The sequence below is a fragment of the Castanea sativa genome, chromosome 6, assembly GCF_040712315.1.
Source record: "Castanea sativa cultivar Marrone di Chiusa Pesio chromosome 6, ASM4071231v1".
Lineage (NCBI taxonomy): Eukaryota > Viridiplantae > Streptophyta > Magnoliopsida > Fagales > Fagaceae > Castanea > Castanea sativa.
This window is the reverse complement of record NC_134018.1, coordinates 53,428,452-53,500,540: the sequence shown is the minus strand read 5'-3', so window position 1 is coordinate 53,500,540 and position 72,089 is coordinate 53,428,452. Positions and strand designations below refer to the sequence as shown.

The window sequence follows — 72,089 nt, the reverse complement described above, 5'->3', positions numbered from 1 at the left end:
AATAATTAGATCACAGCATGAATACTAGAAAAAGATGTGAAAGAAGTTCCACATTTGCACTTCTCCTGAGGATCTGAATTAAAACAGATTTCTCAATTTCCTCTTAAATCTAAGAATCCATTTTGTGAATGAATAACACAAATGTACAAATTGTGCATCTAGGCAATAATGTAACACACATATTTACAATAATTAAAAACATTATAATTTGCAATACCATCTCTTTTGCTACATCTTTATGTCATTTTTTTGTTTAAAAATGGTTTCCTCTCAGGAATTAGGTTTTCACGGTCCTCTCAACATTTTCCATGTGTACCACTCTCAAGTTCCTAACCTTTGCCATTAAACCAACCATTTCGAATTAATTTTAAAATTCTAATCATGCAAATGTTAGATGATTCATATACAAACAGATAATATCTATATTTAATATCAAATGTTCTTATATTTATTCATTTTTATAACTTAAATTAAGTTATTTATATAATTATTTTCTAGTATACTATTCTCAATACAAGATACAATGAAAAAAAAAAGAATATTTTATTTGAAATTTAGATGATTTTTAAAATCATTGTGATTGATCCTAGTTTTCTCATTAAGTATTTTATTTAAGTATTTTATTAATATTTTTTTATGTTTATGTTTATTTTTGTTTTAATATTTTCCTTGTATTTGTAATATTGTTTATGTTTAAACATTTATTTTTCATAATTACACATTTTTTCTACTCTCCACATAATTGCATCACATAGACACATGGTTTTAAAAACTAGAACGTTCAAAGAACTGAAAATTGGTCTGGATTTCAGATCAACTACTAGTTTTCTCAGTTTTTACCAGACCGGTTCCATGTCCGGTTCCTAGTTGAACCGGCCGGTATCTAATTCAATTTTTAAAACAATGCTTTGACATCCCATTTTACAACCCACATCTAACCTTATTTAAGGGTATAATGATCATTTTCACACCCCAAGGGTAAAACTATAATTTTGAATGTTTGATTTCCTAAGGTTTCACATAAAATAAATCTTGAAGTCATAACGATCAAAAGAATGTGTCATGAGCTCAAATTGGACTATCGAATTAAAGATATCATAAAAGCAAATTTTAACAGTCATGATGCATCCACATAATTAAGTTTGATCACATGTGATTGTGAAAATTTGATTTTGATTAGTCTCTATGATGTGTCATGATCCAATTGGTTAAGACTAGAAGTAATGGTAGGTTGCATGTACTTAATTAATCTGGTTGTCAAAGCATTAAAGATCTTTATATTTTTGGTGAACTTACACTTTTATAGAGATGATTTAGTGATATTTTGAGTTAGGTACATTCTGAAATTGAGTTAATTAGGGCTTATTAATGCTAAAAGAGAGTTAATTTGAGGATTATCAATGATATGTGGACTCAATAAGCATCATGAGCATGGGAAGCACATGGTTTGATATTGTGCCTATTGAAAACTGAATTCCAAATTTCAAGTTGTATATGAATGGGACAACTGTTGGTCTCTTATCAACCCAATAACTATCAAGCATGGGAAGCTCACGTAATTGAACATTGGACTTGCTGACTGTGTAACTGGTGTACTATTAGTCTATTTCCACTTCCTTCTTGAAAATTGTTGTCTTTCCTTTCAAATGATTCTGAGTTAGAATCGAGAAAAGAATGAATTCTTGCCTTTGCTCAGACTCTATTAGAGGAAGACATTTTTCTTCTTTTATGAACACAAACTATTTAATAGTACCAAGTAACTAACAAATATATTATCATCCTATCAACAAAAAAAAAAAACAAATAGATTCTCAATTTTAGGGACCCACTTGCTACCAAACCAGATCATCTTGGCTATATTACAGAATTTGATTTAGTGTAAGGTTGTTTCTTCCTCCCCGCTGCACAGGGGGCAGTTTAATTTTGAAAAATTGCCCTGAATAGCAACTTTAGCCCTCATAAGGATTGTGGTTGTGGCAACTCACCACAACATGCTATCTCTAGTGAAATTTTTTGTCACTATCACGTATATGGCCCATATGGCCCAATAATTTAAAGAGGTACTGACCGAGGCACAAAGAAGCTACAAATTTTTTTTTTTTTTTTTTTTTTTGGTATTCCAAGCAAGCCATGAATTATATTAACCACACACTCAACACATTCTATGATATGCTTTTCCACTTTTGTTCATTTCATATGCAAAGGTAGAATAGAACTGTTATGATATATGCTTTTTGTTACATGACACATGCTATAGTCTCATGAGATAGCCCCTTCTCTATTGCAACAAATTTCTGCATACTCTAGAACACATTAACCAATCTATTTAAATTTGTAGCACTATAAGAACGTTGAAATGTTTGTAATTTTTTTCGATTTGGCTGCACCAATATCTAGCCTTTGTTTCTTTTGCCTTTTATCAATAGGTCACGAAGTTTAAAATACCTTGTACAAAATTGGTCATGATACGGCAACTATAACTATAAGAGCATTCACATTGAGTCTTGCAAAATCTTACAATTGTAAACCAAAATATATTATTTAAATCTCTTTTCACCTTTTATTTTCTCTCCTTCCAGTCCTTTGTCTTTCAACTCCTCTCTCTTTCTCTCTCTCACAGTCACAAAACTCCTCTCTCCTCTCTCCATTGATCCTTTCTCTCCCCATGCCTCTCATTGCCGATGACCATTTCTCTCCAATGGCACTACTGATGATCTTTTCTAGGCGAGATCATCATGGCCAAAGGGCTGAGGATTGCTAATCGGATTGTGGTGGGTCTGGGGTTGAGGATTGTGGTGGATCAGTGTGGTGGGCCGTGGGTTTCAAGCGATGGAGATCAATGAGTTCTTGTGGGTTTTAGGCGATGGAGATTGGTGCATTCTTGTGGGTTTTGACGGTGGAGATCAGTGTGGGTTTTTGGGTTTCTAAATTGGCAAGTTGTTGTGTGGGTTTCTGGGTTGGTGGTTGTGTGTGGGTTTTGGTGGTTGGCATGGACTATTGTGGTTGTGGTTGTGGTGGTGGTTGCTAGCCGCTAGCCGATGGTTAGCTAGGATGTGAGTGGCGGTGGTAGTGATGTTGTGGTTGCCGATTGCTTAGAGGAAGAGGGAGGAAGAGAGGAAGAGGAAGAATAAGAGAAATAGTAAAATAAAAAAATAAAAAATAAAAAAGAATATTTAAATAAAGTTGTAAAAAAAATAGTGTAAGATGTTGTGTGTGTTATAAAATGGTATGATATAAATGATAAAGTAACTTTTGAAATTGTAAAATAGAATTTTTTTTACAAACCGGATGTGAACACTCTAAAGGGAGATACAACAACTGGCTAATTTCATCCCAAGAAGCTATGAACAGAAAACAAAACTCCAGCAAGCAATTTGCTTAGGTACCCTTATATTTTTGTACTTGTATCAAAAAAACGACATTATCAAAGTAAAATAAACTGAGAGATCAGGCAGCACCACAAGCAATGAAGCAAATCAATCAGTGGACTTTAACCAATTCAACATCATACACCAGCCATGAATCTGGTGGTACGTTTTCACCATGCCCTTTACTCCCATAACTGCAACATAGACATGGCATGTCAGGCAAGGGGCTAAGAACCCAAAGAAAGAAGTAAAAAGAAATGTGCTGCAATATACAGTCAGAATTCAATCACATACCCCATTGATGGTGGGATGATAAGTCTTCTCTTTTCACCAACTCGCATGCCTAAGAATCATGCACACATGTCAGCCAAAGAATACTAAACAATAACTTAGGTGAAATAAAAGTTCAGTCGGGACAAAAATCTCAGTCATTACCATTAATACCAATGTCCCAACCCTCCATAACTTTTCCCGCACCTGCAAGAAGCCATATATATTAAACAACGTAGTAAAACTAATAAATCTTATTTGGCAAAATCATGATTCTATCTTATATGGTAATACCTAGGCGGAACTTAAAGGGAGCATCACCAACATTCGAGCCAACTGATTCTCCATTATTTTTCAACTTGCCATTGTAATTGATACTGATCTGGAACCAAATAAAATTCATATCAGCAATTTTCTAACATACATGTCTTTGGTTTGCTATAGTAGAATATGTGCAATATCAGAAAATCATTTTTGGTAAGCTACCCCTCCAGAGTAATAATAATAACTAGCTAGCCTCATCACACGCATGATGAGGCTTTTTTATTTTTATTTTTTATAGTGTTATAATTTTTCATTCATTCCAATTTAAAATTTACATGTTTTCTCATTAATATTAAGCATTTAAACTATAATACAACTAGGAGTGTCATGAGGCTAGTTTCAAAAAATGAACAAATATTACACGTTTATTTTGCAGCAAAAAAAAACCTATGTTTTTATTATATATTTATATATTTATTTTGAGAATCTAATTTATAAGTGAATAATGCAATTTGAAAATCAACAGGAGAGTACCTCCTATTTTTTAGGCAATTTTTTAGTGGAAGTTAGAGTTTTACTTCCACGGTTTTACTGGACTGTCCTTAAGTTTTATTTCTGCTTAAACATAGGAGTGGAGGCATTTTTGAACCAAAAAAATGAGGATCCCAAACAGGGAAGGGTCCTTAAATAGTAGTACAAATAATAATAATAATAATAATAATAATAATAATAATAATAATAATAATAATAATCAAATTACTCTATCTGTTCGTTATTTGGATCAAAGATTGCATGCAACAAAAAAGACTTCAATTAATATCATTCCAAGGGACTTGCCTTTTTCCCTGACGCAGCTACTTTGCTGTCTGGTTTTCCCATTTCTAGCACCTCAAGGATTAATCCATTAGACAATGTCCAAACTTGAGATGACTTGTCATCAGCTTTCTTGTCCACTGACAGAAGGGATGTATTCACGTTCTCATCTTTCCCATTCTCCTGGTTTTTATTCTTTTTCTTCTTCTTAATTTTTTTGTCCGAAGAATGATTTTCTTCAGCAAATACATGAGATTTGTTGTCAAGGCTCCTGTACAAATAGAAGAATGATATAAAAAGAAAGCATACAGCAATTAACAATTCGTCTTGCACTCAGCTTAGCATTCAGAAAATCTAGATGGCAAGAGCATTATCTATTTGCATCCTTAGTGATTTTAATTAGTTGTAACTCTCTCTCTCCCTACCTCTATCTCCTTTGTAATTGGACTAGGTTGGAGGAGAAAGGGGGGGGGGGGGGGGGGTGTTCATGCAACTTTTATGTGTGTTTCTGTCATTTGTAGAATTCAATCTAAAAGAATACTAACTTGTCATTGGCTGGATTTGGATTTTGTTCGAATGTCATAAGCAGACCATGGACAATGTCTTCAGCCTTTGCCTTGTTTTGCTGAGCTCCATCCTCTCTGACAACATTTTCATGATTACTGTCAGATTTAGAAGATTTCACATCCCTTGCCCGTTGTTTGCTTTTCTTTTTAAGTTTTTCACTGGGTTCAGAGCCAACTTCAGTGGAAGACAGCAAAATATTTTCAGGCAGTTCAGCTCCCCTACTCAAGTAAATATAAAACAAAGTATCAACAAACTGAAGCCTCAGTAAAAACTCTCAATAAGAGGAATATGTGATGTCCCAATTAGTTGAGTGTGTGTTATGTGAGTGTGTACTGAGTGAGTTCCACATCGGGCATGTATTGGGTTGATCTAGGCTTTGTGTTTACAAAGAGTCTCAATTGTAATAGAGTAGTTCTTTTGGGGTATAGCATAGAAGTGGCTAATGCCTCTATGCTTGAATATATGTATACAAGTATGTAGTATATTCTTCTTTTTATATATTTGAAGCACAAAATACAGAAATACTCACTTGTAATGTTGTTGGGTGTTATCATCTTCAACAGTGCTATGCTTATGCTTAGCTTCATAATTCTTCCCTTCCTTTGTTCGTTCTTTCTTTCTCTTCTTTGGCCTTTCAACAACTTCAGGGCTCACTTCAATGGAAGGCAGTGAAACAGTATCTGGCAGTTCAACTCCCCTGCACAAGTAAATTCACATAAGCACAAGGATCAGCAAACAGAATTGTCAGTAAGCCTTCTATTTAAGAATTTTATATCTATGCACACTAATATATGTTATAGGTTAGCATATTTGGTCCTCAACCCTTAACCTTTGTTTCAAAATCATCCTTATAGTCTAAAATGTTTTATGTTAGTCACTATGCTTTCAAAATTGTTTTAAAGATGTCCTTATCATCATCTGATGGATAGAAAATTCTGACATGGCAAATAGAATTCATGCCACATCATCAAAGTGGCCTTGGATTTCATGAATTCCATTAGCTACATCAACATTCTCCATCTCTCAGATAACTATAAGGACCTTTTTGAAACAATTTAAAGCATAAGAAAGATTTTGAAACAAAGGTCAAAGGCCAAGGACCAAATATGCAATTTAACTGATATTAAATTCAAACCACAGATCACAAAATCACTAACTTGTCATTAGCTGCCTGCCACTCCTGTCCATTTTTCATACACATATCCTGCCCCATTTTATCAATCCTTGCCTCATCTTTAGGGGCTCTATCCTCTTTAAGAATATTACTACAGTTAGCATTATCGGCCTTGAGAGGTTTCTCCTCCTTAGACCGCTCTTTTCTTTTCCTCTTTGGCTTTGCACCATTTTCAGAGCCTACAATCACATCATCAGCTTTTATTTTCTCTTCGATGACATGATTAACATCATCTTCTGTCTTCTTGTCACCAGTTCCACACGTTTCCTCATCAGCTTTGCTTTTTGCTTCCTCTGTTGTTTTCTTGGTGGTGGTTTTGCTCTTGTAGAGAGATGAAATGGGGAAGCTGTCCTCATCTTCATTATGTAATACTGGCTCACCACTTCTACCATTGACTATATTTTTTGGTTGAGAACATCCCCCATCATCAGAGTCACTCATTTGGTAGCGCTTCCTAAGCCGTCTACGGCTGCTCTTCCCATTCTTGGGTTTCTCATTATCCAACATTTCCCCTGCAACCGCCAAAAAACATAGAGCAAAACTCATAACATATTAACATATTTTCCATAAACATTTACGAACACATACTACCAAGTGGGTATATCTTAATTGGACAATGCAAACACATGACACATATATTCAGCAGGAACAGAAAGAGGACGACTAGTTAAACTTGGAAATGAGCAGCATAATCTATGAAGCACGGGTGCGGGTGCGGGTGCGGGTACGGGTACGGGTGCGGGTACGGGTGCGGGACTCGGCAATTTTTGAAAAAAGTGGGTGCGGGTGCGGCGGGACTCGGCAATTAAAAAATTATTAAAAATATTTTTATTTATATTTTCTATATATTTTTACTATTAAAATATTCTTAAAAAACATATTACTAATTTACTATGCCTTGATTCACAAAACAAAGAAAGAAAAAAGCAAGAAACACAAAACACAACACAAAACCAAAAAGAAAACACAAAAGAAGCAACAAATATTCAAAATAAAATTAAGGAAGGATAGATTTAGGGTTTTTGGGTCTCATTTAGAGCTGATTTCGGCGGTTGCAGCATGATTAGAGGCCTGTTTCGGCCGTTTCGGCCGTTTCGGTCACCGGCCGATACGGACCGATACGGCCGAAACAGCCCGATTCTGGCCGATTCTGGCCGAATCGGCCCGAATCTGCTTGAATCGGCGCCGCGTCGGCGCGATTCAAGCCGCGTCGGCGCGAGTCGGCGGGAAAAAAAAGATGCCACGTGGCCAACTCGGCCGGACGCCGCACCGACGCGCGAGCAGCGGCGTCCCTCGCGCGTCGGCGAGTCCCGCCGCGTCGGACGCGGGTGCGGCACCTCCGGTGCCGCGTCCGTGCATCCCAGAGCATAATCCTGAATTTGGATATATGGTTTATGTCGATGAACATAAGTAGAGCATATATGTGAGAATAACCAGGAATATAAGGAGATTAGCTTGATATATATATATATATATGGGATTTTTGACATCTAAATGGGAGATAGAAAGGAGACAATGATTAAACTTAAGAGTTAAGACATCTTGCTTTGATACCATGTTAAATTACTGATGTCCCAAAAGCTAAAGTGAATAGGAAATGGTGAAATTAATCATTTAACCATAATTCTAACAGCACACGCACGCACGCTCACACCCATATTTAGATATGATTTGATCTAGTAATAATTGATCGGAAGTGATTCAATAATCTGATGGTTGCAAAGTACGCAGTTCTTATTAACATAACTAGTCCAACCACACTATCATATTTATTGTTAACTTTGACCATGATCAAATTCCATTCACAAACAAGTTTGATAATTGTAAGTTTGTAACTACCATTAAAGAAGTGAAGTTTACTATTGGAGATAATTGAAGTCCACTAAAAACCAATTCTCTCATGCAGCACATATGCACAATGCATGTAATAGTAGAACAAATAATTGTTAGCACTTGGCATATGAGTACTTCAATTAAAATGATAATGTAGAAACTACCACATCATAGATGACACATAGTCCTCTCCATCTGGTGTGATATACACCAATGATTAAAAAAAATTAGAATTAATATTATAGGCTAAATTTTAACATCATTTAAGGAAAACTCATGAGGAAAAAAATTAAACTCAGAAATTGTTTTGTTAACATACCTTCATCATTGGAAATGGGAGAAGGTGGACGGACTTCTGGCTCATCATCGTCAATAAAACTATCCTCGTACTCATCTTCATCACTATTCTCAGATAACTCTGTTTCAGTGTCAGCAATATCTTCTCCACAGGGTTCTCTTGCCATTTCAGTAAAGGAAAAGTATAAAAAAAATTAAAACAACTCCTAAAACAAATTCTCAAGCAATTAGTCAATAAACTCTTTCTACCACCAAATTGGTTGTTAGTAAGGTAAGAATTTATGTAACTTTTTTTTTTTTGGAGATGAATACAGTGGAGGAGAGGGAAGTGGGGTTCGAAACACAGATTTCAAAACTAATGTTTTATGTTGATTTTATCTCCAAGAGATGGAAAGCTCATTTAAACAAATCCAAACTTACCAAGCATAATTAAACCAACAGTTCCAAATTATGGGATAAAACAGGATACGGCTGGCTAGTGCTCACATAATAACCAGAAAGGAAAATGCTCCGGGGACCAAGCACTGAGAAAACGACATCATCAGCCTCCTCGAATTCCAAGTTCAGTTGCAGCGACTCAGAATTCACAGGATACAAAGTGCAAAGAAAAACAGGACTCTTTTTTCCTACATTGCACTGAAGTATACTTCTTATTTTGGCAGCACCAAGCCCCAGTGTTGCCTGAGTAAAACCCAAATAAACACCATCATTCACCATAACAGTCAAAACCCAGTTCAGAAAACCTCAAAAAAAACTCTTCAATACTCACACAGCACAGAAGATTTACATCAAACACATCCCATACCTGTTCTACAAATCGAAATGAACAAAATTTGCAAGACCCAGTTCAAATAAACTCAAACTCTTTACAATAAACGCAACCAACACCAACAAGAAACATCAAAACTAGATCTTTTCCCTCAAAATCTATTCAGTATACAATAAAAATACATGGGATTAAATAGAAATTGGCAAGCTCAGCTGGAAAACAGTACCATTGATAAGTGAAGCCGCCCTTTTGTGTCGTCATGTTTATGTTTGAAAGGCTTCCCTGGTTTCACTTCAACTCCTGCAAAAAATTTATATATGCACACACAATTCTAACACATGTGGATTGAGAAAAAAAAAAGTTGCAAAAATTTCCAAGTAGTTAACTTTGCAGATTATTAACCAAATGAGTTTCAAAAAACTAACCCCAGAAAGCCATAGTTATGGGATAGAATCAGAGCTCCAAGTCCAACAGAGGCGTTTGTAAAACCCTAGAATGAGCGGAATTGGGCTTTGTTTCTCTTTTTCTTAAACCCTAGAAGAACCGCGGAGCTGTTTCTTTCTTCTGTGTCTTGAAGGAGGCACAAAATGACTGAGGGTTGTCCTACTTTAAAACACAACGGTGCGATATTTAGGTGGATCCAGATGGATGGTGACGTGGTAAGCGATTATGGGAAATTAGGCGTCACCCGCTGTTACGCTAGCTGGGTTCAGCGCGGGACGCTGATAACTTTTTTTTGTATTATTTTTCCTTTCGTTTTGGTTTGAATTTTACAACTTGCATTTCATATATTGGAATATTTCTAATATAGAAATATAAGAAATATAAGCCTAGGAATGCAGGAGGTGGCAGTGTATTAAAGGTGTATTTGGTTGGAGTAAAAATAGGAAGAATGAAAAATAGAGAGGAAAATAAGGTGAAAAATGATGTTTTTCACTCTTTGGTTAGAAAAGGAAAATAGAAGAGACAGAAAACAGGAGAGAATGTGAAGAGAAAAGTGATATGAAAGCACTTTTACACAAATACCCTCACCTACCCCTCATTCATGACCTGATGACTCTCTCTTCTCATCCTTATCACTTTTGCCTCTATTCATCCTTACCTTCACAGCACACCAATGTCCAGGTTCTCTTCTCTTTTCTTTTTTCTTTTTTTTTTTCCAACCTGACCTGATCAAGTTGATACGAAATCTTTTGCCCAATTAAATTGATCAAGTTGTAATTTTTACATTATAATAATAAAAATAATAATTTAAATTTATATGTATGCTGTGGTAAATTTTATATTATTTAATGAGTATAAATAAATTTATTTCTTACACATTATGTAACAAGGGTATAATAGTCAATTTATATATATATATATATATATATATATATATATAACATTTTCCATCCTTCCCTTTTTCTCTCCAACCAAACAAAAGGATTTTCCACCCTTCTACTTTTCCACCCCTCCAACCAAACACACAAGAGGGAAACCAAATATTTTCTATCCTCTCACTTTTCCACTCCTCCAACCAAACAGACCCTAAAAAACAGAAAGAGAAAATAGATAATAAAGATTCTCAATTTACATTGGCATTGCCTCAAATAATATTGCAAAAATATGAGTTATTAGATATGATTTTAAAATGGCCTAGGAATTATGGTGTATACATATAAATCTAGAAATTAATTCTCAAATTCTTCTCAATTGGCTAACAACATATGGAGTTTGGCACTAGAACTTTCTACTTTGATTTTAGATTGAAGGATGTTGCTTGACCAAGACTGGACTGTCTTTCCATGTCATGTCTTTCATAAAGCAAATGGTGTGGCAAATGAACTAACAAAGAGAGGAAGGGAGCACCAATGCAGTGTTGGAGAATATAATAAATGTTCAAATTTTGTTTATGTAAAATATGTGCATGATATTTTACAACTAGGAACTCCTCGCGAGTGCCCAATGGACAATACTTGTAACAGTGTTCCTTAGTTAATAAATAAATCATTTTTTTATAAATACATATATATATATATATATATATATATATTTCTATATTCTTAATCTTCACAATCAAATAGTAGTTCCTATCCAAAAAAAAATTGTAGTTAAAAATAAATTAAAAATTAGGGACTATACTGCGTCTCTCCTTCTTTCCAATCGGATTATGTTTAAACTTTATCCCTAATATATATATATATTTCTAAGTAGATATTAGAAAAGAGGGGAGACAAGTTTCAAACCAAAGACACGAAACTCTACAAAAAAAAAATGTCATTTTTGACTATTGAGCTATCACTATGTCATACTATAAATTATCTCAAACATATTCATGATCTCATAAGTTGTGTCACACAAATAATTATCTTATATTTATGACATATACAATGCTTATCCCCTTTTTTTGGATAAAAAATGATTATATTAAGAGAAATGAGAAGGGAGGGTCCAGGCCCATCTCTAACTTTTGGAGTTTAAGAAAAAAAAACCAATTAGGAAGAGAAAAGATAGCTACAGGCTCATCCCATTTACAAAAGGCTACCTAAACAAGCTAAGTTATGAGCAAATTAATTTAGGATCCTAGATACAAACCAAAATTCCTAATTCAGAATGAGTATAGCATCCAACAGTAAAGAAGAAGAAGAAGAAACAATGAGTACAGCATCCAACAGTAAATCTGAGATAATGGGTACGGTGGAGAAGATTGCATATTGTCGATAACAAATTTTAAATCCCCTTCAAACGGGATGAATGTGAGATTATAATGAGCATCCAATTGTAATGCTAAGAGGGTAACATTCACTTCACCAATGAGAGGACCAGAGAGAGGCATGAAGGAGGTGTGGAAAAAAATGACATCTCCAAGATCATTCCTACAAACAACAGCTGTAATGGAGAACGAATTTATGATGGCCACTTAAAAATTAATCTTTGGCCCAATCTAGAGGAGGCATTCACTTGGAAGATATGGGGGGACTTGAGGGTTGTCCAAGCTGCTTGTGCTCTTGATATACCCAATTGATATTGTTGGAGCATTTTAATATTAAATAATTCAAATGAATAAATTTTATAACATAAATGTAATGATGTGGAAGTGAATGTGGAAGATGAGGAGTTAGTAAAAATGTTTAATCCCATATTGAAAAGGAGAGAGACTATTTTGTTCTTTTCAATTGTGGTGATTAATAGGCTAACATGAATTGTCTCAAATATTAGGTCAGATACGTGCGCAAAGGGGAGGTGAAGGGTGGAGGTGTCAAATTTGACCCAAATTAATATTCCATTTTTATTATGGAAAATAATGAGTCATTAACCCACTTAATGGACTATCCGTTTGGGCTGAAAACTCCTTATCTCACCATTAATTGTGTAACTTTAGCCTATTAGAATAATATCCAACAATTAATCTTGTAACACCCACTATATCAGAATAATGGACCTAATTAATCATATTAATTTGGGTGGACCTAATTGATCATATTAATTTGGGTAGTAATTTCGTGAGGCCCATTGAGCCTATAAATAGACATATTCAAACACAATCCAAGTTACTGCAATATACACACAAAAAATAAAAATAAATAGAGAGATTCTTGGCAAGGAAGGGTGCAGAGGTTGTTCTAGCCATACGACACTTGTTGGGCTGTTGTATCCTGGAAGAGACAAGTCAGAGACGGTCTGCACCAGTTACAAAGTTTAGCCAACCAATGGCTTGAATCTCCTTAAAGAGAGCGAGTGTTATGCCTCAGTCCAAATAGTGTTGTGTAATCTCTTTCTTTAAACTAATAAAAATTCAGAAGTATTATTCAGTTTCTCTTCGTGTTATTTCCATTATCATTGTGTTTGCATCAACAGATATTTGTTGATGCTCTCTTTGAGTTAGGAATGAGACCTGAAAAAATAGATTGGTTTTGAATTCTCAAATGTTGTCAAAGAAGATGGAGATAAAGACAATGAATTTATGGGAATCCTCATCTATCTCCACACTTGTGTAATACTACATTTTGTAAAAGACATGATATATTTCAAATGTAGAAGTTAGTAGATACCTTTCATGTCGTATTAGTGACTATATAGACTATGGAGTATTAAAATTTTGCATATTGTGAAAAGAAGACAAAAGTATACTATATAAATTACACCTGAGACTATTTTTGTTTTGCTCTTACATTTAAAATTATGAATTTTCGTCTCTAATATTATATAGCGTTTTAACCATGAGCCTTTCATCCATACTTATTGATGAAGTGGTCGTTAAATAATAATTAGATTCAATATGATATAGTGTTTTTCTAATTCAAAACTTCAATGTTTTAAGCCTCATTTAAACCACTTAAGCATACTTTTTATTAAGCCATATATAATTCATTTTTAATCATTTTTGCCTTAACTCCTTTATATATCCATTATCCACTGCTTAGATTTTTTTTTTTTTTTTTTTTTTTGAGTTGGGGGGGGGGGGCCCGGCTTAGAATTTTCTTCTTAGAGATTTGTCACTGAGTGCATCATTGTTTCTTAAAGGTCTAACATACCTAAGCGAAAATTTAAAATAAAATATAAAGAGGTAAAACAAATTCCTCTAACCTACAGGGCCACGAATATTAATCTGATTTATTTTTGGTTTTCGATTAAGATGCTGAAATAATAATAATAATAAACGGCGATGCGGCAAAAGTACTATAACCAATGTGTGTCGTTCTCTGGTTATACTCCTAGCATAACTGAAGGGATACCTCCGTACTGTTATGGCTGGGTTGTGGCACTTTAGGAAATCAGACTCACCTTCAAATATTTACTAATAATTATTTTATTAACTCACCATGATGATCACGAACGACCCCTTACAAGTTGAAATCCCAGAACTAAGCAAAAATATGAAGCTTTAGCACAACTATATTTCGACTGTTCAAGCCCGTCCCATTCTACCTTATATAGTCCCCAGCAAAACTTAAACTGGTATTGGTGGGGTGCGCCAGGCCCGTGCAATAGTGCAACGCATGGGCGACGCTTGAGAACCCCAATAGCAAGCTATTGTGGTGGGTTCTCCCCCTCAAGAAATAAATTTAATATCGTGTGGGCCGATGACCCACATATCAGATATTAAACTGATAAGAACAGATACTACACTTGATCTTAGCCAAAAGGCCGAGAAAGGTATGATTTGAAAAGAGTCTTCATTCTTTTTTTATAACTCATACCCGACTACCCGCTGCTCTTACTAAACGATGTGGGACAACCGAAACTTTAGTGGCTTTTTAGTCTTAGAGATAAACATGGGCGGTAGCAATATGAGCCATTTGGTTGGCATTTAGAATTTACTGATTTGTTTTAAAACTGCACTTTACGTTAATCTTGAAAGCTAGATAGTTCTCTGGGCATCAAACCCGTCTTTGATCCCCAAGTCATAGCAGCTTTTTACCATGAATAAATTGCCAATACTATGTAGAAACATTAACTAAATGATGGAGAACAGAATTAAAACAGGTGAAAGTGAAAAGCCACATAGGCCCCCTTTATTTTATTTTTGATAATTTTATAGCTGGGTGAATGGAGCTACAAGGCTCTTGGTCCTTTATTCAAGTATGCTGATAACGAATTTTCATTGAAATTGGTAAAATTAAAGGTTTGTTGCTTGGACAAATTGAATTCTATGAAGCCTGTGTCTTTTTTTATTTTTTGAGTTCGTTGTGGTAGTCATGTACTTGGTGGCATTGGTGAGTGTTGTGACAGTGATAATGGCATATGATCTAATCAGGGATAAGAAAACCTAGCACCTCAACTGTTATTGTTGTCTCAGTTCTAATTTGAGTAAACATATTCACTTGAGTCATATAAAAAATAATCTCTGTGAGGCCATACGATGTCGTCAAATAAACTTATGGTGATAATAGACATTTGACACCCTGTAAGATAATATTACAAGATATGTCTTCCATTACAATTACATTCAATTCATTTAGTATGGTTTGGCTCTGTACTTACCATTAGTCTGTTGAAAGCTTGACCTCTTTATCTATCAAATCATGGATCATAAGCTGGTTAGGGGGTTATTCATTTCATCAGGACCAGCTAGATGAATTTTGGGTGGTCTTTGTAGTTACACTATGGTTACTTCAGAAATTTAGGGTGCTACTAGCATTCAACTATATAGCCGATACTGCAATACTTGATTTCCTTGTGCACACAATGTAAGCAAGAAGTTACAGTTAGTAGCATCCATGCCGTATCTACTTGAGGCAATCTAATGTCTTGGTTGGAAAATTTTTCTTATGGTTGAAGACTGCAAGGAAATTAATGAGTAATGACGAATCGAAGGGCTCTAGTTTTGTAGCAAAAGATATGATTGGCCAAATGAGGATGGCTGGATGTTTGGTAATCAAAGAGGCTTTTGTGCATGGCTCTTGAGAAAGGGTACCAAGCTGTCACTATGAACTGGTGCATGTGCTTAATGGACTTTTGAAGCTAGATGGATTTTGGCTCTTGTGGTGGCATATATTAAAGAGCTGGTGCTTAGGTTGCTGAAGTGTTGGATCAGTTATACTCAAAGGTGAGTGCAGAGTGCTCATTGCAATCAGATAATTAATTAGCTACTGTGGCATCTAAGACCTACTTGCATATCAAGTGGAGTAGCAGATAGGCCAGCAGGTTGACTTTATCTTCTACTAATGTTTTTTGAGGATTATCTCCTACTAATGTTAATACTGTAACTCTGTAAGTTAAAACTGTATTACTTTAATTGGTATGTACTTTTGTCTCTGTTATTTAAAAAAGAAAAAAAATTGAAGGGAAAAAAAAACTCTTAAAACTTTCTTTTTGTGTAAGGGCTTCTTAATAATAACTTTGTCAAAGTTAATTCTAATTATTTTATGTTAACATGTATTATTAACATGCATTGCTTTGGGATTCAAGTGACAACCAAGTGGTGGTGATATTCTTTATACTGTCTAATATATGTGGTTTGAACACCGTCTTTCCCTTCCCCATTGTCTAAAAATAATATATATATAAAACATCAAAAATCATGAGTTGTCACTTATATAGTTTGAATGCATTTCAAAATCAATTTTTCATAGACTTTTGGACAACATTATTGAAAAAAAAAGTTTTACTTGTTTAGAATATTATTACATAACATTGTGGGATTGGCCACACACCCTTAGGTAAACCCACTACATAGGGCTACAAGATGGAGCTCGAGTCTACTTTAGGAGAGGTTAGGGAACTTCTTAAATAGGCCAAGCCTAGACAGCATAAAGGGGATAAAGCCCGGATGGGTGTCCAAGCCATCTTGGGCTCCACAAACTATCACCGACCGAAGGACTACCAAAACTAAAACGCATTTGTGGATGATCCCTATTTGTCACGACCCAAACCTGTACTTCAGAATTTAGAGCATAACCAACATGTTAATATCAAGTTTACCTCAATACTAACACGAACCAACTAAAGCCGAAGGTGTTTATCAAAAATCGTTTCTTGTATTCCTTTTTATTTTCTTGCATAAAAGCCGTAATGTAGAAAATTAATAAAAACCTTGAAACTTCATGTCATTCAGAACTTTGCAAGATTACAACTTGGTTGTAACTTAAAATATTCATGTAAATATTACATAACTAAACGTTTAGCAAAACTCTTATTTACAAGTCTAACCCCAAAGACATACAACTAGGGTTCAAAACAAACTAAGATTCTGAATTACATTTGTGCTCAAAATGAACAAGTACATCTTAATTCCTACTATACAACAAAAAAACTATACATTCTAACAAACGAGAATCACAGATTCCTTGCCACCTCTAATATTCTCGCTGCTTCCAAGAAAAAACCTGTGCACTGAAATATAACAGGATGAGCTGCGAAGCCTAGTAAGGTTTTAAGCTCTATGAGCATTTAATAAGAATGCATGTAAATCAAATATTTTATAAATATGCTAGTTTTGATAAATAATCTTCATACTATTCATATTGTTCTTAAAATAACCTATGAACTTTTAGATGAAAATATATCGTTTTCCTTTCATATAATAATAAAATGATATAATAAGGAATTTAAACATAATTCAGTAACCTTATCTTTAAATAGACTATAAAATACTTTATCATAAACTTTCCATCAAACTTATTACACATTCAACATACATTTCTAAACATCATACTTTTCTTATAATTTCCAAATAACTTAATAGCTCATTTATAATATATATTAGTCAGTTCAATTGTAAGTCTGTCACAACTTTAGGAGACTTCCAACACATTGTGCTAGGCATCCAGCATTTCCCACAATGCTAGGAAATCTCAGGATCATATCAAAAAGTATCACACCCCTTTCAGTGTAATCATATTATCAACCATGGGGTCGGTTGGCATCCATAAGTTGGACATTCCCAACAAGGATGGGTACAACAGAATCCTCACTACCTGTAATGGCCAATAAAAATTTCCATGGAAATGCTAATACTATAACCCCTACTAGCTGAGTTTAGATCATAACAATAGAATAACAAAAAAACTATATTTTTCTGATAATTATGCTTTTACATAAATACTTCATAATAGTAGCATATACACTTCATTCTTAAATATTATGTTTGTGGTATAAGTAATAGCATCAATATGCTAAAATTATCATATATATAAGATTGAATATCTCACGAACATATATCTTTACTTAAATCATGCTTATATATAATATCTATAATTAAAAGGTTTTAATGCATAGTAAATTTTCTGAACAATGCTTATGCTTATGCTTATACTTATCAAACACATATGTCACATATTCCTTACCTGAAAACAAAAAACGCGAGAGATTTGTATAAAAGGAGCTCAAGTGTCCACGTTCTCGTTCTCGTCACCTAAATAAAAGACCAAAACTTATCACTAACAAAACTTTCTAAGTATTTAAACTTATATATGAATCACAACCTAACTCTTAAACTTAAGAAAATCTTAATTCCTATCACACAAAGGTTCCCCAAATACAAGATACATTCATCAAACACATTATGTACCAAACCATATAGAAACCAAGGTATACAAAATTTATCTATGATCTATACATACTAAAAGATGAGCATACCAATTTATAGCTCAAAATATTCACCATAACTTTAGAATTAAATTCTTAAAGTCAAGTATATTATTTATTGTTCATTGCTTATTTCAGCAGCACATACCTGTACAAATGGGCTATCTATTCACATCCACTTTTGATGCAATTTTATAGAGCCACTTCTTTGGATGTCTAGTAGATACCATATCAATTTCAAAGTCAAAGCATAAAACCATAATTTACTAAAAATCATACAAGACAATGTACTCAAATCTGTCATAACAGAATTTCATTCATAAAAACTACTTCTAGCATCCTAATTCATAGAGTATGAATTAGTACAACTTTTTCATGTTGTAAACACTAAATCTGTCGCTGTGACAGCTTTAACATATTTTCTCATCAAATCATCAACTAATTGCAATTGACCTTCATTTTGTGTGGATGTTTTTATATCTAGACTATACACGTTAGAATACATTAGTAGGCATCCAATTGACCATATCTTCAATCTTTCAACTTGCTAATGCAAAACCACAAATTCCAGCTTCTAACAATCAAATTAGAGAATATAAATGAGAAACTAAAGCAAACCATTACTCTATCAAAATACCCACAACAAGAAAATAATCTTATTTGCTTATCCACAACTAAAGTGGAAACTTAAGTAAGCGTTTGATTTCTTCTTAGAGAGACAGATATAGATTCGATGACAGAGAAAGAAAAGGCACACGAGAGAAGGGGCTATTGGAGAGAGAGAGAGAGAGAGAGAGAGATATAAATAAAATCTCAGTGAGAGAATGGAGGGTTGTTGGTGTGAGATGGTGCAACCAATTCAAGAACAAAGAAAGAAGGAAAAGAAAGAAGAACAAGGGATATACATTCTTGTACAACAAAGAAAGATTAGGAAGAAAGTTTTGGGCGGGGCACATGTCTTGCTAAGGTAACGGGGTGGTGGATGACTCACCCATATACATTTTCAGAATTTACTTACCACCCCTCCATAACCTTATATTCTAAATAGGCCCAAATAATAAAATAACTTTGCATATAAACCCTTACATTTATAAACTTCTTACCATAACATAAAAAAAAGCCTATATCTTTTATAACATCAAAATATCAAAACCTTATGCACTTAATTTTTTTTTTTTTTTTTTTTTTGAGAAGGAACTTCAGTAACTTTTATCAAGAAAAAAATAGCCATTATGAGCTGAAAGTATAGCTTGAAGGTGTGGAGGAACATCCTCCATCCACACCGAAAAACCTCTAACATGTCTTGCATGTTTAGCTAGGTTGTGAGCAACAGAATTACCAAGTCTACGAATATGGGAAAATGAAATACTACAGTTGGTCTCTGTGGTCGCTTTGGCTGCTGCAAGGATATGACCAAAAGGAGAAAAAGAGACGTCGTCACTTCTAAGGCACTTGATCACAACTTTAGAATCGCCTTCAATGATAAAGGAATTTAAACCAATTTCTTGAGCAAAATAAATAGCTCTAGCTACAGCCATTGCTTCAACAAAATCGGTTGAGTATGGCAGATTCACCAATTCTGATAAGGAAGCAATTGGTTGTCCTAGGGAGTTCTAGATCACAACGCCAAGACCAGCCTTGTGTATCTCTTTGAATGTGGCTCCGTTGAAGTTTACCTTGAAGTTTTCCTTGAAGTTTTCTGCAGGGGGTGGACTCCATTTGACCCGAGGGCGAGTGCAACTTGGAGATTGGAGTGTTATGACCTGGTTTGCTTGGTGATACTCGGTGAGTGCTTGCTTTGCATTTGTGGAGACTTGGCTGACTAGATATTCTTCACTCGTGGTTCTCAGTTTGTTCCAGCGATACCAAATTGTCCAAAGGATCATGGCAAGCAAGTTGACGTTTTTTCCTTCATCATGAGTGAGTTTGATAAGCTCTGAAACCGTATGTACATTCTGATCATGGTGAAGCCATAGCTCTGGGACTGAGTTCCACACTGATGTAAGTGCCAAGCATTCCCAAAGTGCATGGAATTCACTCTCTGCTTTTGAATTACAGTGGTCACATGTGTCCTCCTCAATGATTCTTCTTCGTCTCAACTTTCTCTTCACTGGCAGTGCTTCTTTGCAGACTCGCCATAAGAAATTTTTCACCTTATTCGAAACCGAGAGGCTCCAAACAAGCTTCCAAATCCCTCCATCTTGTCTCAAATTGTCTATGGTGGTTTGGCTCGTTTCTGCTACTACAAGAAAATTATATTTGGACTTCACAATGTAGTTACCCAATGATGTGTATGGCCATATCAGCTTGTCCTCAATATAGGTGCAACACAAAGGTATACTCATTATCAATTCGACCTCTTGAGAGCTGAATAATCCCTGCAATAAACATGCATCCCATTGCTTTGAAACCGGGTCTATAGGATCATTTACCTTCATATCCTCAAAACTTGTCACTGGATTGGATAACACTCTTGGATACTCCAAGGATGGCAGCCAAGCATCATTCCAAACTCCAATCGATTCTCCACAACCCACCCTCCACCTTGCACCTTTCATTAATACATCCTGACCTTTTAGTATGCTTTTCCACGCATAGGAGCCTAATGTGGTATCCGAGGCCTCCATTATAGAGAAATGAGGAAAGAATTTTGCTTTGAAGACACGGTAGAACAAGGACTCTTTATGATGCACTAGTCTCCAAGCTTGTTTGGCTAATAATGCGTCATTGAAAAGGGCTAAGTCTTTGAACCCCATACCACCAATTGATTTGGGTTTACAAAGCGTTTCCCATTTGACCCAATGGACTTTTCGCCGATCTCCCTTTTGTCCCCACCAAAACTTTCTAATAAGGCTTTCAATCTCCGTACATAGACCCACCAACAATTTGAAGCAGCTCATTGTGTATGTTGGAATGGCTTGGACTACCGCTTTAATTAATATTTCCCTTCCTACCTATGACAACAATTTCTCCTTCCACCCTTGAATTTTCTTCCATACCCTTTCCTTAATGTAGTTAAAGCTTGCTTTATTATTCTTTCCAACTAGGGATGGCAGCCCCATATATTGCTCATATTGATTAATCTCCGGTACCCCCAAGGCAATCTTGATACGATTCCTTATCTCTTTCGTAGTGCACTTGTTGAAAAATATTGTAGTTTTGCTCTTGTTTATTTGTTAGCCTAAACATTTTGCATAGATATCCAAGATATCATGGATTTTTTGGCACTCCTGTATAGTAGCCCTGCAAAACAATAAGCTGTCGTCTGCAAAAAGGAGGTGAGTCAAGCTAGGGCCATTTCTACATAAGGAATAACCCCTAATGTCTCCATTGGCTGCTGCATTATTAATTAGGCCATTCAAGCCTTCAATACATAATAAGAAGAGAAAGGGAGATAATTGATCGCCTTGTCTGATGCCCATGGTTGGATGAATCATGCCTTTGGGTTCCCCATTGACAAGAACTGAGTAAGAGACAGTTGTGACACATAACATGATGAGATTGATCCATTTTTCATCAAAACCCATTTTCACCATTACTGCTTTGAGGTATGGTCATTCAACTCTATCATAAGTTTTGCTTATATCGAGTTTTATAGCCATAAAATTCTCTTTTTCTTTGTGTTTCTGCATACTGTGGAGAGATTCAAAGGCTACCAAAATATTATCAGAAATTAAGCAACTTTTCGTGAAAGCACTTTGGTGTTTCGTAATAATTTTTTGTACGATCTCTTTTTAATCTATTTGCCAAAACTTTAGAAAAAATTTTATATATGACATTACACAAACTTATGGGTCTAAAGTCAGATGCACATTCAGGGTTCTTTTCTTTTTTGGAATAAGGGTTATGAAAGTATGATTTAGTTGTTCAGGCAATGAGGCAGAATCAAAGGAATTTAAGCACTGATTCAGTTACATCATTACTAGTTAAATTCCAAAAAATTTGGTAAAAAAGAGGGGGCATACCATCGGGACCTGGGGTTTTTAGGGGGGGCCATCTGTTTTAGTACTGTTTGAACTTCACCGGCTGTGAATGTTGTTGAGAGTTGGGACCTCATGTCTTCACTGATAATGGTATTGATAGAGTTGGCTGCTTCATGTGGGTTTAGGTTGTTGGTGGAGGTAAAGAGTTTTTGAAAATATTCGACCAAGCAGTGATTTACTTCATTTGGATTTGTCCTCCACTGGCTTGATGTGTCTCGAATTTTTAAGATAGAATTTTTTCGCTTTCGCTGTGTTGCACGACAATGGAAAAATTTTGAGTTTTTGTCTCCATTTGAAGCCCACAAGACCTTTGCATGTTGGAACCACATCCTATTTTCCTTGTCCATCAGATCAATGATTTCTTGTTTCAACATCCTCACTTCAAAATTCAAACCTGTTCTCATTGCAACTTCCTCGGCTTTCTTCAAGGCTGCCCTCTTTTTTTCTAGTTCCTTTCTTACGTTTCCAAAATGCTCCCTGTTCCATCTGTGTAATTCTTTTCCCGACTTTGCTATTTTTCTTATCACCTCCACAGCTGGGTCATAATTGTGTGTATTGGACCATACGGCTTCTACAATTTCAGCACACCTCGGGTCAAATAGCCACATCTCTTCGAACCGGAAAGGTTTGTTTGAAGGGTGAAACTCCAAACCCTCTGGTACAATCCACAAAGGTTTATGATTAGATGTATCTGAGGAAAGATGGTGGACTTTGGTACCTACGAAATTCAGCAACCATTCATTGTTAGCAAAACCACGATCCAGCCTCTCCCATATCAAGTGTCCATCCGCAAAGTGTTTTTGCCAAGTGTATTGTGGTCCAACATATCCAAGATCAACGAATCCACATTCATCAACTACGTCTTGGAAAAGTTGCATTTGATTTTGGCTTCTATTGTTCCCCCCTAATTTCTCGGAACTTTGCAATAGTTTGTTAAAATCTCCTGCACACAACCATGGCAAGCTAAATCTGCTGTTCAATTGGCGAAGCATACTCCATGATTCAACTCTCCTTTGTGTCATTGGCTCCCCATAGAAGCCGGTCATCCTCCATACATCTGCCTTCCTTTTATTTATTATTGCATCAATGTGGTATTTGGAGCAAGTCTCTACTGTCAGATCAATTGAATTTCTCTAGTATAATGCTAAACCTCCCCCTCTGTTGTTTCTCTCTACAAAAAATAAATTTTCAAACTCGAAGTTGCGTTTGATTTCCTTCAGCCTTGCTTCATCCGCTCAAGTTTCAGCTAAGAACACGGCAGAGGGATCTTTTGCTCGAACCACTACTTCTAGCTCCCTCCCTATACGTAGGTTTCCAAGCCCACGACAGTTCCAAAATATGAAACTCATTGGTGTTGGCGGAGCTGCACCGCAGCCTCCACCATTGATTCTTCTTGGCCATATTCTCTAGTGACCTGAATTTTTTTTGTTGGTTGTGTGGGCACAGTTTCCTCCCTTTCTCCATGTCTTTTTCCCAAAGATACGATTTGCATATGAGACTCAAAAGCTTGGGGTCACGTGCCAATTTTTTCCATGTACGTGTGCCTTAATGATCCGTGTGTGATTTGCCTTGCAAGCTGTCTAGATTATTTTCGGAAATATCTTCATTAAGATTCACAGTAATTAAGATGGTATCCGTTGCTGAGGTGGAATTCTTGCTGGTGTCAAATTTCTTTAAAGCCAAGTCAATAGCATTTAATTGTGCTTCAAATTCCTTGGAACTATTTTGGGAAGTTTGGACCTCTAAGATTGAGTGAATCACCTCAGAGTTTGTAATGCATTCAGTTACCCCTTGCCCCTTTAATTCCAAGAATTTCGGGATTGTGGAATTTTCTTCTTTGTTTTTACTGTCCGCATCATTGGCAATTATTGCAGAGGATCCTGGAGTTACAAATTTTGCAACAGTAGCGCTGTCCTCATTAATGTCATCGGCCTGCATTGAATTGTCACCGGCATTTTGGACTTCCATTGTCTCAGATTAAGGTTGGGGACCTATTGAGGCAGAGTTCCACGGTGAAGATTGGCCAAAACCATCTCCTATACCTGAGACCATAGTGACTAATACCTTCCTCGGGTTATAAGGTAGAGCACGAAGCCAAGCTCCATACTCTTGTTGTTCCTGCGTGAGCTTAACTTTACTGGCTAGCCAAATCTCGCATTCCTTGTCTGCATGGGAGACTCTACCACACCAATAGCAGAAGTTTGGTAATTTTCGTACTTAAAGGCAACCCAAATGAATTCATCAGCATTTATGGCAATTTTCCTACCCCTGCAAAGCGGTTTTGAGACGTCTATCTCAACTCTGACTCAGAGAAAATCCCTTCCTACCATCTCTTTCGTATGTTCAGATGGAATTACATCACCTATGGTTTCTCCAATTTCCATTGCTACCTTAGGATTGTGCATGCTCATTGGCAGTCCGTGCAATTGGACCAAAAAGTTAACCGCAGCTGTTTGGCAAGAATCGAAAAATCATAACGCTGGAAAATGACCACATGTTTATCAAATGACCATGGCTCTGTTGCTAGTACCCGTTTTGCATCAGTCTCTATTTCAAACACAAAGAGGAGAATATGATCCCCAGCCTCTCTGATCTTGAAATCTTTTCGTGCCCTCCAAAGTGGCTTAAAATTTCTTCCCACAGCTTCAATATTGAGTGCTCTTCTTGTCATAAATTTTGCTGCAAGTGCATATTCCCGACTGGTAAGGTGCTTCGACTTCTTGAGAGTGAGCTTGACATCTTCAGTTGTAGTGAGGGAGAGTTTCTTCCAATCTTTCAGGACTTCTTCCATGGTTCAGAATTAGGAGACACAATACACTTGTTTAAGCACAAATGGATTGCTGGAAAAAGAAAGTTTCTGTATAAAAAGCAAAAGTGTTTCCCCACCCCAATGAAAAAGGACCACAAGCCCTACTAATAACCTTGTTATTAGAGGGAGCAAAGTATCATTCCGAAGAAAATAATGTAGATTCTACTTTCTTACTTCTCAGCAGAGAGAGAAAAAAGTCATAATTTAGTGTCCGATATGGTGAATTGATTGCACTTAAATTAATTAAGATAATACTAAGTATATAAATCCATAAAATTAATTATGCAATTAGCTAGGTTGAGACGTTACAATATTCACTACTATTCATTCCTTGGTTATTGTTTTGAAGAAAAAAGTCATCACTATAACATTTATTGCTTTTATTTACTAATAGCCACCCTACATTAAATACTGAGTGATTTGTTTTAACGGTAAAAGTGGTAGGATTAAATCTATAGTAAGATCGTAATTTGTGGGTCTTAACTCTTACATGTGGGTTAAGTTCAACAATCAATGCTCATTCAAAGGAGAAAACCGACAAAGTTAAAGCACCTATTCAATTAGGAAACGGCTACACTGAAGTTATGAACCAAAATCATATCACAGCTCCTCATAATCCGGACCAATTCAATGCAGATTTTTCAGGAAGTAATCAAAAGGGAATTAATGATGCTAGCTGTCCAACGAAGCCAACGGACCAAATTGGAATTATTCCAATCACTAATACCAATAAATGTTCCAATTACAATGATTTATGGGAGGCGGCTCATGCACAAACTGATGATCAAACTTTCAACCCTCTTCCTTTGCCACGTGAGCACCATGAGTTTAATAGGGCAATGAAGAAAAATGGCACATGGACAAGGCTGGACAGAGACAAGCAGGTGCAGCCGGTTGAACAGTGGGCACACGTTGGTCGTGTAAAAGAAAATATCAACAAGAGGAGATCATTTTGAATTACCTTGCAACAAGAAAAAGGTTTTGAAGGATGATGCTGAATTCTATTCTCAAATGGTGGAGGGCCTGTTCGCCCGCAAGAGCCATGAATCTCTTAGTGTGGAACTGTCGTGGGCTTGGGAACCTACGTACAGAGAAGGAGCTTGGAAATATTATCCGGCAAAAGATCCCTCTGTCGTGTTTTTGGCCGAAACATGGCAGACGGGCGAGGCTAGAAAGAGTACTTCATAGCATAGGTTTTGATCACAAATGGGAGGTTTGTAGTGGGAGAAGAGGTGGAGGATCGGTGCTATTCTGGAAAAAGATGTTCATGTAACCGTGGAGGAGTCACATAGATTCTTTATTGATGTAACCCTAAATAAAAATAAGGAGTCAGAATGGAGGTTTCATCGGATTCTACGGAGAACCTGAAACTCATCGGAGAATGGAGGCTTGGAATAAATTAAGGGGGTTGAATAATAAAGAAGGCAGTCCATGGCTTTGTGCGGGAGATTTCAATGAAATCTTAGACAAGATGAAAAACCTGGGGGAAGCATTGAGAAACCACAACCAAATGCAACAATTTCGAGATGTAATTGACGAGTGTGGTTTCATTGATTTGGGGTTTGAGGATCAAAATTCACATGGAGTAAGCATTTTACGATGGTCATTCATGTGGGAAAGGTTGGATAGAGGATCGGGGAATAGTGAGTTTCTCATGAGATTCCCCGGTACAAGGGTGTCACATCTTAGATGTATGTCATCAGATCATACTCCACTCCTAATCAACCTTACGGGTTTGGAGTCTCCACCCAGAAGAAAGTGTTTCGCTTCGAGGAGATGTGGCTATCGAACACTCGATGTGGAGAAATTGTGGAGGCCGTTTGGAGGAATGAGGAGGGCGGGGATACCATGAAAAAATTGAAAAATGTAGTAAGGCATTGGAAGAGTGGGAAAAAAATGAATTTGGTAGTATAAGGCGAGAACTGGAAGACAAAAAGAAATTGTTTGCCAAGATTGAGGCCAAGACTATGGGGAGATAATTCACGGCTTAGAGAATTGAAAGCCGACATTCATGATCTCATGGATAAGGAAACACGGATGTGGTGCCAAAGATCAAGGGTGTTATGGCTGAAACATGGGGATAGTAATTCAAAATTTTTCCATAACAAAGCAACTCAGAGATTCAGAAGAATTCCATTAGTGGAATAGAAGATAAAGGGAACTGGCAAGCGCAACCAAAAGCGATTGGAGACATCATCGTGGAGTATTTTGCAGAATTATTCACCGCAAGGGAATTCGATGAGGAAGATGCTCTCTCCTTTATACCAAGGTTGGTCACGGATGAGGTTAATGAACAACTAATGGGAGGGTTCATGGAGTGGGAAATTCAGGAAGCACTAAACCAAATGGAGCCCCTAAAAGCACCAGGCCCTGATGGGATGCCACCATTATTCTATAAGCATTTTTGGGGGATTATGAATGGAGAGTTAACTTCAATAATACTAGATTGGTCGAATCTTGGGTAACTTACCTTACCCAATAAACCATACTTTTGTCACTTTAATTCCTAAAGTGAAGAATCCCTTCAGCTTCTCAATATCGCCCTATTCAGTCCTATGTAATGTATTGTATAAGATATTTTCAAAAGTCCTTGCAAATAAGATTAAAAAATTCATGCCAGATCTTAGTAACCGAGCATCAATCTGCATTTGCAAAGAATAGGCTTATCTCTGATAATATCTTAGTAGCTTTTGAAACTTTGCACTGTATGAAAAATCATAAATCAGGACAAACAGGCTTTATGGCGCTAAAACTAGACATGAGCAAGGCGTACGACAGGGTGGAATGGAATTATCTCCAAAAGCTGATGGAAAAAATGGGTTTTTGCTCAAGGTGGATCGGTTTGATTATGGAGTGTGTTCGTACAGTCTCATACTCAATTCTGGTGAATGGTGATCCAAAGGGGCTAATCAATCCAACAAGAGGCATAAGACAAGGCGACCCACTATCTCCTTTCCTTTTCCTATTATGTACAGAAGGATTACATGGCTTAATCAAAAGAGCTGCACGGGCAAAGGAGATCAATGGCTTCTCAATATGCAAAAGAGGTCCCAAATTAACACACTTATTTTTTGCGTATGATGGCCTTGCTTTTTTGTAAGGCAAATCCGCAAGATTGTGGAAACGTGCTCAAAATTTTGGCGGAATGAGGAGGTGTCGGGCAGAAAATAAATAAATAAAAAACTTCTCTGTTCTTTAGCAAGTCCACAAATGATGATGTTAAAGAGGAGATTAAAAATATGTTAGGGGTGAATGAGATAAGGTCTTATGAGAAGTATTTTGGGGCTGCCCTCTTTTGTAGGAAGAAGAAAAAAGAAAGTTTTAACTATATCAAGGAGAGAGTGTGGAGGAAATTACAAGGGGAGGGGAAGCTCCTATCTCGTGCCGGGAGAAGTCCTAATCAAAGCTATTGCGCAAGCCATCCCTACTTATGCCATGGGTTGCTTCAAATTACCCTTGAGCCTTTGCCATGAGATTGAAGCAATGATTAAAAAATTCTTTTGGGGGCAACGAGGTGACAAGCGAAAAATACATTGGGTTAAATGGTCGGAGTTGACAAAATCTAAGCTAGATGGAGGAATGGGTTTTCGAGAACTTGCTCTTTACAATGACTCACTCCTTGCCAAGCAAGCATGGCGCCTCCTACACAGTAAAGATACTCTATTTTACAGAATTTTTAAGGCAAGATTTTTTCCAAATAGTTCTTTCATGGAAGCAAAGGAATCGAAAACCGGTTCCTACGCTTGGAAGAGCATTTTGAAGGGCCGAGAGGTGATACAATTGGGAGCTAGATTCAGAGTGGGTAATGGGAAGAGCATCAAAATATGGCAGCATCATTGGTTGCCCATAAAACACCCTCCATTGGTCTCATCCCCAATCATAGAGTCTATGGAAGATGCCACCGTGGACTGCCTTATAGACCATACAACCGGTAAATGGGATGCTGAAATTCTTAAGGGAGTGCTCACCCCAGCTGAAGCGGAACTTGCTCAAAGGATTCCATTGCCTCATCGCCAAACCGAAGATGTCTTGTATTGGCCCTTCACTGCTAATGGGCAGTACACTTGCAAATCCGGATATAAATTCCTAAAAGATTTGGAGGAGAACTTTAGGGATGACAATCATTCGAGGAGGAAAAGACTTTGTGGAAGGGCTTTTGGTCCATGGCAATTCCAAACAAATATAAAAAATCTCATGGCGGGCTTGTAGAAACTCACTTCCAACTAAGCAGAATTTGGTAAGGCGAACAATCATACAAAATCCTAGTTGTGACCGTTGCTCCATACAAGCAGAGGATACAGCCGAAGATACCTTGCATGCCTTATGGAGTTGCACGAGCTTGAATGAAGTTTGGGTAGGTGACAGATGGAATTTCCGCTCAAGGATGTGTTTTGCAAACTTCAAACAGCTGTGCAAGTGGATACTTGGAAATGGGAAGCCGCTGGAATTGTTTGCTATTCAGGTGTGGAGCATATGGAATCAAAGAAATAAAATGAGATTGAATCAACCTTGTTGTCTTACCAAAGAATTGCAAAAGATGGCAGAAGATAGTTGGACAGAAATTAGTAGACACAATCTCAAGCTGAACCGTTTCAGCTCAAGACCGACGCATCAGAGAATGTGGACAGCACCTGCACCTGACAGCTATAAGATCAACTACGATGGAGCACTTTCCACCACGGACAACAAATCTGGAATTGGCATAGTGGTTCGGGACTGTCATGGAGAGGTCATTGCATCACTCATTCAGCAGCTAGACCAAGCTTACCAACCTGTGGAAGTTGAATCAATGGCAGCTTGTAAGGCTGTGGAGTTTGGCAGCGAGTTGGGTATTCAAAGAGCCATTATTGAGGGTGACTCGGCAGTGGTAGTTAAGTCCCTAACAAGCAAGGAATATGGGTTAACTCCTTACAACCAGCTATTGAATGACGTGTCCCTATTTTCAGGTTTTTATCTTCAATTGTCATACTCTCATGTTAAGAGAGATGGAAATAAAGTTGCTCATAGTTTAGCTAGACTAGCTTTGACAATACAGAGTTCTACGGTGTGGATGGAGGATGTTCCACCTTGCACCTTACCTTTTGTTCAGGCTGATTTGGCCGCTCTTTAGTTTTCTTAATAAAAAGTCTTCCTTCTCAAAAAAAAAAAAAAAGTTCAACAATAATATAAATATATTATGTTGAGTTTATTTTTACTCACTCCAAAACACATTTAGTAATAAATAATTATTAATTTTAGGATTACAAATAATTTTGTAAATGGAAAAATATTGGAACCTAGATAAAAATCTTATTTGGATGAAAAATAAACATGTGATGAGGGCTTTTTTGTGACAATGGCCAAAAATGTGAGAATGAACCAAATCTCCCCTTGCCTCCCCTTGGGTTCTTTAGAAGTGATTATTTGTGGAGAATCAAGTCCAAAATTCCAAATGTATAATTAATAAAGACTAATAATGCTTTAACAAGAGAAAAATCAAAATGCCAATAACAAAAATGCAGAAAAATCCATAAAAACAATGCGTCCAAAACTTTAACTCACAGTCAGTGAGAAATGGAAATTGAGAAAGATTGTGAGAAAGAGAGGGAAGGTTCCCCTGTACCCATTGATGGGATATAAAAAAAATACAACTCCAGCTTCGTCCATGGAGGTCGTCCAAGACAAACCAGGTAGGCAAAGATTGTAGGAACCTCGTCCAAGATAAGGCCGTCCACGTAGTAAGGTGCGTGGACGAAGCTTTGCATGGTCAAAGTTTCACAACGCCATGCCATGTCGTCCAAAGAGAACCATCAACCTCGTCCTGGGAGATCGTCCAGAAGGAAATGACCTCGCTTGGAAGCAAGATGCGCCTAACTGAAGGTTCCCTGGACGAGGACCCTGGAAGAGCCCTTAACATTTAGGAAAAATTCCTAAAGTGAATATAACAACTCCGTATCATACGCATAACTTCCAGTGACCGTTTTGTGAGGAAAATGTAACTCCTAAACAGTTGAAGAAGTTATCCTTGAACCTTCACACCTCCTCAAATCTAAGGGAGGTTACAAGTTTGATAACTGTCTTTAGGACACTATATAAATGCCCATTCAGACTAAACAAAGTTATGTTTTACATTTCCTAAAAAGTTGGAACTCCAAAATTATAGAGAGAAAAACTAACTTTGCCATCGGAAGGTTCTTGGCAGGTAACCCTGGTCACCTTTGATCGATTTTCTTTCTTTTTTAGACCACCAAGGCAGGAAGCAGTCCTTTCAAGTCCGAAACATCCAGCCTACTGATTTCATTGCATCATCACCCATATTTTCACCTCTTGGCTTTAGAATTGTGAAAATGTTAACTGGCTGAATGGACTTTTGCTCTAAAGTTTCAGCTATAATGGTAAACGTGGTTGGTTGGTTTTTGAGCTAAAGAGAGAGTTCTATATTGAGTTTGGGATGCTGCTAATGACTGGTTTTTAGGTAGTAGAAGATACTTTTATCCCCCATGACACTAATTTGGTGTCTTGGGTTGCTTTTGTTTAGGGAAAAGTTTGACATGCTTTTAGCATGATTTGAGAAATAAAGTTATTTGCTCTAATGTCTAAATAGCTGCTACTTTTGGTCATTGTCGGGTTTTAACAGCTGCAAATGTTGACTATAATGGGCTAGATTGCTCAATTTTAGGGTCAACTATGTTTTTGTGTGGAAAATGGAGTTGGTTAGGGGCACAGTCAGCCAGAGCATGAAGCCTTTTCTAGGGTGGAAATTTTAGGTGCAAGACCCCCTCAATGAGCATAGGGTGCTACTATTGTCCCTTATCCACTTGGTAGCATGCATGGACTAGGCTCATGCAAGAGGTCCGAAAGAAACTGACTCATACCCTCCAAACCACACTTTCTCAATTTCCCCCAATATGTTATATGGGCTTGGGTCAGAGTAACCACATCAGTCCATTTAAAATTTTTCGTCTATTTTACACTAAAATCCTACTTTTTCTATTTTACACTATCACATTTCCAAAACACCCACATCAGTTCATTTATTTTACCCATCTATTCTAATTAAATAATATTATTTATTATTTTATTATTATTTATTAATCCTAACTCTCTCACTGTTTCCTCTCCATTTTTCCTTTTTCATTTTTCAGCTCTCTCGGTCTCACCCATTCCTCTCCTTCCCTCACTCTCTCCCTCACAGCCGCCTCACCCAGCCCGCCGTCGCCGCCGATCCAACTCGCCGCCTCAGCCCTTTACTGATTCGGCCTCCCTCTTTCCTTCGCCCCTCCCTCTCTCCTCCACCACCGACCCTTCGCCTCCCACTCCCAACCGACGACCCTTCGCTTCTCACTCCCAACCGACAACCCTTCACCTCCCACCCCCAACTGACGACAGCAATGGAAGACCCGGTGGCAGCAGATCGGGCGGCAACAGTGGCAGCAAATCGGGCGGCAGATCCAACTCCGTTGGGCATTTCACTTGAGTTTTCCGTTGAGTATGGTTTGTGTTGGGTTTTCCGATGGGTTTGGACTGTTTTGGGTTGGGTTTACCGGTGAGTTTTGATTTATTTTGAGTTGGGTTTTCAGTGGGTTTGTTCTTGGATTTTCTAATTGCTTTTCCGTTGATTTTGGGTTAATTTTCTGTTGATTTTGGGTTAATTCTCTGTGCTGTGGTGTTTGGTGGTGGCGCTGGGTTTGGTGGTTATTCTGGCACGCTGGGTTATTGTGATGGTTTGGGAAGAGAAGGAGTTTGACAGAGAGAGAAAAAAAGAATAAAAAAATCGTTTAAATGTGAACAGTAGCCGTGCATATTTACACGGTTTCTATTCGTTTACACAGCCGGTGTATATTTTGCACCATACCCACTAATGTGGGTGTTTTTTTTTTAATCAAAATGTGTAAAAAGAGCTGTTTTTTGTATTTTAGAAGACTTTTCATGGACTGATGTGGATGCTCTCATGCTTAAAATAATAAAATATAATATAATACATGAATTGCACTTTGTAAAAAAATGTGTCGCGAAAATGAGTATCAACATGTTTACTTTGCCAAATTACATCTATCTTAGTTGTTTAAGAGTGAAAAAGATGTGGAAGATTGAATTTAAAATTCACTTTAGAAATTTTCGCAGATATTGAATATGGTAGAAAATATAAAAATAATGAAAATGTTATGAAATCAATTTAATAAAAATTGATTGACAAGTGCCCGTCTAGCTCAGTTGGTAGAGCGCAAGGCTCTTAACCTTGTGGTCGTGGGTTCGAGCCCCACGGTGGGCGCTTTCACTTTTTGTTTTTTTTCCAAACATGTTTTACACTTTTACGCGTCAGAGTGTAGAGAGGCTCAGAGCAAAATGTTGTTCTTCTTGTCTTCTCAAAAAATAACATATTTATTTCCCTGGATTAAGATATCTCTATTATTAATGTATTCTGCCGATGAAACATGAAAGCCCGTCTAGCTCAGTTGGTAGAGCGCAAGGCTCTTAACCTTGTGGTCGTGGGTTCGAGCCCCACGGTGGGCGTATTTTTTTTTTTTGCTTGTGTTTCTGGTCTTTATAAAATGTGAGACGAAGGGACGATTTTTTTACAAGTTGGTGTGTTGATTCTTTTAAACATTTGGCATAATTGAGATAGAATAAAAGCCAACAAAAACAAATTGAAAATCTACATAGACTTTTCTTCTAAGGAGTCATTGTAACATTTTTTTTTAAGTGGAAATCTTCTGAGATAGAATAAAAGCCAACAAAAACAAATTGAAGATCTACACCGACTTTTCTTCTAAGGAGTCATTGTAACATTTTTTTTTTATAGTGGAAATGAAGATTTGTGGCTTCTTGAATTTAGAAGCAATTTTGTGTGTTATAAACTAGTACAATTTAACTAAAACATGACATGAAGACTGGGATATGAAGACTCTAAAGACGGAACTAGGTTAGTACACTCACTCTCAAACACCAAGGCATGAAATTAGTAATGTGATTTAGCGTGTGTTTGGATAGTTGAAAAACTCCTGTGTTTTCAGCGTTTTGCTTATTTTTGAACTGGAGGTGAGTCCTTTTTCATTGTTCATAGGGTCCATTCACAAGAAAAAAATGCAGCTTATATTGCCCAAAATGCACATTTTACCAATAGTAATATTTTGAAATATTAAGTTTTCTCTTCAGCTAGTGGTGTGTATCTTGAGAGATCTCCATTCTTTAATTATGGTAGCCTGACCTCCTCATCAATTTTCTTAAATTTTACATCTACCTCACCAATTGTCCAAATTTATGCTTCACATTTGATACACAAACTCTGTTCTTTCTTTATTCGGACAAACCCTTACCGGTAAACATTGGGCATAATTGTGTTTTTGGTCTTTATAAGATGTGAGATGAAGCGATGAGTTTTTACAAGTTGGTGTGTTGATTCTTTTAAACATTGGGCATAATTGAGATAGAATAAAAGCCAACAAAAACAAATTGAAGATCTACACAGACTTTTCTTCTAAGGAGTCATTGTAACATTTTTTTTTTTAAATAGTGGAAATGAAGATTTGTGACTACTTGAATGCAGAAGCAATTTTGTGTGTTATAAACTGGTACAATTTAACTAAAACATGACATGAAGAATGGGATATGAAGACTTTAAAGACCGAACTGGGTTAGTACACTCACTCTCAAACAACAAGGCATAATACTAGTAATGTGATTTAGCGTGCATTTGGATAGCTGAAAAACTCTTGTGTTTTTAGAGTTTTACTTATTTTTGAGCTAGAGGTGGGTCCCTTTTCATTGTTCACAAGGCCTATTCACAAGAAAAAAAACACAGCTTATTTCGCCCAGAATGCACCGTTTACGAACAATAGTAATATTTTGAAATATTAAGCTTTCTCTTCAGCCAACAATGCCTTGCAAGATCTCCATTTTTCAATTATGGCACCTGACCTCCTCATCAATGCTCTTAAATTTTACATCTACCCCACCAACTGTCCAAATTTATACTTCACATCTAATACACAAACTCTGTTCTTCCTTTATTTGGACAAACCCACCAACAACCACTATTTTCTTCCTTTATTTGAACAAACCTTTACCAGTAATTTTCTTGGCTGTGAGAGAAAATCAATCACAAAACTGATGCCGCCACTAGGAGGGAGAGACGATGTTGTCGGTGAGTTGTATTTAAATTTTTTATATTCTAACGTGTTGGGTGTGTTTTCCCCTTTTGTTGGGTGTGACTGAATTTTGCGTTAACAAAATATCAATGGAATTGTGTGGGTTTTGTATTTTTGTGTGACTTATCTGTGGATTTCTCTTTATTTCATTCAATTTAGATGTCATTTAATTCAGCTACAGTACTTTTAGCCAAAAGAACAATCAGCTAGCTTTTGAAATATTTTGTTACAATACTTTCAGCAATAAGTTTTCAGTTTTAGCAAAATAGGTGAATTCCAAACAAGCACTTTGCATTGTCTTTTTGTTACAAAAACCCAAATGATCTGTTGTTTCTTCATAAATAGTTCAAAGATGTATAAGATTTGTTTTTAATGAATGCTGATTGCATCGCTACTCACAGATACTATATAAATAAGCTTGATAAAATGCCATAGAAAAGACAGGTTCTACCGCACTAATAAACATTGTATTCACACACACACACACACACACACACACAGAAGACAATGTGCTCGGTAAAATAAACTTATACTACACAGCAGCCGATTAGTTTTTCGGCACTACTTGTCTCTTTTGTTGGTCTAGCTCATAAACAACTAAAAACAAAAAAGCTTCCATCCATCTTATAATTCAAAAAGCATCTCCCATGTCTTTCCCGTGACCAGTATGGGCAAGCTGGCTGCGACACTAAATGATTGCAAAGGAAAGACGGCATCTGGTTTGAGCACTTAGTTCTGTCCATGATAGTTTGAACAAAGAAACTAATCTTGCATCACCACATATCGTAAGCCAGGGTCAGTTAAAATAAACCACATTTGTTTGATTTTGTATAAAACTTTGTCACCAAAATTGAGAGCATCTTCATGCAGTGCTTCATATAAGTTAACTAACAGGTTCCTTTAGGATCAATGAGTAGAAGGAGCTGCCCACAACTTCACTTTCTTGTCCACACTGGCCGTGGCCAAAACCAAAGCTTCTCCATCTCCTGTTGAAAGAATATGAAGATGTTATGCAGTTTATATCAAATACATATCTTTAAGGGGGCAAAAAAGTAAATGAAACAAAGACATAGGGGAAGATATGAGATATCAGTAAGGAATTCAGGTAATTGATCAAATCATGAACTGCAAGTGCATAAGGGGGATCAGAATAAACTTTTAATGTATTCTTGCCAAAAGTAAAGCTACTTTGATGGTGTTATCAACCCAAACTCTCAATTTTTATTTTTTTGACACTCTGAACATCCAAAGACGTTGATATGCTACCCGATACTTGGACTGAATTCTTCTTATAAATTATTGAACTAAATCCACTAATAAATTGTGTAAATTCTGCCTTTTGTGCACTAATGCCTTCTAATAAAAAGAACTGAGTGTAAGCAAATTTTTCTTTTCATTGATTACACATGGGAATTTATGCACAAACATCATGTAGACTTGCCAGACTTTACAAAATGTAAAAAGAATTTCCACATAGGGTTTTCTTAGTAGGCATTTTCAAACTTCATCACGCTTAGGGTTTTCCCTAGGAATCAAACTGAATTCAGATCTAGGGTTCAAGAGCAGAAAAAGAATAAAATATGCAGACAATTCGACTATGCTTCATAAGGAAGGTGATTTACCCAATGGAATGGCCTTAGGTGCCCATGATATCCATGTGATGTCACCTGCATTATAAACTGAGGTCAATACAAGATTCATAACAAAATGTTTCATTATTATTGAGATAAAGTATCCTGATTATAACTTCACATAATTCTTACAAAGGGTTATTGGAGAAAAATTAACGGTTAATTCATAAAGGTACAAAGTTAGGCAGCATTTTTTATATGGAAAACTATATCTAAATTCACATGCTAACAACAAATCAATATATAACCAATAAAGCAGCAAAATAATTTCCTTTTCATAACCTAGATTTATAATTAAGATAACAGTCAGAAAAAAGTAGATTAGAAAATAAAGCAGAAAAACATTTAACTAATTAATACCATCATGGGCTTTGTCAGCTGTGTCCAAAACCTTCTCAGTTTCTACAGATAACCACTGCAATGTTGAACCATGGGTTGCTGCCAATATCCTGCCATCTGGGGATATACTGAGACGATCATAGTGCAAAGTAGCACCACTTGAATCATGCAGTGGAATTGAAAACACCTTCAGAGTTTTTGGATCCTCATCAAGATGATACCGAACTTCAAGAGGAGAGACAAATGAGTCAGCATAGACAAGATTAAGTCAGAAGCCGTACAACAAAATAATAATTTTTTTTGATAAGTAACATAAATATATTATAAAAAGAAGAAAAGTGTCACCTGAGTATACAGGAAGTATACAGCAGGGACAAGGTACAAATCAAGTGCGTAAAGTACAAAGTCCATAAACCCATGAACTGAAAATAAATCATGAACTGAATAGAAAGAATGACAGCCTAACACTCCAACCCATTCCAGAAGAGTCTTGAAAAAGAAAATAGATTATTCAAAATAGATTATCCTTAACCCAACACATGAAAGGAAGACTTGTCACCTCTACCCAAGAAATCTTGTTTGTTTATTATGAGAAATTGATAGAACTCCTATATTCACATTGTTTGCAATATATGCTACACATTTATATTTAAGGAGTGGGTAGTTGTTCATTTTCTGATGATGTTTTCTCTTCATCCAGACACTTGCACAGTGCGGTTAAGGTGAATATTATTTTAACACCCATCATTTGAATTACCAGAATATAAGTTTACTAAAGGGGTAATTTTCTGAGAGAGAGAAAGAGATTTATATATTATCTCAAAGTAAATTTTAAAAAAAAGTACATTGTTTTATGGCTATTTTGCATAAATCTCCCTTATAAAAATCATAATTAGAAATTTAGTTACAATTAGAAATACACACTCCTGTTGTTATCCATGTATCCTTTACTTATACTTGTTCAACTTAAAGGATTGATAAGATTCAACTGATTTAGAAGGAAAAAATTTTGTTTTGTACTTTCATAACCCAATTCCTCCAATCTCTAACTTAGATAAAGTTCACAAGAATGTAGACTCTTACTCCAATGAACTTTAGGAGAAATACATTTTTCCCCTTTAGCTAATTAGTTAATTGGAAGACATATGAGATGTATATACAACATTATATTCCAAATTCTTAGAATAAAGACATTTGAAATGTATACACACCATTGATATTCCAAATTCTTATTGAGCCATCTTTGGATGCAGTGATGATTTGCTCTGAGTTGGGAGTAAAGCATAACCAAGTTACTGCACTCTGAACATCAAAAAGAAGAAGAAGAAGGGATTTTAGACATCAGAAGCAATATAATTATTAGGCCATCAAGCTATAATAAAAAAAAATTGACATTACAAAGAAACTGAGGTTTAGATATATGTTGACAAATTCAAAATTAGTGATAATAATAAACTTATATCACAGGAAGAGCTTAAGGATCAACTTTTCATTTCATGCTTCACTATTAAATGCTTTGTATTGGCTCTCTTAATGTCATTAATGTTGATAACAAACCAGAACTATAAAATGCTATTGAACATTATCTTGGAATCCCAATACCGTATAAAACATCAAAATCTAAAGATAAAAAAAAAAACCACGGATACAATATATAGTAAAAAAATCTGAAAATTTGAAAAAGAGAAAGACAAGGAAAACAGATATACAACCTTGTGCCCCTTAAGCTGCATAGCCTTTAAAACCTCCTTGACTGAACCATCCTTTGAGTACACAACTTCCCAGACCTGCAAAAGAAAATTATAAGAGGCAAAAGAGCAGTCCAATAGTTGACACAGACTACTGGACTAAGTCACACCCAGTTCCAGATTACATGTGTGGGACACTCAATTGACATGCTAGGGATACATACCAAACACTAGGGAAATTTTTTTTTTTGGATAAGTACCAAACACTAGGGAAAAATGACATTCATTTCCATTGCTGACGAAAAATGAGCCCTATAGAAAGGAAAACTTGTTCTGTATTTTAAGAGCGAATGATGCAGCCATGGAAGATTTATCTGCTATTACTTTGTAAACTCACCTATTAAAGAATTATTTTATGGAGTCCACGTGTGACGTCAAATTGAAGTAAAAGTCGTGTGGTACTATTCACGGGTATAGTTCATACAGCCCATGAATACCAGAAAAACCCCTCTTTTTCTTCTTCCTTACAACTCCAAATCAGGCCTTTTTTTTTAACGTATCAAAACCCTAAAACCCCACATACTTCTACCAAATAGCCATTAAATAACTCATCAAACCACCTTTTCAATTACTATCACAACCCCATAATCCTTTCTTCAACAATTCTGAACCTACATCATATTCTCCATACTCTAAACCCACCACAACCACACGGATAAATTCCAATAACCCTTTCTTCAACAATTCTAAACCTACCAGAAATTCTCCTTAAATCTAAACCCACCACAACCACGTAGACAAATTCCCCTATTTGTCCTAGGTCAACGAAAAACATTTTCTAGTACGTTACATACTCAACACCCCCAGAAATAGAATTTACACCACAAAAAACTCTGCCAATAGTAACTTCATCAGTGTAGAACACATGTAGGAAATAGAGATAAAAGGGGAAAGAGAAAGACTAAACAAAACAAACCCTAGGCTTCACCACCTAGAATCTGGCTGCAAGCCCTAAGCATCACCACCTAAGGGTGTTTGACATCACCACCAAAAAAAAAGAGGAAACACATATTCTCAAATCATAATTCTTATTCCAAATCATACTGCCTTCACAAAACTGATGTAGAACATGGGTAGGAAATAGATATAAAAGGGGAAAGCGAAAGATAAAGCAGAAAAAACCCTAAGCTTCACTACCTACAATCTGCCTGCAACCCTAGGCATCACCACCTAAGGCTGTTTGACATCACCACCAAACAAAGAGGAAACACACATATTCTCAAATCATAATTCTTATTCCAAATCATACACAATTACAAGAGCACTAGTTTAATAGGGTTCAAGGATTACACCAATATGGAAAATACCTCATTAAATCTCTTAAAAGTTAAATCCTTCAATATTAAAGGCCAAATTCAAAATTCAAATCCAAAAATTAAATCTCAGATAATTTTGGTGCTCCTTGCATTATTCACTTTCTTTTCCCCCTTTGACTCTCTCCACATACTCACTATTGACTAACCGTTGAAATCTGGCTCATTTTCAAGGTCATAACAAAACATAGGAACACAAATCATTTTTCTAGAAATGATTTTCATTGAAACAAATGGCGTGTAAAATTGCATAATGAAGGAATCAATAGAAAGCTAGAAAAGCTACTTTTGATTGACAGGAAGAAAGGAGAAAAGAGTACATAAAATAGTCAGTATCACTTTTCACACACCGATTAAGCAAAGATGTGGACTAACCACTAATTGGAGGAAATGTGTTCCTTCAAATATCATTGTGCACTTCAGTAAAATAAGCATCAGAAGAGAGGTCCCTATAAAGTTTTCTTGTTACTTGAAAACATCTTTTCATTCTCTCCGCTTTATTCCATCTTTCATGATAACTACTTTCCAGCAAGAATTTCTTAACAAATAAATGAAAGAATACTTATATAAACTCAAGCATGCACGTTCCCATGCCATTGACAGTTCATGTCTTTTTTTCTTTGGTAAAATTTCCATATAGCTGTGTATGAATAAAATCAAGCCTGAGTAACTACACTATTCTTGCATAGTGGTAGTGTTAAAGGATTGTAAAAATGGCAAAATATCAACATGAAACTTAATAAAACATTTTAAAACCACTACAGTTCATATTCAATGGAAGAATTTTTTTTTAATATAAAAAAAACCTATATTGGTCACGGATTTTCCTAAATTACCCAAGGAAGAAATTAGAGATAACTAACCTTCACGTCTGCAGTAAAAGCTGCAGCAGCAATAAAACGTCCATTTGGTGATATGGCAGCCATTGTATTTTTCAACTGATTTGTGTCGACATTTCCCAAAATCTTCCCAGTTCTTCCATGCCAAAGCATGATATCAGTCCCTGGAAAGTAACAGATCATAAGAAGCAACCAAAAACAGACAACTCCAGGATAATTGGTATGAAACTACCTTCTGAGCAAGAGACAACAATTGTACTTCCATCAGCTGTTCCATAACTTGCATTAGTTCCAACAAGGGTCAGAATAGCCTTTTTCTCATGGACTTTTTGATGTACCCATTTAATTTCAGGGAGAGGAAGCTTGGGTTGTTTAGTTTCATCAGAAGCTTTGGTTTTTTCCTCCCCATACATGTACAAAGAAGAACCATTGAGTGTCTGGGAAGCCACAACTATCGAAGACGCATCATCAGAGAATACGACTGCTGTAGGATTACCTCCAGCCGGCAAATTAATTCTCAGAAACCTGCAGGAGAGTCAAAGAAACTGAGGAGAAAAAAAGAAGAAGAAGCAAGAATAAACTGGAAGCATCATTATATTTGGGTAAAATCTGGTATTGCATTAAGGTTACTTGAGATTCATACTTGAAACTTTTACTTGAAGCGTCTTCCAGCTTGAATATCCTGACCACTCCATCAGCACAAGCTGTGTTGATATAAAAGAAACTATAAGTATTAAAAATTCCCTCCTTTGTAAGACAGATCAAATATTTTGAATAAAACATATCCCAGCCCCCCTCCCTCCACCCCTGCACTCAGACAGCACTCTAAAAAAACAAAATTTCCGACTCCATAACTGAAATCTTCCACACTATTAAAATTTCAACCATTGCTCTCCATCCATATCACCCACATTTGACACAAAGGAGACATCTTCCAAGCAAAAGAGTCACCGTAAAGTACCAACACAAACTTTCCACCCACAAATTACATCCACAACTCAAGCGCAAGTAAAATAGAATGTATCATAAACATAAGCAGCCACAGCTATACATTAAGTTGCACAAAGAATGAACTTTTTTTTTTAACCTGTTGCCAAACTTCGCGCATCAGAGGAAAAACATAACCCCGTGACTGCGTCACCATGACCCTTCAAAGTGTTCAAATCCAACGGATGATGCCGCTTGTTTTGATCCTACATTTCATTTCACATCCAAACCAAGTACATTAAAATAAAACGCACCATACATTTCAATCCAACAAATGCAAGTGTCTGTTGGCAGTAGCTGTTTGAAAAAAGCGCATTTTTCAGAAAATAGAAATTTTAAATTGAAAACATGATTTTAAAAATCACGAAAAGCTACTAAACTTATAATAAACAAAAACACTGTTGTGAAAACTACAAAACGCTAAGAAATTTATTTATAAAAAAGAACTCACTGATTTCAATTTTCTCTAATAATTAAACGCCAGGGTAACCAAACAGAGGATAAGATCACAATCATAACTTCACAGGCATTCCAAATAAAACTTGCTCGAGAAGCTAATCAACCAGAATTCAAACAAGCCTAGATCATGCATTTTTGGCTAATTTAGCATTAGGAGCATAAGATAAGAGTCGACATTTTCTTCTTTTCTCTAATTCCTAATTTTCCTCCTCTGAGTTTCTCGGGAGCCAAACAGAGAAATAAGGGGATCGAATTTCAACCTTATCAGCATGGGAATGGGAGTGAGGTTTGAGGTGAGACTTCTTGGGCTGAGAAGGCTTGTTTTGCTTCTTCGGCTCGGGTTGGAGCTCCGATTTGGCGATGGACTGGACCTCGGATTTCCGCTTGCCGAAGTAGCTGGCGAAGAATGCGAAGGCGATCAAACTGCCGAGAAGGATCGAAACGGCCATAACTGTAAGAACCGGATCCATTTCGCGAGCGGAGATCGAATAGAAGTGACCTGTTTGGTAGTGTGGATAACGATCGACGAAGACGATGAGAGCGAGGTGGAAATGGCGGGGGTATATACTTTAGACGTGTGAGAGAGGTGGTGAGGACTGAGGACAGAGGAGTATGGAATATCGGGGGAAGGGGATGAAACGACAGCGTATCGGAATGAGAGTGAGATATGCTTACGCAGAATGAGAAAGATATTATTCTCAGGACTATTTTGTAGTCATTTAGTAAAATTATTTTAAAAAGAGGGTAGGGAAAAGAAAAAAAAAAAAAAAAATTTGACCCATAATTTTTTTTTTTGGAAAAACTTTTGATCTGTTTTAGAGCTTGATTATCTTGATTTAGGGCTTTCCAAGGCCTGCTCCACCCGGTCAAACAGTCCGACTTGTGGTGGCTAGATCTAAAACTATTTGATTTGATGAGAATAGTGGCCGTCAATGAGTGTACAATTTTAATACTTGATTCTGACAAGTTGAGTGACGAATCTTGCCTTCCAAGAATCGATCTAACCGACCTTCTGCCACTTTTGTTCATAATCTTAAGATCTATGTCATCTAGGGCCAGAATCGCTACTATCTGTGTTTAGATTTTCATTGAAATTGGTGGAGATCTCACGATCTCTAACTAAGATCCGTCACCTTACTCGTTCCATGGAAATATGATTTAATCTAATTTAATGTTGCTCTCCAATTGACGGCAAGTCCCATATTCTACCGCCCAACGAAATTAGGTCAAGTTTGAGTTGAGCCCAAACCCAACCCAATCCATAGGCACCCCAAATTGTAATTTTAAATGACAAGTTCTTTTTCCCAAAAACTTTATAACTAAAGTACTACCTCCTGTTAATGCCATTTGAAAAAATAATGTTATTGGCTAGCATGCTTTTTTTCCCCCCTCTGTCTGAACTCTCAAGTACGTTTCTTGAGAATTTACGATAATATGATTGACTTGCATTATCTCAAATTTAGTCTTAACTATTAGATGAAAATCGTTATATTCTTACTATTTTTTAATCACTTGCCATCATTTTTAAAGCTACTATAGTCTGTAGACCCCTTTTTTTTTTATAAGTCTGTAGACCCTTTCTTTTGTTTCAGGTACTATATGTTGAACATATCATTCTCTTGATTTTTTTTTTTGGTGCAAAATAACATCATTTTATTAAAAATTTTGTTAGTTAGCAATGATTCTAAACTATCTAAGAAACTAACATCTCAAGTCTTTCAGACTCAAGTTCCTTAAAGGACGAAGCAACCCAGAGAAGCAACAAAAATAAAAACAACGATGCAACAAACCCAGAGAAGCAACAACGAAGCAACCCTCATGGTTCAAACTGAACCCAAGCAGCGAAAGATCCAAGTGGTGGTGGTGAAGGCTTTAAGTGAGGGAAATCGGCTCAGACCGAACTTCCATTCCTTCTACTCTCTGAACTTCCATGGCCGAGCCTCCTTTGCTCTTCCTTCGACCTAGGGGCGGAGCCACGTTGCCCTTTGGGGGGGCCATGGCCCCTGCAAAAAAAAAAATTCCATCAGCATATATGCAAATTTTAATTAGGCCCCTCCATTGATGTACATCCGGCCCCCCCTCCCAGTTTTGTTCCATACTTCAATTCACTCCCAGCAGGCTCTAGTTTCAATTGTTGGCCTTTTTATTCTTTAATTAAACAAAACATGGCCCATAACTCACTTATATTTAAATACCAAAGCACTACCTAACAAAACAACACTTTTATCTCAACACTTATATTTAGTGTTTTTTTTCTTTCTCAACTATCTATACTTAAATATTCACATGCTCTTTAATTTTTCATAGATTTTTAGAGAAATATATGGTTGAAGGCATGGGCATGGGGAGGTTGTTTGTGATGAGTCTTGAAGGGAAGATAAAATTTGAACTTTGTGAAGATAAAGTTTCTTAGGTAAATTTTTTTTTTGATTTATTACCTACTTTTGATTAGTTAGATATCATGTGGCAGTGGGTGTTATTAAATTGTTTGGTTTATGTTGTATACTTGTGTGTTTTATTTTTGCTTTTGTTTGAGGGGTTATTCTTAATTAAAAAAAAATTAAAATACAGGAAAATTTGAATAATAGGAATGATGATGGACTAACTGTTTAAATTATAGTAGAAATTTTATTTTTTTCTTGAGTATGAATAACATCCATATAATTAAGTAAAAATTTCTCCTATAACAAAAAAAAAAAGTAAAAATTTCTAATTAAGATTTTATTTTTAAGTTCTTTTCAGGTTAATTTTTGAGTCATATTCTTAAAGCTAAAAGAATTATGAGCAAACGAAAAACAATTGATGCATTCTTAAAGAAAAAAGATTTTAGCAATTCAAAATTTATGACACCTGTGGCTGTAGAAACAAATGTGGTTGTAAAAATTAATGTTGATACTTCAATGCCTGATGAACACCGCTCCAAATGTTCATGAATTCAATCTGAAAAGATAGATCGTGATTCAGGATCACGTAAACAAATATGTGAATTTCCTATCAACGAACAAGATGAAATCCAACGAGTTTATCTCAAAGAAGGTCCATATCAACCTAAATATATAAATAGTCCATATAACGATGATAATCATTGTCGTCGAAAATCAGCCCCCCATATAAAAAATCCTGGCTATGCCCCTGCTCCGACCATCATTGCCACCATCATTGGTGGTCCAATTTGAAGCTCATCTATCTGAACCCGAACCAAAACCCTCTTCTCTCAAGCCGACTCTCCCGATCTAACAACAAACCCCAATGACCATCATCACAAGGATACAAAGATGACTTCTCCTCCTCGGATTCTCACTCACTCTCTCTCTAAACTAGATTTGTAGTAACTCTAGCCTTTAGGTTTGGGTATTTTCTGAATCTATGATTTGGGTCTTAAGAAAGTTTGATTTGGGTCTTAAGAAAGAAAAAAAAAAGAAGAAGAAGGAAAAACAGGTACTTAGAGCATTCTCATCAAGAATGCTAAATATTTTAGCATTTACCACTTCAAAATCCTACTTTATCAATTTTAACATACTATTTTACAATCCACCATGCATCAAACATTCTATTTTTTTTACAACTTCATTTAAATAATATTATTTTTATTTTACAACTTTATCTTTCTTTCCACCCCTTTCTTCTCAGTCCAAGCAACCCCTGTCAGCCACCACTACCATAAACCATCAACATTCAACAGCAAACTGAGACCCATGGCCAACCCATTGCCACCACAATCAGCATCCATCCAAAAATCGACCCCATAGCCCAAAAAAAAAAAAACAACAAAAACTAAACTAAACTAAACTTGAGAGAGAGAAGCCTCACCGTGAGAGGAAGAGATGGAGGCGAACAAAACCCACAAACCCAAGACCCACGGCAAGCAAAACCCATCAAACCCAAGACCCACGGCTAGCCACTGCTAGCCATCACCACCCAAACCCACATCCTCATACCACCATCAACCATAAAAACAAAAACAAAAACAACCCAGAGACCCACGCCTTAGCCACAGCAACTTGCCTTAGTCACCACCCACCCACCCACCTTGTTCTCAACCCCAACCAAAACCCACCACCCCGATCTCAACCCCGGTCACGTTGATGATCCACGAACGCAGACCCACAAACCCAAACCCATGAACTCAAACCCACAAACCTAGACCCACAAAATCGTTGGAGCACATCAGGGAGAGAAGAGTGAGTTTGGTGGGTTAGATCAGGGAGAGAAGAGTGGGTTCGGTATAGGTTCACTCAGAGGAAGAAGAGGCTGTGTTTGTGATGGTGGTTCGATCAGAGGGAGTAGTGATTAGGGGATGGGTTTGGTGGCGTGGATTGAGGGAAGGGAAGAGCAGCTTGGATTGAGGGAGAACGAAGAAAGAAAATAATAATAATAAAAGGAGAGGAGGCAGAGGAGTAGGCATGGGAGAAGGAGTGAACCAGAAAAAAAAAAAAAAAAAAAAAAGAAGAAGAAGAAGAAGAGGGAAACCAGTGGAGATAGGCGCGAAAAGGGAAGCGGGTGGGAGGGATAGTGATTAAACAATTTTTTTTTTTTTTTTACAATCTTGCTACAGTGGGCTGCTAGAGATAGCAATCCATTGTAGCCGGATTGCAAATTTTATAGGATTTAAAAGCTTTGATGGAGGATGCTTTTTATCCTTTATAGCATTTAACATGTTAAAATTTAACATTTATATCATTTAGCATTCTTAATGAGAATGCTCTTAGGGTAGGAACTGGAACTCGAGGCTCTAAAACTTAAATTCCACTGGATATTAATCCACTTCAGCCATGCCAACACATGGAACACATGTAACTCGAGTGGTAAAAACTTAAGTTAATATCGTGCACTCTAGGCTAAGAGACTCAAGATGCTAGTTTCTTATATAGTTTGAAAATGTTGTTAGCTGACAAAATTGTTAGCAAAATGGTGTTATTTTGCAAGAAAATCCCATTCTCTTTGTACTTTAGTCAACCCATGCATGTTGAGCTCTCTCTAGTCTCTAGTCTCTGACTATCTCTCTCTAGGATTATCGACTGGTTTTCAAAGAAACGGCACGTGTGGCACTGGCATCATGGGTCCCTGTACAAAGTCCTTAATTTCTAAATGTTCCCCCGAATGTGAATGATCTTCTGTAATCCAAATGCCTATGATCTGATATAGGAGTAGATTGAAAGATAAAAGGAAAAAGGATACAAAATTATAGGTGCGTTTTGCTAATCCATAGTGTAGAAAAGAAGTTATATTTTCTTTTGCATAGGCTTAGGAAATTGCTATCATCTTCCTCTCAAGTCCATATCCTCGACTATATTATCCAGAATGATTCCAACATAACTCACTGAATTGAGGGCAAGATACGTACGGGTATGACAGCCGTGGTATTAATTTAAATGAGATTTGAGAGCAACCTTCTTAGAGGTAGTGGTGAGACTAATGCAATGTTGTAATATTCAATGTAAATTAGCAAAAGTCCATCATGAACATGATGCTACTAATATGTTGTTTTTTGGTCAAGCAATCAAACCATCAATGGATGAAACCCAATTTAGAAATTTAATGTTTATCATTCTTCCATTTGAAATGCCGTGAACCCTTCCATCTACATTCTAAGAAAATGTCATGTTGATATATATATATATATATATATATATATATAGAGAGAGAGAGAGAGAGAGAGAAGAAAAAGAAAATGCCATGATCATGGTCAAATTATGGACAATTTTCCGGCACTGCTCTGTCATGGCAACATTGGCAAGTTGACTTGTGGAAGTTGGCTTCCATCACTTCCATCGGTATAGCAATTTCATACCAAATCCACTCTAGAGCATTCGGCCCCTAATCCTGGAAGTTGAAGTCATGCAACAAGTGGTTCTCTATATATAAAAGAAAGTATAATACAGATGTAAGAAAAGTGACTTCAAATGCCGACTGAAACACAATGAAATTCTCTCAATGCTCCGTCAAACATAATGGGATCCCCACCAGCATCTAATGCCCCTTAAAAAATTGGGGAACAAAATACTCTTCCACCAACTCTTTTTTACATCATGAGAAGACTGCACAATTTGACGAAAAGCACAAGCATCACTGACCTGGTTGCATTTTTCTTTACAAGTCAGGCCTTAATTCTGTAGAAACAAAAGAAGCATTGTGCAATTTTCCCTAATATCAACACAACATTCCATTTCTAATATTGAAGAAATAGAGAGGATGTAATCATATCACAATTATGAAAAAAAGGGGGCAACATCCAACCTGCTGGCTTTGAGCAAAAGCATATTTCACAAAATCCTATGGCATCCAACTTTGGATCTTGAGATTATCCACTGAGAGTTCTCTTTCTGACACCAGCTTTAGTTTCTGCAAAATTTAAACAAAAAATATTGACAACTAAATTGGCTGTTCAAATATATCAGAGCTAAATCTTATTCTCATTGAGCAAGCATCCAGTTCAAGGAAAGAAAAAAGGAGCGAAAAAAGGCATGTTACTTCGTTCCCACTGAAATCTACAGAGTGCAAGACTTAAGTGTGATCAATTTTGCAAGTCCACTTTTGCTTAAGATGAAAGTTCAAAAGCAAAAAAGCTTGAAATGTTTTTATGAAGTGAGTTTAAACAAAAATGACCATAAAGGAAGTGATTGGAGAAGCTTGGTTTTTCCAAGCAAAAGATTAGAAACCAGGAACCAGCTGGTACTTTTGGACTCAATTCAAACTCTAAAAGCATCAACGTTTCGTAACTAAATGGAAAAATGTTCAACCTTATGTGCTTACATGATCAACTGATTTACAATGTTAACTAGAGAAAAATTCTTTTAACAGAGGACAAGTTAGACAGTATGCTTCTTTCATGTCATTGATATATTTTCTCTCTAAATTTTCTCCGTCCTTGGCTAGATTGTAAATGGCCAATTAGGATTCTACAAATCAAATGATGCCACATTGCCACTCAAGGTGAAAGACCTCTAGGTAAAAGGCCATATGAGGTAATGAGAAAAAGAATGATGAATAGACATTTATTACCGTGATATATAGAAGCGGGTCATCAATACTAGAAGAACCCAGGACTACTTCCCTTCTGAGTTTTGTTGTGAGCTTGTGACAAACTCGTAGCTGGCAGCAGTGTTAGGAAAAAATATCAGGTGAGAACCAAAATTTAACTGGAGCTCTAGAAACAAAGAGAACTTCTTTAAAAAACTTACCTCAGATCTAGTTGCCCCACCAATGATAAATACAAAAATACGTTGGCCCATCTTCTTGAATTCGTTAGATGCAATCCTTAACATTGATTCACTACAAAAGGTGGCAGAAGAGTAAGAAGTTGAAATCTCAGCATTATTGAGTTGAAAGTAGCAATTCTAACGAGAGACGAACCTATGATTTTAAGCTAGCGGAGCTGGAGTTTAAAGAAAGAAAGAAAAAAAAAAAAACTCTAAATAGACATTCACGTAGTATTAAAAAATTATAAATACTCAAAATTGTTATTTCTAAATACATTAAGATACAAAAATTTACCAACAAAGACAAAAACAAAAACTAAATAATTTTTTTTCATACTAGGCTGGTTAGGATTTTTTTTGTTAAAATAAGAGCATTCATAGTGGTGATACTAAAAATTTCAACATCTCAAAAAACGATTTTATCTATTTTACTACCTCATTTTACAATACATCCAATATCAAATTTTCTATTTTTTTTATCACTTCATATAAAATAATATAAAAAACTCATTAAAATAATAAAGGAAGCGAGAAAATTTGAATTTTTTAATTGAAGGAAGAGATATAATCTTAATAAAATAAAATATTTTATTTTTAATAACTTGCTACAATCAACTGATATTTATATTAATTTACTATTGCAAAAAAATTAGCCTTAGTTTCTTCAATAACACATGATTTTTTAGTTCTTTGATAGTAAAATCATTTTTTTTTTGCTAAAATATAATTACTGTTGTGAATGTTTTTGTTAAGTTTTTGGGTTGGATGGTTACAATTTAGATGAGACTAGTTAAACTTATTGAGTAGAAGGCGCTTAAGGTTTTAGAAGAGGACAACTACAAAAATGAAATATATTATAAGTAAAAAAAATTGGAGCAGGGGCTGGCTCTCTTGGCCCCCACCTGGGCACGTCCCTGATTCCAATATGCAGGAGCAATTTCTAAACTGTTATCATCAGCCAAATGCTTTAAGTAGATAAGATGTGACATATTGAACGTACAACAGAAAATAGTAAAGAGCCCATGGGCTAAGATCATATTAACTGAATGATCTTACAGGTTACAGGAAGAACAGATCTAATAGATTGTCTATCTCTACTGTGCATGCTAGTCATGGACAGAGCAGATTACTCCAAGAACTGGGATATAGAATTGTGAAATTACCTTGAGTATCCATCATCAGAATTTCGAGGTCGTGCCCAATTCGTAGTCCGTCTTGATCTCATTGAATGGGCAGAAATTTGACTTGGCTGCGTTGGTGCACTCGGGGTAGATCTCCGGGAGACTCCTTTATCAATTGGACTCGGTTCATTCATACATGAGTATTCATTCTTTGGTAACTCACCTTTGCTAAGATCTTCAATAAGCTCCTGAGACAAAACGATGTTATGTTAGTCTGTCAATTAAAATATAAGACCGTGCAGAACATAGTAACACATGTTTATCTAGATTCCATGGCCTCTGAATCCTAATGAAAGGTAAACACGGCACAATCACAATTGAATTCCACTTGTTCAACAAAAATCAGTTTTGAACAGGAATAACCATTGAATCACAATGAAAGGTAACCACGCATGTTTCATACTATGTGCTCTTTTTATTTTCTTCTTTTAAAATAAAATGGGTGACAGCTACTTTTATGAAAGTGGACAGTTACACAACTAGTTTAGACCTTCCATATCGGCAATGCCAAACTTGACTGACCAGGCAGCAGGCTGATGATGGGTGAGCAGAAATGGTATACTTATCAGCCAAAACGTCTATTGCCATTGTATATTTACAAAAATGATACAGCTACATGACCATGATTAGGCCATAAAAATGTACAAAAGATGTAGGAATAATAATAGTTTATGGTCTCCCACAAAACTAATCAGCATCACCTTACTGGGAATACCATAACTAAAATTTGAACAAACTATATTTATGTAGTTTGATCACCATAGGATTAGATAGTTCTCATACTATAAATGTCATCCTGTTCAAACTAAAAAAGAAAAAGAAAAAAAGAATTGCAATGCAGCACCAGGTTTCATCAATACACTAAAGATATCAAAGAAAGCATAGCTGAACTTTTATTTAACTCTCCGTAAAATTAGGCAATGCTAAACATCTGAAGAAATTTATAGGAGAAGAAGGTTACAACTCTGTAAAGACATGTAGTAAGCAACAAAAAGTGGAGATGCTTGCTTCATGTGATATGATACCTCTAGCATGGGATAAAATCGTGATAACTGCCATGTCTCTTCCTCACCAGAACGATCCTTTCTTGCTGCATGCTTTGTCTGATAATCAAGAAAGAATATTTATCAACTGTTAGGATTTGCATCCTTTCCCCCCTCCCCCACCCAAACTTTCTTCTAGTGTACACAGGATCTTCATCAAGCATTCCAATTTTCAAAAATGCGTTTTACCTTCTGGGCATTGAACTGGAGTGAGAAGCTACCAGTTTTCTTTTTATCATCCGATGATCCCCCAAGCAATCGCATATTATTTATCACCGTCATGTCCTCACGTGGTAATCTAGCCAACTAATTAAATAAAGGGGAAAAAATTAATATAACTAATCGCAAAATGAAAATTTCTCTCAGCTGTACACAATAATAATAGAAAGGTGTTAAAGATGCTTACTGTACTTGTAAGAAATAGGAAGATTAATGTGGCAGGAAATTTTTGGGTAAGCAAGAAATTAAATTAAGAAAAACTGCATAAGTAACTCAAAAAAAAAAAAAAAAAAACTGCATAACAAAGGGAAAAAATGATAATTGAAGGCCCAGCAAAACCAGTAACAAAAACACTTCAATCAGAAGCACTAGACTTTTGATGACATTGGAATAGTTCCTTTCACTCTTATACAGTCATACTACTACATCTGGATTAAATTAAATCTAATCAGATTCAAATATTTTCTTCTATTGATTCCTCACACAATATATTTTTAATGATTCTTTTTTTAAAATGTTATTTCGTACTGTAAATTCCTCTGTTTATGGATCCATTTTCACATAAGAGGAAATTTGTTTTGGACAATATATATGTGTGTGTGTGTATGTATTTAAAAAGGATTTGATTCAATCTCAAACCCATTTGAATGTAGCAGATAACACTAACAGCAGGGCCTGACAATTGATGCATGTTCGAATCATAGGAGCTAGTACTTGGTGATATGCTCATATTGTTTCATAAGTTGAGCAGTGTTAATCGTGATACACGTATCAAAATTGTTTGATAAATAACTATATTTTTTCTTTTTACCTGTTGCAAATCATAGTTATAAAAGTATTGGTAAGTATAACTGTATAAAGTATCTCCTAATAGTATGAAAAGACATCTGGAACATATTTAAATTTTAAAGCAACTAATTTATCTTCATTGTGACCTGATGTTTAGGTGTTTTTAAGGGTTTGTTGTTCAAAATAGAGTCCTATGATGGCATTGTATCAATTAGGATATGTTTAGGAATATTTTTACTTGAAAATAAGTTTTCGAAAGCCTTTAAATAGGCTTGCAATATGTAATACAAAAATAAATTTAGAATATCAATAATATTTTTAGAGAGATTTTTCTCCTTTTTTTTTGGGTGGATTACAGAGTTTTTCCTTATGGATTCGAAGACCCTTTATGGATTTAAGGATTTTGTTAAGCTAAATGAGATCTAGCTCTATTTCACGTTTCAATCTTGAGTCATGAACAATGAGAAAAAACATGCCATTGAGCCCATATCCTCTCTTGTTTCTTAACAATTGGGAACTTGGGAAGATGACTTGTACTTTATCCTTGCTCAAAAAAATGAAGACTTAGGGCTTGCTTGGTACTCCATCCCAAACTCACATTTTTACATTTTAAACAACATTACATACATTTTCACATACTTTTTTACCCACACATATTTCAAAAAACTACAAAAATCTCATCTCAAACTACTCTACCAAACACCCCCTAAAATTTGGGAAAGAATAACATATCTTTTTTACTGCTTCTACTAGTTTACTTTAGGTCTTCATCTACCTTTCTTTGTTCTCTCGACTTGAACCAAATCACTTTTCCTTATCAGTTCATTAATTGTTCTTTGCATATAACCAAACCATCTCAAACAATTCTCCCTCATATTTTCATTAATAGGACTAGGAGACACTTGTATCTTTAATAAATTTCTTCATTTTGTAGTTTAACATTTCATGTGTTTTCACTTATCTATTTTAATATTCTCATTTTAGCAATGCTCCTTTTATGGACATGTTGCTTCTTGATAGTCAAACATTCAATAACATATATCATAATTGGTCTTATAGCAATTTTTAAAAACTTTCCTTTAACTTAAATATGTATTCTATGATCATACAACACTTCTGATGCAATTTTCCAGATCATCAACCCTATTCTTATCCTACGATTCACATATTCCTTGATCTCTCAAATTTTTATGAATTATTGATCCAAGATATCAAAATCACTTACTATTTGGTATCTCAAGAACATCAAATTTTACTACCTCTCCATCTTTGTTTCTCCTTGTATTAGAGTTATACTCCATGTACCTAAGACTTTTTGATTCTAATGCATCCCTCTAGATATCTAAATTGGTGTCAACTCCATGTTTAGTTTCATCAACTAAAACTATATCATCTACAAAATGCATATAAAAAGGGACTTCATCTTGCATCGGTCTAGTAAGTTCATCCATAACCAGTGCAAAGAGATATGAAATATGAACTCAAAGTTGATTCTTGATGCAAACCTATTGTGATAGGAAATTCACTTGTCCTCCACTCAGCAATAGAGGTAAGCTCATGGAACTTAAGGTCAAATCAGTGCATTACATTAAAGTTATCCTAAATCGGAAGCTTAAAATCAAATTTAAGGATCCTCAGAATGAACTTCCTTTTTCACTATTACATTGCATTCAATTGCAACACTACAATCAGCTCATGGCAATACTGCAGATCTTAAAAAGAAGTAATTTCAGATCTTTTTATTTTTGATAAGCAGAAGTAATTTCAGATCTTAGAATGAAAAGTAACTTCTTGAGGTGAAATGGAGATGCAGATAAAATAATCAACTAATCAGCTTCAAAAATCATAACAATCACTGGTCCAGGTTTACTTCATCGGCTGCATTTTGTTTTTTTTTTTTTAATAGATTCTCCTCGACCAAAAAAATATATATATGTATCTACAAAAATCCAAGAATTGGAATTCTGTGGCTACCTGCATTAGCTTTGAAGCTTTATCACCCTCAAACTTCTCAGGATAGACAGATGCATAAATCATCAACAAACGCAACTTATTTTCAGGAGTTGCATCCTGCATTAAAAAAGTCAACAAGAATAGACATTAGCAAGTATTTCGAACAAAGGAACATCCCTTCTTCAGCAACATGCGCTTAGTACATTACCTGCTTTGTCCTCAGAAAATTGATAACATCCTTGGCTCCTGCATCTCCAAAAACTAGATCCTGTTCCAGCTGCCCAAGTTCTCGCAGTCCCATTTCTCTGATAACTCTGTTAACTTTTCCGGCAATCTATAATGAAATAATCAAGTAAAACAATCAAAATGGAAGAAACATGCTTCTATAGAATCTATACTCTAACAACTCCTTATAATCCTAACTTTGATATTTATCTCTAACAGTACTTTTCAGACCAAACTTTCAGATGGCAGTTCTATTCCAAATTCTAAAGTCCATTTTTGGAGATAAAACTTCAAGAAAATTTAATAGAATTGCATGTCTGCTCTCACTTACATATAAGAGCTTTTTGACCTTTTTTTTTTGTGGGGGGGGGGGTAAATACTCGAAAAATTACAGTGTTTAAAATGCCTTGACTACAAATATACAACAATGAAACAATTAAAGATTTTGATATAAATCTTTTTCTTTTTTCTCTTGGTTCAAGACTACAGTAGTCGTTCTAATAATTTTGCAGCATTGTGAACTTTCTTAAACACCGAAAAGAATTGGAAAAAGAAAAGAAAGGGAAAAAAATCACTCAGATTGCATCTGGATATGAATAAAGTACTCATATTTCTCCTCGAAGTAAATGCCAACATGTTTCATCCAACAAGGAATATAAAATTTGATGAAGGAAGAAAACAAACCTCCACGTGTAGAGAAATCTTCTCAACTTGTTCAGTGTACTGTGGCAAAGCTTGAACCATTTTTTGCAAGTCTCGTGTAGTTATTTCGCTTCCATCTCTAGATAAAATCAAAGAATGTCATAAGTGATTGAAGCTATGTGCAAAGCCGCATGATGAAATTTTTTACAAAAACTTTTGACACCAGGTATTTTTCCCTCCTTGGTTTGAATCCTACTTAATTTCTAATGAACTCAGCAAGTCCCATGTACATAGTCATGAGATGAGAAGTAGTAAAATCTGTATAAATTGCATTTCAAATATCATAAATCTAAAGAATGGTTAGAAAATCACAAAAATTCAAGTCATACTTCACAAAGCCTTGGAAAAGAAAATCAGCACCTAAATCATGGCTAAACTCAACCTAGCCTGCTCCACATACCATAGACATCTACCCTTCATTTTGTGGGTGCGTGTGTGTTCCATGTTCCTCACTTCTCACATACCTGATAGTGATCAGATACATTTTGATCACCTCTTAACTGCATAACCTTTGCCTCCCTAAGTTCTATGCCCTCTTTATAATACTTAAACAATTACCTAAAGGATCCTACCATTAATGAAACTGAAACAGCAACCTATCTGACGCAGGGCAACCAAAACAAAATTAAACAACATGAAATAAAGATAGGAATCTAGGAGTCAGCACCTAGACCCTCTTGGAGTCAGTACTAAGCGAGGAAAACCACTAGGAGGGAGTTAGCGCCTAGGGTTTGCGGGAGTCGGCACCAGACCGAATAAACCAGAAGGCAACTCTTCATTCATCTCTAAAAGTTCTCCAAAAGGAGAACAATACTTTGCTTATATAGGAAAACTAAACCCTAGTTCTAATTGGCTTAGGAAACCCTAATTGCGTTATTATAAAAATAACCTTGCTTCCAAATATTAAAATACTAATAGCTTAATAAACTACTAGAACCTAGAACATAAAAATACTACTAACTTGAAAAAATAAATAATACTAAACTAAAATAAAAGTCTTCTTGTGTCTTCTCCATCACTATCTCTTACACAAGCCCTCATCAAATTTGTAAATTATATATTCTGTCCTGGGTTTACTTATTTTACAATCCCAAATACCATATCCTTCCACACTTTTCATTATATTCCACAATATATTTAACTCTTGAAAGAGAACAACCTTTGTAATCAAAACACAACTGGACCCTTATTAATGTTGATTTTTCACTCACAAGCAAGAAGGTTACCAATTTACTTTCAACTTAAATGCTTCATTTTTATTTGACAAGTAACTTATGCCACTTTTTTATTATTATTGACAATTAGATGTATCCTGTGGCTCTTAAACCACAACATAACCATCCATCTTACTCTTACAAGGGAATGAGGTGCCATTTGAGCTAAATCTCATTGAGGACTTAAATGCATAACTATAACAAGCATCAATTTCATTTTCTATCCCCAAGATATGTTTTATCATCAATGACTATCTCTTGTCACCGCAAAGATTTTATTTTTATGGTTCTTTGTTGTCTAGATTGACATAATCAATTTCTCAACACAACAGTGACACTCAGATTGATGAGAATTCAGTTCTGAAATAGCAGAAGATCTGTGTCCTATTGGGCACATGCCATAGTATTGCTTAGAGAAAAAAGAACTTTAAAATAGTGAAATAAACAGTGATAATGTATTCAAACTTTAACATTAACACTAATAAGTTAAAACCTTGTAACATGCAAAGTTTAACATCAAAAAGCCAAAAAATTTCAAATAGTACAAATGCAAGCCTGCACCGACCTTCCACTCTGTTGCATTTGTGCAGCTTTGTTCTTCGATACAAAGTTGCTCATCTTCTCATGCAAACGTTCACTAGCCTGATACGCCAGTTAGTGGAAAAAAGAATCCATGCAATATATCAAAAAGAAAAACTATACAGTTGACCTTTTATAATTTATTATCAAGGTGGATAGAAAAATCAAATTTCGTTATAACTTGTAGGAATAAAAGATGTTTTTTGGAATTCCAGAAAAAACTAGGTTATTTAGACATTTATTAGTTAAGAAATTGAACCACAATAAATTTAAACTGAGTGTTGTACATATTAAAGAAAAGGTAAAGGGGTAATGGAAACAAAAGAGTAAAAAAGAGGTTTTTGGTATTTTAAAAGAGGAACCTAGTTGAGACTTTGACTTGTATAAACAGAAATCAAAGGAGTAATAGTTTCTGAAAGAAAAAATAACCTTAATATTCTAGGATTTAAAGGAAAAAAAGGCAATTAAATATAATAATTCATTCAATATTTAAAATAAGCACAGTTTTTAATTCCTATAAATAATAGTCATAAGAAAACTTTTTGAAAAACTGTTTATTATAATTATGAGAATTATTAATTAAACGTGGAAAGAAGTCTGCTCCTTAAAAATTATTTTATTATAATAATAAATAAATAAAAACTATAAGGGGTTCAACTGTATATGCATTAGACATACATCTGCTATGTGTGCATGGCGAAGCTCAAGCCAGACTGGATCATGGTCCTCCAAAAGGACCTCTTTTCTTTCAGTTTGACCATCTTTTTTGCTGGGAACCTAATATGAAATATATGCTATCCCTTAAAATAAAAAATAAAAAGACAAAAAGAGGGAAAAAAGGGGGGGGGGGGGGGGAGGGGGGAATGAAAAGGCAAACATATAGGGGGAAAACACAAAAACAACATGAAGACTTACCTCATATGCATATTTATTTCCATCCATATCCAATAAATCATGACACATTGCATCATAAGTCCATTCATGTATGACAGGAGCAATCTATACATGTAAGTTCAACATACTCAATAAAATCGAACTAAAAGAGCATACCAAAAATAATGTCATAACAGGAGAATTAATATAACCTGATCAACTGATCTATCCAAGATTAGCAGCTCGCATGTTTCAGTCTGTGGAAAGTTGGGAATGGAAGTTTTATACTTCAAAATACAGTTCCAAACTGCAGAAGCAAGCTTTGTAGGAACTAAATCACGAAATGCTGCTGCTGTAGAGTCATCAGGTGTCTTGGCAGCTCGATATCGTACAAATGGCAGCTCCTGAGAAAATGCAAAGGTATGTTGAAATTTCCATAGCAAATAAAGGAGAGAACTGCATTGATTATCAAGGAGTTAATGTTTCAACATATATAATAAATGATGACTTCAAATATTCAACCTTCAATGACTACTCCAAAAAATAATTTTCAGTGCCTAATCTCCTGCTAAAGCTATGCATTAATCCATGTATCTTTAACTTAAAGGTCTAACACAGCCAGACCCAAGCCCATGTAATGAGTGCGGTCCCAGGTTTGCCAACCTGCATAAACTCATAATTCAATTCTTTCTAAAGATGAATCCAAGGTTTCCTCCTGTATAAACCCATTGCTCAATTCCTTAACATGAATCCAAGAGGTAATGACTCCAAGCACCTAAAAATAGTTTTGCTGAGGCTTTGTTTTGTTCTATTAATCCTAGTTAAACCAAATTGAATTATATAACAACCATGGCAGACTTTACTCACGACCAAAAAGATAGAAACATGGTCATTCTAGTCATTCTCTTCTGGAATATTCAACCAAAAAGAGAAGACTCTTAACATATGCACTAAACTCCAATAAAACACTGAGCTCACCATTATCATTATTTCTTAAGAGCTTCTTAAACATATGAATATGAGTGATAAATTCAATGTTGAATATGACTGAATCAGAAGATACAAATTGAATAATGAGAAAGAGAGGAGCAGAGAATATAATTCAACTTGCTTGATCAAACCATGGACAACAAAAATAAAGCGACAAATGGTTGAGTGAAAATCTGTAAGGGATATTGAAGATTAATGCAAAAGGATGGTACTCAAGATTAGTTGCATGCAATATCAGTGCATTTGTGGTAACTAAAAACATAGTACTGGAGTAGATCACAAGCAGAAATGCAATATAATTGTATTTTTTTATTGGACAAAGTTTGGCTCCAAACATGTTTGTGGCTATCTTTTCTAACCAATTACATGGCAAATTATAAGACTATCATATTTAAACAAATCACATGACTTGTTAAAAAATCATGTCACTAAAACTATAGATGGATGATTTATTCAATTGTCACATAATAGGTTGGAGCAAGATAGCTCCAAATATGTTTAAAACCAAACGTTTTCCTTTTTGATTTACCACTAAGGAAATAGTTTGGATACAAACATGTTTAGGGCTTTCCTTTTACTATTAAAAATATGTGATTAAATGATTAAATTTACTATATCTCAATAGCTTAAGCTTTTTGGACAATCGGTAGTTTAGCATGGTATCATAGCATGAGATCTTGAGTTCGATCCTTATCTCCTTCACTCTACCTCCCATTTAAATTCCCATGAGTCGGGTTTCACCTATTAAAAGGTAGTTTCGACCCACACATGAGGGGGAGTATTAGAAATATGTAGTTAAATAATTAAATTTACCATATCCCAATAGCTTAAGCTTTTGGAACTATCGGCTATGAAGTACGGGTGCGTTTCCGGATTCAGGTGCGGGTGCGGGTGTGGATGCGGGTGCGGGACTCGGCAATTTTTGAAAAAGTAGGGTGCGTCGATTAAAAAATTATTAAAAATATTTTTATTTATATTTTCTATATATTGCTAAGTATAAATTATAAAATTATGTTTTGAAAAAACAATTTTATAATTTTACAATTATAATTGAAATTATATTTTTAAAATACAACTTCACAAAATATATGCAAGACTGCATGTAACTAATTATATACAACAATAATTAATCTATATTAAAATCTCAATTGTTTTGTAGAACACAACTTCACACTTGTGTTTCATTCTTACACTGAACTAAATAAATAAAGTCATAGTGCTTCTACAATTCTTACCCACACACTTACCCACACACCTAATTAATGAATGCTGAGTTAGCCCCACTCTCCTCAAAAAGTCCTTCCCATAACTCATAAGAAAACTATTTCTCACCAAAAAAAAAAAAAAAAACTCATAAGAAAACGCACACCCACTCCACATCTGACATCACTCTCCTCTCCTCTTTCCAAACAAAAAAGAAATCTTCTTCTCTCTCTGTATGATCAACCCATGGAATCTGACCGGTTATTTCCACAAAAAAAAAAAAAAAACCCATGGAAAACTACTCCTTCAAGATCAGGACCTTCACTTCATACATTGATTCCGGTGAATCCTCACCGCGTTTTGCACCTTTTTTTTTTTTTTCTTTTTTTTTTTTTTGAATTTCGGCCTGAATTGGCCGGCTGGGATGCACGGACGCGGCAACGCACGAGGAACGCTGCTGCTTGCGCGTTGGTGCCGCGTCCGGCCGCGTCTGCCACGTGTGTCCCCTTTTTTTCCAGCCGACTCGTGCCGATGCGGCTCAGACTCGGCGCAATTCGCACTGACTCGGGCTGAATTGCGCCGAATCGGGCCGTATCGGGCGAAACCGCCGAAATGGCTAATTCAGACCAAAACGGCCGATTCAGGCCGAAATTAAAAAAAAAAAAAAAAAAGGTGCGAAACGCATCGTATGAACTTAATAACAAACCCTACTTCAGCCTAGTTCATTCTCACTTCATCAAACCAAACCAAAACTTTAGCTCTCACGCCATGCTTCATAGCTCCTTAGTGCTCTCTGCCTCTCTGCGGTCTCTGTGCTCTCTGCCTCTCTGCGGTGTGTTCTGCTCTCCATCTTTGCCTTCAGCCCTTCACTCTTTGCCTTCACTCTCTGTCTCTGCTCTCCGTCTCCACTGTGAGACACAGCCTCTCGGCAGTGCCGAGAATCCAAGTGTTAACAGAAATTTCAACTCTCTCGCACGCATTCTCAACTCTCTCTCACGCATTCTCAACTTAGGTATTGATACAAAGCTTTCAATCTTAGTTTGATTTGTGATTTGTGAATCTGTGAATGTGATTTGTGAATCTTAGTTTCTTTTCAATCTTAGTTTTATTTAGTTAATAGTTATTAATTGTGAATCTGTGAACTTGGTTTGATTTGCTATTAATTAATTTAGTTAATAGTTATTATTTGTGATTCTGTGATTTGTGAACTTGGTTTGATTTATTATTAATTTATTTAGTTAATAGTTATTATTTGTAGGTTAAATTAAATCTATTGAATTTGCGATGGACGAAGTTACTAGCACAGAAACTTCACCTTCGTCTAATCAAGAAGTGCCAAATGATGAATCTCCTCTTTGGTAGTATGTGACTAAAGTAGAAAAACTAGCTGGTGCATCTGTTAAATCAGGGGGAAACACATACTTTGGGTGCAATTATTGTGGTGTAGTTTATATGGGATTTTATTCTAGGGTTAATGCTCATTTATTAAAAATTCATAATAAAGGAATTAAACCGTGCCCTAAGGTGACACTGAGTCATAGGCTTGAAATGCAGCAAATGCATGATCAAGTTGAGAATGATAAGTTAGAGAGAGAACGGAGAAGTCAAATTCCCTTACCCCCACTTCCCCCAGGCCGTGGGCCTATACCTATTTCCCCATTTCGGAGACATGAAAGGAGTGATAGTACAAATCCGATTGATGGTAAGAGGAGGAAGGTGGCTGTGAATAATACTTTGGAGAAAGCATACCAGAATAATGCTAGACATGAATTGGATAGTAGAATTGCTAGGATGTTTTACACTGGTGGGCTTTCGTTTAACTTTGCAAAGAACCCATATTATCGTAATTCCTATGCATATGCTGCTACCCATAGCATTCCGGGTTATGTTCCTCCTGGATACAATGGTTTAAGAACAACACTTTTGCAAAAAGAAAGAGCTCATGTTGAAGGACTTTTGAAACCAATTAAGGATTTTTGGCTTGAAAATGGTGTAAGTATAGTTTCTGATGAATGGTCTGATCCACAAAGGAGGCCTCTTATTAATATTATGGCTGTATCAGATGGGGGTCCAGTGTTTATAAAAGCAATTGATGGGTCAGGTGAGTTCAAAGACAAACATTATATTGCTGGAGTGTTGAAGGATGCTATAAAAGAGATTGGACATGAAAAGTCATCACTGATAATGCTAGTGTGATGAAGGCTGCTGGATCTCTTATTGAAGGTGAGTATCCTAAAATATTTTGGACACCTTGTGTTGTCCACACTCTCAATCTAGCTTTGAAGAATATTTGTGCAGCAAAAAACACTGAAAAGAATGAAGTTACATATGAGGAATGTAGTTGGATTACACATATTGGTGATGATGCATCCTTCATACGTGTTTTTATCATGAACCATTCAATGAGGTTGGTAATGTTTAATGAATTTTGTCCATTAAAACTGCTCCAAGTTACTGATACTAGATTTGCTTTGGTTGTTGTAATGCTAAAAATGTTGAAGTTGATAAAAAGATACCTTCAAGCCATGGCTATTAGTGACCAATGGGCTTCTTATAGGGAGGATGATGTTGGAAAAGCTCAAAAAGTGAAAGATCTGATTCTAAGTGATCTTTGGTGGGATAATATTGATTATATCCTTGAATTCACAGCACCTATTTATGATATGCTACGAATAACCGACACAGATAAGCCTTGTCTTCATCTTATGTATGAGATGTGAGATTCAATGATAGAGAAGGTGGAGGCAGTAATATATCGGCACGAAGGCTTGGAAGATGATCAGCATAGCTCATTTTGGAGTGTGGTGTATGATATACTCATTGATCGATGGACTAAAAATTGTACACTACTACATTGCTTAGCTCATTCCTTAAATCCTAAGTAAGTACATTTATTTTCTATTTTCTTTAGTTCCCCTTTCTAGTAAAACACAACTTTCATTTATATTTGTTTTTTAATCTTTAACTCTAGGTATTACTCCATTGAACGGCTTTCAGAGAATCCAAAACGCATCGCTCCACATCGAGATTATGAAATTTCTATGGAAAGGAGCAAGTGTTTGGATCGATACTTTGAAGATGGGAATAAATTAAGTGTGGTGAAGTTTGAGTTTGCAACATTTTCAGGAGGGAGGTTTCCTTCACCAGCTGCCTTGACAGATAAGTGGGTCTTACAACCTTTGGTTTGGTGGCAATACCATGGCACCGCATTTCCAACTCTTCAAACCCTTGCCCTTAAACTTCTTGGACAACCTTGTTCATCCTCATGTGCTGAGAGGAATTGGAGCACATACAAATTCATTCATTCCTTAAAAAGAAACAAAATGGCTTTTGCACGTGCTGATGATTTGGTATATGTGCATTCTAATCTTCAACTCTTGTCAAGGCGCAATGAGGAGTACATACATACAGCAACAAAGATGTGGGATATTGAAGGAGACTCTTGGAATGAGAGCGACATACATGGAGGAGCTGGAATTCTTGAGAGTGCAACCCTTACACTTGATGAGCCAGAGTTGGAGGCCATAGTTATTGGGAATGCTAGCCCTAGTGGTACTACTAGTGAAAGTGAAGTTCGAAGTGAAGCTATTGATCTTGATGATGAAGATGTTGGTGTTTGATTGTCTTGTTGATTGTCTTTTATTTAGTTTTAGTTTCAAACTTATGAGTTGTATTCTAATTTCTGAACATCATGGAATGTTTTAGTTTCAATCTTGTGGGTTGTATTTAATTTATGAACATCATGTTTTAGTTATTATCTATTATTGCTCTTAAATTTGGTATATGTTTATATAATGTGAAAAAGTATGCTTAGTAATATATTAAAAATATAAATAAAAATATTTTTAATAATTTTTTAATCGCCGAGTCCCGCCGCACCCGCACCCACCTTTTTCAAAAATTGCCGAGTCCCGCACCCGCACCCGCACCCGCACTCGTGCTTCATAGTTGGCCGGTTCGGCGCCGGTATCGGTGGCTACCGCCGATACAGACCGATTCAGCCCGAATCGGCACGGATCAACCTGATTTTGTGTGCATCAGTGCGAGTCGTGAAATGAAAAAATAAAAAACTGGATGCAGCACGGCCGCACAGGTAGCGGCGTCCCTTGCGCGGCACCGCGTCAGACGCGGGTGCGGCCGGTGTTTTGCTGCGTCCGTGCTTCCTAGACTATTGGTAGTTTAACATTTACAACCCACTATGTGGCGATAGAATGGAGCATTCATGTGTAATTTTAGTCCTTGACTTTGTTAATAGAGTTACGTGACTTGTTTAAATAATTCACATGAAGTCTTATAAGTCAACATGTAATGAGTTGGAAAAGATGGCTCTAAACATGCTTAGAGCCAATTTTGTTTTTTACCATTATTGGTGATTTAATAAATGGTGGCCACATGTAAAACATAAGTTTACTTTGAATATAAGTAATCACAAGAAAGAACATTTTTAGGATAAGATTCATACCTTCAATGAAGCAAAAACTGTAGAAATTCGAGTTGCCATTGTATTCAAACAAGCATCAAACTTTCGAGGGTTATCAACATCACCAAAAAGTTCCTCCAATGCTCTTTCATGATCAGTGACAAAAGCCTGCATTGAAGGGACATTGCTTAATTAAGCTTTTTATTTATTTATTTTAAATAGCTAAAAAAAAGTAAAAAACAATATTGTTGGGCTGCTCAGCAGTAACTATAATCTTAGATGTCATTGCCTACAGAGCACTTAGGGTAGCCAAATGCAGTATTGTCTGTAGCCAAATGTACCTCACAATTTACATACATATTTTGTAAATTTCACTTATATATAAGCATTTCAAAGCAAAGCCCGGCTCCAATGTCTCAGAATCACCAGCAAATGAGACTTCAGCTTATGCTAATTACAATCATGATTAAACATTTTTGACCATTCATTAAAGAAAGTCTTCTAACTTGAGGACCATCTGTCACCATGCCTACACTCTGCAAATCTCAACACATTATATGCAATGATGTGGTGAGGAGAACATAAACACAACACAAATTATATTATGGAAGTGTTTTAGAAAAAATTTCCAGCAATAACACAAGATTACAGTCAGGAGAAGAAAATATAATCCAGAAAGATAATTCTGGACACAATTCACAAAAGTTGTGCAAATAGGAACTTCTTATATAAATAATATTTTCTTCATAGTGTATTCATGAGTTGTATACAAGAATATGGCGTTCTCAACAATGGAGATATAAATCTAAACAGATTCGTTGATTCCCTAAAATTAATATGAGGCACATTGATCAAAATAGCAACAAGAGAACTGAAAGAAGTATTGTCAATAAATACCTGATTGTCTATGGGAAAGTACTCCAAATTCATCTGCATAAACAAAGAAAAAAAGATTGCGCACAATATAATTAAAAGGAAAACTACCAAACTTCTAACAAGAATCAATAAAATAACAATGAAGATCTAGACCTCTCTCAGTGCACCTATGCGAGGTAAGACACTTGTATCACTCTTGATGTGATTTACAAATTCCTTCGGGACTGGTGAACTGAAAAATACAAATGCCCTGGAACCCAACGAGCAGGAAAGGAAAGAAAAAACAAAACAATGATCACAACAACGCTGGCTGAAATTATAAAAAGAAATATAAACTAGAATTTTCAGAAAGCAGGATCCTTTGCATACTTCTTGTATAAAGGCTCCCTTCCAGACATGTCAGACAAAAACATAACAACACTGCATGCTAGCAAAAAGACAGGGTTAAAATGGATCCATCTTATCAATTTTGTGCATAAATTCCAAAACTCATAAGCAAATGCAAGATAAGCAAAAATTGTGGATATATCCACATAAACAAAACTATAAGGGAAGAAGATCAGGGCAAAAAACATAATGTAGAAACTAAATGAGTGAGAGCTAGGAGGCGCATCTCAAATTTAACAATCAATATTAAATAGGAGCCAGCTATCCAGCCAGGCCATTTCCTGACTTGCAAATTAACACTTAACAGAGCTACATTATGGTTGGTAGAAAAATCGAACTGACAAGTAGGCATACAAGGTATTAGTAAATTAGTTGAAAATTTACCGAGCCCAGAAATTTTCATTTCAGTAAATGCACGGAACTACATAGTAAAATGCAAGATAGTTTTCAACAAAAAACATATTTGATGAACACCTGATTGGTAACTCTAAAGTTCCAAACATCAAGTGACCTTTCTCTTTCTCGATCTAAGAGACTGGATAGAAAAATGCTATATAGTTTTCAACAAAAAACATATTTGATGAACACCTGATTGGTAACTCTAAAGTTCCAAACATCAAGTGACCTTTCTCTTTCTCGATCTAAAAGACTGGATCCCTGCATATTTATCATAGAGCCCCTGCTTGACTTTACTTAACAATATACTTCAAGTATGAAAATTAGATGATTTAAATCTTTTGTGCTATCCGCTAGTTAATTTTGTTAGTATGGTAGTGCAATTATAGCGGCAGCAACATGTAGCTCAAAATGTATGATTACTGTTACAAACAAGGACCTTATGTAGAAATAAAAACAAACATGAGTGCAACATTAATGATTGTGTATGTTAAAGAATGTATATAAGCATTTTCTCTTGAAGGAAACTAAGGAAACAAATATAACTCATAACTAACCAAAAGAAACAGAAGAAGAAGAATTTACTTTTCTTTTGACGGCTGGATGAAATAAATAGCATCCATGGATGGCAGTGGTTGCCTTCTCCGGAAAAGGTCTTCAACCACTACAATGAAAGAAGATCTCTAGAAGTTACAGAGCCAATAACCAGCATCGATGAACCACATTACACAGTTGTTTGGTGCAATTGTTGAAGTGGGTTACAAAATGATGACATGCATAAATTTTCTTCAATTACAAAGTTACACATTCTCCTAATAAGACTTAATCCCATGACCTCACCCTCTACCCAGTAAGTTTACATTATCAATAACCAGTGTTAAAGAACAAATTATGAAGTTGTTTGGAACCATTGTTGAAGTGAATTTCAAAATGATGCCATTAATAATGATGAACGCATTCTGGAGATGACAAGGACCACATTATAAAAACACAAGTGAGACTCGATCCCAAGACCTCAATTTCCACCCCATTTTTATTGATGAGAAAGCACCATTTAAGTAGAACCTAATAGCAAAATGATGACATGAATTATTTTTTTTTAATGGTAAGTTACACGCATGCCAGTGAGTCTTGAGCCCATAACCTGACACTCCATCCCATTATTATGGGAAGATGAAATACTGAGTCGAGCTAAAGTTCATTGGCAATGTCATGCATCAAATCAAATTGAAAAGGACCACAAATTGAAAGCTTATGGGTAAAAATACATTTAAAGCATCATGATGGAACACTATGAGTGTGAAACGTGGAATATTAGAGTTTGCATTCAGCCAATGTCAAATGCAACAAGAAACGTGTTAAAAAAAAACTTAATCCACAAATGCAAAAGCAAAAATTTACGAAGAAAAATATATTTTGATGCTTACATGAAACTCCTTGATCTGTGATGTCTGCCATTTTACAAGAGTGAGACATGACTTTCACCGTAACTTTATCCATGATGAGTACCTACAGAAAAATCACTCGTTTGAATAAAATAAACTGTCATGGTCAACTCCACAATCATAAAAACCACACAAAGTGCTATCCATGTATTCAGAATAAAAAAAATAAGGACAAGTCAAGTACTGGTCTGACATCATAGTATGGATGCTTGTAGTTGTAGGTATTAGGTAAAGGCAGCAGCAAATGTCAATGAGATTCCAAAAGAGAAGCAGCTAAGGTCTAAACAGTAAAAACTCTTTACTTTATCTTTCTTTTTTTTCTTTTTCTTTTTTTCCTTTCATTTTTATAACTAATTTAGAGTATGTTTGAATATGTTGAGGCGTTCTATTAGAATTATGGTTCTATAATTAAAAATTCACCAATTCCTAACAGTTTAAGTTTTAGGGATGATCGTAATTTATCACTTTTTATTGCCACAACATAGATAATCCTAGCTTCATTTAGGGAGACAACATCCATAGAGAACAAATCAAGTTTTGCTCTATGAAGCACGGGTGCGTTTTTGGATTCGGGTGTGGGTGTGAGTGCGGAACTCAACAATTTTTGAAAAGGTAGGGCGCGGATGTAGCGGGGTACGGCAATTAAAAAATTATTAAAAATATTTTTATATAGTGAATTTAATATTTTTTATATAAAAAATTTGAACAAAGGGTAGGGTTTATTATTAAAAAACAATTATTTATGATTTTTTTTTTATAAAATCAATATTTTTGGTAATTGTAAACAAAAAAACCACATTTCAAGAAGGTTGCTTTACTCATTTTCCAATTCCCAAGCCCACCCACATGAAATAATTGACTTTCCCACCTACTTAATTTATATTCTTTTGTTATATACCTTTATTCTTCTTCCAACAATTTTTTTTTTTTTGCCCTCTCACAATACCACATGAAGCAGAAGAATGGCGGCCAGCTGCCCATTCCGGCTTGTTTTGGCGGCCATTTTGGCCGAAATTGGCCATATCTGCCTATTTCAGCGGCCGTTTTGGCCAGAATCAGGCCGAATCGGCTGTTTTTGGCGCGAATCAAAAAAAAAAAGGGGTGAATCTGCTTGTCGGACGCCAGATTGGGACAAATCCAGTGCACCTGTGTTTTCTTGGTTTTGCTATAGAGTAATTTAAATCATGTGTGAGTAGTTTTTTTTCTCTCTAGCATTAGGCTATTAGTAAACAACCAAAAAAACAAGCTTCTTCTACAACAACAATTTGTTATTGGCTAGTTTGGATGGAGGGGGAGGGAGCGAGAGTAGAGTAGAGTTGACTCGAAATTAGCTAATTTCGGGTCAACTCTACTTTACTCCTCTTCCATCCAAATTGACCCTATCAGGCTATCAGTAACACAGAAAAGTTTTACCAAGACAACATAAATGAAAACACACACACACTGAGCGCACCTTCCATGTTGACTTTGAATCCCCAGTTCTAGTTGATCCAAGCATTTCATTCAACAATCCTGAAAACCCCCATTAAAAAAAAAAAATACAGTAAACGACTACCGTTTAGCTAAGTTACACAAATGACAGAAATATTTCCGTCGATTCATTCAGCTATTTTTAGCTTTAATTAAACGACTACAAGTTTCTGCAGTTTCTATTCCCACTAAACGACTAATATTTCTTCTAAACGACAATAAAAGAAGTTTTAAAATATTACCATTCTAGTTTCAGTTATTGTCAACTTTAGCGACATTAAGCTTCAATGTCGGTTGAACTTGTAATAACACAATAATATCCTAAAATTCAAAATTTGATAATAAAAAAAAAAATTCAAAATTTCTCGGCAACCAAACGGAGTTTAAGATGAATCTGAATTCCGGAAATTTTTTTATTTCACATATCCTAAACCTCCATTCCGTTGTAAGAAAAAGAAGGAAAAAGCTCAAAATATTGACTCAGATTTTACGTTTAAATTTTGATTCCCTTTCTCTTCCTACATTTCCTCGGGAAACAAACGGAAAACGAACCGGAATCCAAAAAACAAAATTCTAAACAGAGAGAGAGAGCTTACGATCACGGCTAATTTGGCGGAAGCCTTTGTACTCTGTGGCTCCGCCATGAGAGGACGAATCGGAATCCGAGAATGACATTGTCGCGGCAGCAGATTTGGATTAAAAAAAAAAAAACACGCAGATTCAAAGAATGGAATCTCAAATACAGAGAGAGAGAGCTGTGCGCGTGTCTGCTAAACGAGAAAAGTTTGTTATATTTGCGTGGGAACGTGTAATTTGGACCGTGAAGGTCGTTAACGTTTCACGGACAAGCAAAACTGCCTCAAGATTTTATTTATTTATTTATACATCTCCATACGGCGTCGTTTTAATACTTTAGGGTGTGTTTTATGACTAATACCATATCTACAATATTTTTACCACAAATTATAAGTTGTTAATGGTTATAATTTGAACTTACTACTGAAATTACTTTTATACTCCACTAATAACAACCTGTGACAATCTGTCACATGAAATTTGTTGTAAAAAGGTTTTGGATGCAACATTTTTGATATACCCTCTCATCCTTTATAACCGTCAGTGGACTCTTAACAAAGATTGTAAGAATCTAGCCTCATGCACGCGCCACTTACAATACATGATGCTTGAAAGGGTTTTGAAATTTTTCGGTAGTTGGATAAGTGGATAACTATGGATCAAAGATAAAATATAGGCTATAAATAGCTAGTTTTGTTGAGTATTGAATGTTCAAATTTAGTTTGACAATAAATATAAAATGTTCATATTTGGCTTGCGTTTAAACCAAGCCTATAAAATATGTTTGAATTTGTAAGGTAATCCAAACATTTGAGCTTGGCTTGGTTTGACTTAATTCATTAGTCAAGCTTAGCTCGAGCTCAATATCAAGTTTTTTAGCTTGAGATCCAAAACAAGTACGTTATTAAGTTCCTATTAAGCATATTATGAAATTCATTTGGTTTAGATATGCGGTCTCAACACTCAATTAATTAAAAAAATGAGTAAGATATGGATTTATTTTTCAATCTCATATCAAGCATATACCAACCTAAACTCGGCTTATTTTTTTATCGAGCCCTATTATTTACAAGCCCATTTTTGAACAATTTTTATTTTTTTGCTTGGGCTCAGTTTATTTATTAACTAAGTCTAAAATTAAGACTCAAGTTAGACTTATTTATAAACAAAAAAACTTGAACTTGTTTTTCATCAAGTCAAACTCAAACTATTTATGAATGGTTTAATTCATTTATTGCGCTATTAAAACATGTGTTATGTAGCTAGATATGGTTAAAAAAAATATATATATATATATATATATATTTTTTTTTTTTCAATTTAACTATTTTCTCTCGTCTCTCTCATTTTATTCTAATTTTCTTAGAACCATTTGCAATAATATTTTTAGTCCTCCATTTGTATTTTTAGAAAAAAATATACTTAAATTAAACTGTGGTCCAAAACTCCAAACGTGAATATATATATATATATATATTTTTTTTTTTGAATCTTGAATCACTCTGTCTATGGCTTTGTTGACATGTAATTGAGGGTTGAATTTGGATTTACCAATTGACAAGAGAAGGTTTCAAGTTTTGATTGTGATAACCTCGATTGATATCCCTAGACTTCTCTTTTTCTTTGTTACACTTTGTTTTTCATATGGACTAAAGAATAATCCTAATTTCTAAATCAAACTTTGATTACAAGAGGATTAACATGGTTTTCACAGGATGAGGTACCGGTAGAAGTTAACATGCAAGAG

At 35.7% G+C, this 72,089-nt stretch overlaps 4 protein-coding genes and 3 non-coding genes across 10 annotated transcripts; 3 read left to right on the top strand and 4 right to left on the bottom strand.

Moving 5' to 3' along the window:
• Nucleotides 1–3,214: 3,214 nt before the first annotated feature.
• Nucleotides 3,215–9,960, bottom strand: LOC142641680 (peptidyl-prolyl cis-trans isomerase FKBP43-like). Of its 3 annotated transcripts, none has more exons than XM_075816155.1 (12): nucleotides 9,781–9,960; nucleotides 9,582–9,655; nucleotides 9,056–9,267; nucleotides 8,609–8,745; nucleotides 6,440–6,968; nucleotides 5,812–5,979; nucleotides 5,261–5,500; nucleotides 4,740–4,986; nucleotides 3,933–4,020; nucleotides 3,804–3,845; nucleotides 3,663–3,711; nucleotides 3,215–3,562 (listed from the first exon to the last, which is right to left on the bottom strand). In XM_075816155.1, the coding sequence occupies exons 1-12, from the start codon at nucleotides 9,791–9,793 to the stop codon at nucleotides 3,481–3,483; spliced, it is 1,881 nt and encodes a 626-aa protein (XP_075672270.1). In that variant the 5' UTR covers nucleotides 9,794–9,960; the 3' UTR covers nucleotides 3,215–3,480. The 3 variants fall into 3 exon arrangements, with proteins under 3 accessions (XP_075672270.1, XP_075672271.1, XP_075672272.1); XM_075816156.1 differs by having other exon boundaries at nucleotides 5,261–5,356; XM_075816157.1 differs by lacking the exon at nucleotides 5,261–5,500.
• A 4,342-nt stretch (nucleotides 9,961–14,302) lies between these two features.
• On the bottom strand, nucleotides 14,303–14,498 carry LOC142641866 (U2 spliceosomal RNA). Its single transcript, XR_012845540.1, has one exon. It is a non-coding gene; the product is annotated as a U2 spliceosomal RNA (small nuclear RNA).
• Nucleotides 14,499–29,543: 15,045 nt separating this feature from the next.
• On the top strand, nucleotides 29,544–30,269 carry LOC142640180 (uncharacterized). The gene has a single exon (XM_075814268.1). The coding sequence runs from the start codon at nucleotides 29,544–29,546 to the stop codon at nucleotides 30,267–30,269; it is 726 nt and encodes a 241-aa protein (XP_075670383.1).
• A 3,068-nt stretch (nucleotides 30,270–33,337) lies between these two features.
• Nucleotides 33,338–33,410, top strand: TRNAK-CUU (transfer RNA lysine (anticodon CUU)). The gene has a single exon. It is a non-coding gene; the product is annotated as a tRNA-Lys (tRNA).
• A 169-nt stretch (nucleotides 33,411–33,579) lies between these two features.
• TRNAK-CUU (transfer RNA lysine (anticodon CUU)) lies at nucleotides 33,580–33,652 on the top strand. Its single transcript has one exon. It is a non-coding gene; the product is annotated as a tRNA-Lys (tRNA).
• A 2,036-nt stretch (nucleotides 33,653–35,688) lies between these two features.
• LOC142640858 (uncharacterized) lies at nucleotides 35,689–43,286 on the bottom strand. Its single transcript, XM_075815160.1, has 10 exons — nucleotides 42,863–43,286; nucleotides 42,244–42,349; nucleotides 41,800–41,860; nucleotides 41,389–41,681; nucleotides 41,181–41,320; nucleotides 38,969–39,043; nucleotides 38,468–38,558; nucleotides 37,278–37,481; nucleotides 36,909–36,953; nucleotides 35,689–36,272 (listed from the first exon to the last, which is right to left on the bottom strand). Exons 1-10 carry the CDS (start codon nucleotides 43,070–43,072, stop codon nucleotides 36,193–36,195), a joined length of 1,305 nt encoding a protein of 434 aa, XP_075671275.1. The 5' UTR covers nucleotides 43,073–43,286; the 3' UTR covers nucleotides 35,689–36,192.
• A 5,557-nt stretch (nucleotides 43,287–48,843) lies between these two features.
• On the bottom strand, nucleotides 48,844–70,478 carry LOC142641412 (protein transport Sec1a-like). Of its 2 annotated transcripts, none has more exons than XM_075815847.1 (21): nucleotides 70,363–70,478; nucleotides 69,750–69,808; nucleotides 68,279–68,360; nucleotides 67,437–67,515; nucleotides 66,438–66,488; nucleotides 66,222–66,318; nucleotides 66,090–66,122; nucleotides 65,235–65,360; nucleotides 58,792–58,983; nucleotides 58,622–58,705; nucleotides 58,385–58,483; nucleotides 57,693–57,769; nucleotides 55,896–55,992; nucleotides 55,195–55,320; nucleotides 55,008–55,103; nucleotides 52,215–52,331; nucleotides 52,008–52,085; nucleotides 50,965–51,170; nucleotides 49,784–49,874; nucleotides 49,605–49,694; nucleotides 48,844–48,944 (listed from the first exon to the last, which is right to left on the bottom strand). In XM_075815847.1, exons 1-21 carry the CDS (start codon nucleotides 70,439–70,441, stop codon nucleotides 48,876–48,878), a joined length of 2,028 nt encoding a protein of 675 aa, XP_075671962.1. In that variant the 5' UTR covers nucleotides 70,442–70,478; the 3' UTR covers nucleotides 48,844–48,875. The 2 variants fall into 2 exon arrangements, with proteins under 2 accessions (XP_075671962.1, XP_075671963.1); XM_075815848.1 differs by having other exon boundaries at nucleotides 49,784–49,866; nucleotides 50,996–51,170.
• Nucleotides 70,479–72,089: the final 1,611 nt, after the last annotated feature.

Coding starts and splice junctions, on each gene's coding strand:
- LOC142641680 (XM_075816155.1), bottom strand. Junction 4,987..5,260: donor CCAAATCCAGCCAATGACAA/GTTAGTATTCTT, acceptor CTATTTGTACAG/GAGCCTTGACAACAAATCTC. Junction 4,021..4,739: donor TAGCTGCGTCAGGGAAAAAG/GCAAGTCCCTTG, acceptor ATTTGGTTCCAG/ATCAGTATCAATTACAATGG.
- LOC142640180 (XM_075814268.1), top strand. CDS start 29,544: ATGTGTTTTGCAAACTTCAAACAGCTGTGCAAGTGGATACTTGGAAAT.
- LOC142640858 (XM_075815160.1), bottom strand. CDS start 43,072: ATGGATCCGGTTCTTACAGTTATGGCCGTTTCGATCCTTCTCGGCAGT. Junction 38,559..38,968: donor TGCAGCTTAAGGGGCACAAG/GTTGTATATCTG, acceptor TTTGATGTTCAG/AGTGCAGTAACTTGGTTATG. Junction 37,482..38,467: donor AAGAATTTGGAATATCAATG/GTGTGTATACAT, acceptor CTCCTCTTGAAG/TTCGGTATCATCTTGATGAG.
- LOC142641412 (XM_075815847.1), bottom strand. CDS start 70,441: ATGTCATTCTCGGATTCCGATTCGTCCTCTCATGGCGGAGCCACAGAG. Junction 67,516..68,278: donor CACAGATCAAGGAGTTTCAT/GTAAGCATCAAA, acceptor CTTTCATTGTAG/TGGTTGAAGACCTTTTCCGG. Junction 49,695..49,783: donor GTGGGGCAACTAGATCTGAG/GTAAGTTTTTTA, acceptor CACTGCTGCCAG/CTACGAGTTTGTCACAAGCT.